General features: G+C 43.9%; 1 protein-coding gene across 1 annotated transcript; it reads right to left on the bottom strand.

Moving 5' to 3' along the window:
- Nucleotides 1-57,070: 57,070 nt before the first annotated feature.
- Nucleotides 57,071-63,913, bottom strand: LOC129381375 (uncharacterized). Its single transcript, XM_055064165.2, has 4 exons — nucleotides 63,735-63,913; nucleotides 61,780-61,856; nucleotides 59,979-60,095; nucleotides 57,071-57,430 (listed from the first exon to the last, which is right to left on the bottom strand). Exons 1-4 carry the CDS (start codon nucleotides 63,854-63,856, stop codon nucleotides 57,279-57,281), a joined length of 468 nt encoding a protein of 155 aa, XP_054920140.2. The 5' UTR covers nucleotides 63,857-63,913; the 3' UTR covers nucleotides 57,071-57,278.
- Between the last annotated feature and the right edge of the window lie 8,176 nt (nucleotides 63,914-72,089).

Genomic DNA, 72,089 nt, shown 5'->3' with positions numbered 1-72,089 from the left:
AACGCTGTTACTTTTTTTTTTTTGAAATTCCAACAATCTTCAAACAATGTAAGCAAAATTTGGTGTTTAGTAAATCATCTGAGAGGAGGGAGTTCTAGTAAAGGGTCAGTTTTCGGTGCTTTTAAGCAACCTCTCGCAGAAGTGTCTGAAGCTTTCAACAGGTACTTTATAAAGAGCCCCAAAGAGCTGTCTCTCCATTCACAAACACTCCGTCGTTAGGACAGTCTATATCTGCGTCATCTTTTCTTCCGAGAATTCTGAAAAGTCATCTAGAAGAAATTATTTACTGTTTGCGTCCTAACAAGCCCACTGGATATGGTGGAATATTTTTACACACCATCAGAAGGAATTTCAATGCGCTGTCAAATATTATCTTGTATATACTGAATTGTTTTTGGGAAGGTCAGAGAAGAAAGATAGTATCGAAAACTATCGGCCAATTTCTTATTGCCTGTTATTGCTCAGGTCTCAGAAAAATTTCTTTTCCACACTATGTCTTCTTTTCTTAAGAAATTTTCCATCCTAACTGATCGACAGGTTGGTTTTATTTCTGGGCGTGGTACTGTGACACTGATCGAGGAATTTTAGATGAACTGTTCTCGCCATTCGATGAGAATCTATTCACGTGTGCGCTGTTCTCAGATGCAACGAAAGCGGTTCGATGCCTCAACCATAAAATCTTGTTAAGTAAACAGCATTTTGGGGATTTCGCGGGCCTTTTCATAACATTCTCGAAAATTACTTGAGAAACAGATTTGAAGTGGTCGCTACCGTAAATAAGGGCGCTTATAGTTCTAAGCTGCCACTGAAAGCTGGATTTCCACAGGGGTCTATTTTATCGTCATTGTTGTTTAATATTATCGTTAACAACGTTCATTTGGCAATTTCTAAATGGTATGTGTTCCAGTATGCTGACGACACTGTGTTACTGGCGAAACATCTTTCTTACAAAATGACCACTGAAATGTTGAAAAATGACGTGTACAAGGCAATGCTTTGGTTCACTAATAATGGAATTGCTGTTAATGCCGAAAAACACAAATCTAGTGACTTTTGGATGCGGATTTTTGAGTTAGGTCGTTACTTTTTATAAAAAATTGTCAAAAATCGAAAAGTTTTGAATAATGAAACTATCAAGTTTACAACTCTGTAACTCAAGAACGAAAAATAATAATACAATTCTGTGAATTGCATCTAATAGTGCATCTAAAGCGCGGAAATTTTGTATGTTACACATGCATATCAAAAATTTTGGGATATGGAAATACAGCTTTTGCAAAACCCTTGTGAACAACGTAACAAATTCACGTAAGATGTAAAATGACGTATCGACTTTGTCCGCTTTGAATGATATAATGGATGCCTCTTACAGAACCGCGATATCTGTTCTTAATGCAGAGCTATGAATTTCTAAACTTCGTGTTTCTATTTTTTTCAAGCTATCGAATATTTGAAAATCTTTTTAACACAACGCAAGCCCTAAATTGAAATTCCGCTTCCAACAGTCCCTAGATATTAACTTTCTCTCTCAAATGCAACACATTTCATTAATATCGGTCCAGAGGTTATCTCAGAAAAACGTTTTTGCGTTTTACATGTATGTGAATAGGCCGCGTTGGAGTTGTGCCCGAGCTAAGGCTTCCTCTTAATATCAAAAGTTTCGCAGCTTTGGCTGCAAAAAAACAATATAGTACGTGCACTGGGTTACAGTGTTTTGAGATACATTACAGTCTACGGCTTCTGTACAGATCTTTGGAGATGCAGGGTAGACCGGATTATAAAAAATATTCTGATAAATGTTGCCTAAAATTCTCCCATAGTAACATCTGCAAATATCTCCGGTGAACTTGGTCTACCAAATTTTAATTCTTTGCTCATAGAAACAGTTGTCGTTGAACATTTTTGGAATTCCTCTTTCAAACAAAACATTCTGCCACATTAGAACTTAGAAAACACGTCCGTTACGTAGTTCTTCATTCAGCCACAATGTATGGTGCGACCAGACACTGTGCATATGAGCCCGACATCTTTACTGAATTGCCGGACGAAATTTTTAACGCGACACTCAAGAGCACGCGGAATGAATTGTTACAGCAGATATGTTGAAATTAAGCTACTGAACATTTTTCGCATAGCAGTATTTACTTCTTCAACCTCTTTTGTTTTAAGTAGATAAACAAATGATAACTTATTCTACTCAATTTCCTTGTCATTTGTTTTAATTCGTTATTCTATATGTCTCCTCAATTCATGAATTTTATTTCCCCCTGCCATGTCTATCTATATTCCTAGGCACGGTCCCAAAAGCCAACTGAGGCATAGACCGGCCTGTTTATGTTGTGTTGTATTTTTGTGGCAACAATTATTATTATTATTATTATTATTATTATTATTATTATTATTATTTGTTTTCAATGTAAAAAGACACTAGAAAAAACGGAGAGCGAGGGACGGGCTAGAGACTGCCACCTAGAGGGGCACACCTACTCTTAGAAACGAGGGACAGAAACCTGGAAATGAAATAGAAAAAGGAAAGGTGGAAAGAGAAAATAAAGAGGAACATGTCAAATCTCAGAGTGGCGCAGAACGCTCAGAGTACAGGTCAAGCACAGTAGCAGCAGTCACTGCAAGTCGCGGCAATAAACAATGGCAAAATACAGGAAATTTTGTTTCAGGACCGAAAGTGAATGTATTAGAACACTAGACTGAACAGTATGAGGTGAAAGGCCAATGAGACAATAAACTTAGTGGCTTTTCACGGCCTGAACGCGGGTTACGCGTAAGCGAATGGACGCAGCGAGCACGCAGAGCGAACTCCGCGGCGTCGGTGCAGAAACGGCAAGTCTGCGAATGTGGCGAATACCTTCTCCACTTCTGTCGGGGTGAGAGAAAGCTTGCGAGAGTGTGTGGAGAAGCACAGTGGCTTGATGCCGGCCCAACGTTGTAGGTCGCATGATAAAGCACGTGCCAGGCTACGAGAGGGGGTGGATGTGATTGTGCAGTACAATGAGCAAGCAAGTGCCACGGGCGCGTATCCGGAGCAGCTACCCCGTCTCACCAGGGACTACTGGAGCAATGCATTCCTGATGAGGCAACTGCAGTGGAAGGCCGAACTGGTGGACGAGGTACGCGGGTTCTCCGGGCTGAATACTATCCGCTGGGATGCGTACGCGGACCCGGTTATAATCTACAGAAGCAACGTCGCGTTTTTGCCCACTTTCTACTCGTTGCTCAACAGCCAGTGCCAAGACGAGATGGAGCGGAGGCTACTTGACGCGTTGTCCACGGGCGTGACCATAGCCGACCACTTGTTCGAGTGGCTGTTTTTCTTGGTCTGGCGCAAGAATGACCGAGGTAACCGACTGGTAAAGAACTGGTTGCTGTGCCATCGTCAATCCCGCCTACTAGGGCATTCACAAGGTCGGATGATCCGTTACCCGTGGCTTTCTGTGCGCGTTGTGCAGCGGGTGGCCGAACTCGATTGGTGGGACGGCGTCGTCATGCACTGGAGTACGTGGACAGTGCGGCCCGCGCAGATATTCTACGACCTCTTGTACTCGAGCTACATGTGCGGCCGCATGGCTTCCACCGATGTGTTGAACACGACCTCCGTGATGATATACACGCTTCCCTGTTTCAGCGCCGCATTTCAGTGTCCGGGTTTTCCCACACTGCCACGTGATTTATGTCTCGTAACAGCCACTGTGACCAGGAAGTAGAGGCAATTTGTACGCAGAAATTTCTGTACTCAATCCATGGGCCCGCCAGGTATGCTGGCCACGTTGCGGTGCGCATCCTTCTGTTCAATGCTGTGACCGCCACGAAATAGCAGAAGATGGTTCCATGTTAGAGATTAATTCCACGCCGGTTACTAATATGTTCAACTTTATAGCTTATCTTTCATTGGGCTAGTAAAGCGATTCATTCGTTATGCGTCCCTGCGTAGTATTGTCTATTCATCCATTTGTCATCCTCATTTCCGACGAGTCAGCTATACAAAGTTACAAAAACTACAGTTTACAAAAAATATCCGTGAGATAATATATTTTCTTGTACTATCTATGACTGCGCAACGTTAATATACTCCCCCCATATATAGCATGACTAATATCATCGACAGCATTCGGCTAGATGACCGGGAATGTGGCACAACACTCTCAATTCCAACGTATCCATCCTGCTTAACTTGGAATCCAAATTTCATTGTGTTTATTGCAGCAATAGGTAGGCAAGAGCTTGATATGCAGGTATGCTTGTAGTATGATGCTTATTTCTAAAAATAAGGCTGCTAGTTTCATCACACTCGGCGCCTCAGAAACAAAAATAATAAAGCCGCATGAACATAATTGTTTTCAAAAGAAGAGTACCTCGGCTTTGAAGCGGGTGCTGTAGCGTTACACCAGAATGAGATTTCTTAAAAGACGGAGTATTTCTCAACGAATTACGACTACTTTTTTGTATAATGGATGTTTCTAGCCTCTTGGTATTATCCTGGAGAATGTACACCCTAAATATAGGAGCTCATATGTGCTACTGGGGCCACTATAGCCACCGTGATGTTCCAAATGTACAGGGTGACCCAACCACATGCACCGAGATATAAAGATACGCAAATGCCACGTGGCAGAACAAAACCAAGGTAGTATTGTTTACCGTCGCTTGGAGATGCTAGGATTGTATTTTTCATTGCACCTAATCACATAAGTAATCTTACCCAATTAATTTCTCATTTCTATAATTCGATGAAAAGTGTCGATGAGAAAATTATTTAGCGACGTTAAACAATTCCTATGCAGGTTTCCGTTGCACAACACGCGCTATACAAAAAAGTGTTTTCGCGAGCAAGAGAGGATCCCGCGGATGCACGCAGAGTTCCTCGAGGGGCGAGTGGCGTGGCAATTTTGAGTGTGTTCGTGGCCTAATTTGACGCTCAGAAAAAAATATTTTACGCAGCAAGTATTGAGCAACACAACACTGTATCCGGAATTTTTCATGTTGCTCTACAATTTTGTCACTGACTCTTTGATGTGGGTATACCATGGGATTATTTATATATTTAGGCGGAATGCAAAAATGAATCTGTGTATCTCCAAGCGACGCCACCAAACATTGTCTCATTCTGACCATCTACGTGGCATTTGCATATCTTCAAATGTTTGTGCATGATAGAAAAGAAACCATATATATATATATATATATATTTATATATATATATATGTGTGTGTGTGTGTGTGTGTGTGTGTAATAAGCAGAGGAAATTGCCCGCTGGCTGCTGGATTCGAACAGAGGACCCTTAGGCACACAATCCTGCTGCTCTACCTATTACACGACGGGCGCATGCCCCAACAGGGGTAATAGAATATCGTTAAGCATTTCGCACGTGTACGCCAGCGCGTTGAGGTGCTAGGCGCATTATACTGCAATATCAATTATATGAACACTCCATGCTATCTTTCGCCATCCTCAATGATTACACATTATTGTACAGATTTTTTTTAGCGTTAACAGGGGCTATGAACCGCGTATTATCGAAGTCGGAAATGCATTTGAAGTTAAGACAGACTATTTCATAAATACCCTGCCGCAAAACGTTCTTCAATGCGTTCAGCATAACGGGAGTTATTAGCAATCAAACATCCCTCCACGGCCCTCCCGCTTACTTGATAACGCATTGCGGAGGCTACGGCGTAGCGGGCCGTGCCCACAACGCTCCGCCTACTTAACGTCACCGTGGCGCACAGTTCAAATATGATTTTGGATGTCCGCGTTGACACCACTACTCATTTTGGCGCATACCGTGCGCGAAACGCAGTTGTCGTCAGCGAGCCTCAGTGCGCTTAGCCAGCGGCCCTGTCGCGGCAGCCGCGGCATCTACTCTACGTAGGAGACCACAGCTACATGCAATTGTATTGCGTAAGCGCAGCATTTGCTTTGTGCACGACGAGGCCTTAGTGTGCGCTCGCGTTCTCCAGACTGGCCATGGTGCGTAGGGCGGACTGGCTTTATCCTGCACCAGCTGGACCCGCAGATAGTAGTCACGTCGAGGAGCGGCCAGTAGCGAGCGCCCGCTGGCAAGGGTGCGTATGGTCGCTTCTTAAGTTTCGCGTGGTTTGAGGCTAGTGGTGTGATGAAAACTAATCGAAATTAGAAAGATCCGATGGCTACGACACCGGTAAACAGGGGGGGGGGGGGGGGGGAGGGCAACCTTTGATTCCTACGCGAGCGGCCGCGGTGGTGCGCGACCAGATGATAGTCGGCTTCTTCTGTGAGTACGTAACTATTATAGAAATTCAAATGCAGATTTTCGCTTACTTCAGCTTGTTTATTAAAGTGCGTGAATAAATATACACTGTAACAGCAGGAAGAAGCGCACTGATCCAAACACCCTTTGTGATTGATGTCAGCTATTGGGCAAAAGCAACCGAGTATGAGAATCTGCTATGTGAGGAAATAAAGCGTGCAGAAAACACTGAGGAGCAGGCTTCTGTTGAAAAGAGAGCGTTTGAGCCGTATGTAAAAATACCGAAAGATATCTATAGCGGCTCCACAGACTCCCTAGTCCTTCATAAAAAAACAAAAAGAAGCCAATAAAGAAGGGCGTCAGGCAGGGACATACGATCTCTCCGATGCTATACACAGCGTTTTTACAGGAGGTATTCAGAGACCTGGATTGGGAAGAATTGGGGATAAAAGTTAATGGAGAATACCTTAGTGACTTGCGATTCGCTAAAATTATTGCCTTGCTTAGTAACTGAGCGGACCAATTGCAATGCATGCTCACTGACCTGGATAGGCAAAGCAGAAGGGTGAGTCTAAAAATGAATCTGCAGAAAACTAAAGTAATGTTTAACATTCTGGGAAGAGAACCGCAATTTACGATAAGTAGCCATGCACTTGAAGTGGTAAGGGAATACATTTACTTAGGGCAGGTAGTGACCGCGGATCCGGATCATGAGACTGAAATAATCAGAAAAATAAGAATGGGCTGGGGTGCATTTGGCAGGCATTCTCAGATCATGAAGCGCAGGTTGTCATTATCCCTAAAAAGAAAAGTGTATAACAGCTGTGTCTTACCAGTGCTCAGCTACGAGGCAGAAACCTGGAGTCTTACATAAAAGGTTCTACTTAAATTGAGGACGACGCAACGAGCTATGGAAAGAATAATGATGGGTGGAACGTTAAGGGATAAGAAAATTGCAGATTGTGTGAGTGAACAAACGCGAGTTAATGACATCTTAGTTGAAATCAAGTAAAAGAAATGGGCTAGGGCAGGACATGTAATGAGGAGGGAAGTAAACCTATGGTCATTAAGGGTTACGGACTGGATTCTAAGGGATGGAGAGCGGAGCAGGGGGCGGCAGAAAGTTAGGTGGGCTCATGAGGTTAAGAAGTTCGCAGGGACGACATGGCCACAATTAGTACATGGCCCGGATTGTTGGAGAATAATGGGAGAGGCCTTTGCCCTGCAGTGGGCGTAACCAGGCTGATAATGATGATGACTTATAGGAAATGGAAGAAACTCGCTGTACGAAGCGTAAACACCTTGAACGTCATGAACAGCTGGTTGCCTTCTCATTGGTAGCCTTGATATTGTGATTGTGTTTCACTTCAATGGGGTAATCATAGCCTTCACATGGTGCTCCCAAAATAAAAGTTACTTTATCATTTTCAAATCCTATTTCAAAGCGCTTGAACGCTGCGGATTCAGCTGTGTCACTGATTCCATTCGATTAATAGACGTGCCCAAGCCGGTCAGGAAGATAATTAACGAAAACCAATTTGAATAAATTTTGTGTTCAAATTGGGACCGAGTAGGTGAATAAGACATATCGACTGCGCAAAAAGAAAACCGTAAATATCGATACGGCTGAGCCCGTCCACGCGCTACTGAACAAATCGTTTCCGTTTCTCACGGCTTACGAACCAATGGGTAGTTGGTGACATTCAATTTGATCAAGGACGAAAATGCAGTATGTGATTCTACAAAGCTCCGGCAATTGTCATCACCGTCTTAACAGCATGCGGTAAAGCGCATTCTACATAACTGAGGGTTATTAGTAGACTAAGAGCATTTTCATGCATGGAAAAGTAGTGCCATTTCGAATCGTGTTGTAGTTGTAAATTTCGAATATGACGGTAACGAAAAATTTAAGCTGTCCGAATAGGTTGTCTAATTATTAGAGGTATGCCATCGAATATTGACTACTTCGAATACGAAAAGTAGTTATGGAATATCCAACCGAAGAGACAAACACAGGGATATATATTTACACCAGAAATATTTATAGCGGTATGATTAGCAACACGTTTGTACTAAATGGAAAGTTAACTAACACGGACAACTAGGATCATTTTATATGTGAGATCGCTACAACTCTCAGGAAAAGAACTCCACGAATATAGCGGCTTGACACCTTCAGAGGCTGGGGGCAAGCAAGCTTTCCATGAATGACAGGACGTTGTGTTACCTCCTCACCAAGACGCAAAATAATATTTGTTTACCTATTTGCAATGCGCAAGAAGATTCTCGAATCTTATCGATAATTGTATCTGCTGGCTGTTGACGGGTAACAGGTATTACTCTGTAACCTTCGACGAGTCGTGTAGAAAAGTGGACGTGCTTGACCCGCAGATCATATTTTCGACGATCGCCGACTCGGCTCGCCTCTATCCTTTTGCCTAATTGTTATTTGTTTCGCGACGCTTCCCTCCGTTTGTGAGTTGCCAGGCGAGACAGATTGTCCGCGCCAGAGAATAAATCGTGAAAATACATATAGAGGTGCGCTCAGATTTCATACTAGGGAGTATCCTAATCGTCGGTAATTTCAGTTCAGTTTCATTAGCATAGCAATTAGTCGCTTTGTAATTGGCTTACTCAAGTATCTCTCAATGAAACCTCGCACAAGGTTATCAAATACCCTGCTGTAGGCCATACGGTAAGTTTCCCTCTTTCATATTAAAATTTTGCTTTGTAGGCTATACATGTTGTTTCTATAAAAAGGCCGTGATAGTAACGAACGTGGTGTTTTTGCAGAGGGCTGTCGGAATTGACAAGTTGTTAATTAGGTTTTTTATTAGAACCATGCTTGCCTAATTTCTATGGTGTTAGGATGCGAGCGTGAGGTCGCGGGTCTGAACCTCGGTCATGGCGGCTACATTTCGATGGATGAATTGCGAAAAAAGCGGTGTACTTAGATTTAGGCGGACGGTAAAGGACCCCTTATGGTCCAAATTTCCGGAGTCCCCCTGCTGCGGCATGCTTCATAATCAGAGCGTGGATTCGGCATGTAAAACCCCGTAATTTAATATGTATTCAATCATGTTTTGTTACACGCTCATTTCGCGCCAAGTTGTGCGATGTTGAAACCGACCACTCCCCTCTTTACGCCACACGGAAACGCTTCGTGACGAGGCGTATGACGAAGTTTGAATGATGGCGTGTTGCGTCAGATGCTTGCTTAAGAAAACCTGCCGTATCAGCCAAAATTATTTATATTAAATAGTGTGGTTTTACGTGCCCGAACCCCGGTGTGATTATGAGGCCCGCCGCAGTGGGGGACTCCGGAAATTTGGACCACGTGCACCTAAATCTGAGTTCACGGGTGTTTTCGCATTTAGCCCCCATCGAAATGCGACTGCCGTGGCCGGCATTTGATCCTGCGACCTCCTGCTTAGTAGCCCAGCACTATAGCCATTATGCAACCACGCCGGGTTGCCGTATCATTTAGCTGTCGCCACTCGCCTCGATGTTCAGTTTGAAACTTCGTCGCGCGTTTCGCAACCTGGCGTCTCCGTCTGGTTTGATGTTAAGACGGCCTTTTGTGCGTCCCCGGCGCCTTCGGTTTCGACGACTGAGAGCTGGAATTCTATGATAGATATGTCGAATTAGGTTCGATTTTCAAGTTGAAGAAACGCGTTTTCCCTTAAATGTGACTCCCTCTTAAATTTGTCATATAAACAACTGGCCCCAAAGCTCAAATGTCAAGTTAAAGAATTATTGTTAATTAGCCTTCGGTCACATTATTAGCGGCAAATAGGTGTGCCTCAAATAGGAACTCCTATGAATAAACGCTGAGGGTGCTACGCTGACATTGATAAAAAATATGCATAGCTTTAACAAAGGAGAGAGAAGATTCTGTATCTGCACCTGAGGTAGGTGTTGACATTGACGCCGAGCTCAGCGCTGCGCTCTTTGGGGCCGTACTTCGGGCGGTTTAGGATGGTGTGCAACGTGGACTCTCGCAGCTGCAAGTGGCTGAACAGCGGCTGCGACTTTTTGGACATCCCGAGTGCCGTGTGGATGAATTCAAGGTTTAGATTTAGGTTCGGGCTGTTAGACCAAACCAGTAAGTTAGTTAATCGATTAACCAATGAATCAATCAATTGAGCGATCGATCAATCAATGAAGTCTTACTGACAAAATGATTCAGTCATGAAACAACATAAGTCACAAAATTATTTCGCTCAGAATGCGTTAATTTCTCCTTCTATGTCACTTTCGTGCCTTTATACCATCTTTCTGAAACAATATTGTGAGTTGCTTGTTTAGTTCGTCACTCAATTAATGAATAATACAGCTCAGGTCTGGGGAAATGGTTTAGTCCTGGGCTTCCCAAACAAAAAAGTAAATAATTTATTTAATCAATTAAATCAAATCATTGAATAAATAAAAAATCGATCGAATATATCAGTGAATAAATAAATCAATCAGCCTGGCATATCGTTTCATTCCTATGTAATGTACGTAAGGAGATATTTGCGTCTCGTCGTATAGTCGATGTCTATAAATGAGTTGTAACAGCTGAATAATTTACTAGCTGCAGAACTCAAATGTGTTCTCCATCAAAAAATTATGTCCCTTGTCACGACAATGAAATCGAACCGAGCCCTGCGCCACTTACGTGTCTCCTCACAGCAAACTTCCCTAGGAATCACCCTCAGTAGACCTTAACCATGCCCAAAGAAGCCTGTGACGAGTAACGCCGGAGAAAGTGGAAGACCTTTGTAGTTTCTGACAGATTTTGAGGCCGAATACAACAAAGTATATTGATAACTTTGTACATTTGAGCAACTGTGCTCCTGTGCGAGTTTCAAAGCAGAGACCTCATAATTGCCATTAGAACACTATTTGCAAAACATTCTCATTAGATAACTGAAGCATGTATCAGTTTATGTAAATTTCAGTGGATGTGCCTACATTCACATGTTTCCCCAAGCTTTCCTTTTGTTCAGTAAGTACCGGAAGAAATAAGGTGCTTAGCGCCCTAGCGTTTTTGATTCAAAAGAAACAAAGAAGTTAGGCGGGGTTCGGTGTTAAGAGATAGAAATAGCATATATATTTGACGTCTTATTAATTTATGGATAGCTTTGCGGCAACCATCAATAATGTAGTGACCTCTCTAAAATATCGCGCCATTAATAAATTTTTGTAGATGTTAAGCAATCCTGAAGAATACCATATCAGTGTGCTAATGAAGCCACATCTCAATGAACACTCCACTCTTGCTATGTTTCAAAACCTGCGAGAATGGATTGGAATGTTTACATCAGTTTCTCTTAATATCCCAAAAGGTCATAGGTATATGCAAACAGCGGTCCGATGGTACTTACGTAAAATATCCGCTGCTCACATCTTTATTCTGCCATTCTCAATTTTGACACAGAAAAGTAGTACTCTTGTTTATGCCTGCAAAATCTATTTCCTTATGCACTACATAGCTTGAGAGAACAACAACGCCGGACTTAGGAATGGTCTTTAGCGCTAAACGCATCACAGCTAAAGCTGGGTTAAACAACTGGCAAGCACAAGTGTGGCGGCATTTTCAACGACTTTTTTTTGTAAGGATAAGATATTCGAAATATTGGTCAAAAACAATCATATGCAGGTAGTACCTACTCGCGGAAAACATTTAAAAATATTCGGCGATTTTTTGGAGAGATCGGATGGTCATTCATAAATTTCTCTGTATTCTTTAACAATAATTGAGTGAGTGAGTGATTGAAACATCTTTAGAAAGGATAAACTGTGGCCTAAGATGCGAGTAATGGATCAGGTTAGAGTACGGACGCCAGCCTCCTTTGCGAAGGACAGCAAAGCCCTAATTCATCTGGTAGCTTCTCCTTGCGGTGCGAGCCACTCGGCGTACAACGCTGCCCGTATAGATGTGGTGGGCTAGTGTCTGAGTCTGGCTGTGGCAGAACAGGACGAGTTCAGAGGTTTCAGATTGACGTTGATCGCAGGGCCGTTTGCGGCATCTAGCTTGCATACCTCTCCGCTGGCTAACAACAATTGGTGCAATGGGTGCTTTAGCTCTTGCCTTCAGGAGGGTAGCCTAGGCTGCTATAGGAAGTCGAGCGCAAATGAGAGGAAGGATGATAGAAATCGACTGCTGCACTTCATTATCGTGCTACAGTTGGGTAATCTGGTTGGCTGGCACACCTATGGATTGAGGGTAGCTATAGGTGTGGTTCAGGAAAGGTGGGCCTACTTCAAGGCTGCCATGGCGGTCCTCCCTAATTTCCTAGCCTGCAACTTCATAGGCCCACCTGTTTCCCTCTCCCCTCGTGCTGCGGCCAAGTTTCCAGTGCAGGAAAATGCACACACGTCTATCAACCGGCAGGTGTAGGCAGGCTCGTGTTATTCGGTGCACTGTGGTAGTCGTGTACTATCTGGAGTCCCACTGCTCGAGGGCCTTCTGACTGTCAGTGCAGGTGGGAACCTTCTCTTCTCTGTGCTCATCACGGAGTATGATGGCTCCATTGATGGCTTGTAGTTCAAGCTCGCTGGCTGTCAAGTGAGCACAGCCGCTGTGGGTCAAGGCGTGTGCTTACCATTTTTCTGTGTAATAGGGCCTAGCGTTATAGATATTGAAGAAAGCTCCACCGTATTGTAAGGCAGCGTTGTCTAAATTATTTTTCTTTGGTGATTTTTTTTTTGCGCGTTTAATGGTCTTTGTTGTCGATGTGCCCTGCCTTCTTGTTTTGGTCTTCCTGGGGATTCATGTGGGTTTCGTAAACCTTATTACATCCCAGGACGGAAGGAGTTGGTGTAGCTCTTGTAGTTGAAGGTTCTTGTGATGCAATCTAGGTAGCAATTGCTCACCATCAAGTGGATTGTCAGCCTCAATTTTGTTACGGAGCGTTAATTTATGTGTTTCCAAACGCCTGAATTAGATAGCGCAGTTTTACTCGGGGAAGCTCAGTATCGCGTCGATTGCGCGCCTCGACGGAATTACATCTAGTCATCTGTGCATGTGTGCCTGTGCAGAGTAGTAGTATGGTGGAACCATTCCCTTTGCCGATTCAAATGTATGGGCGCCATGAGGAGCTTTTACTCTGGAGTTGATAAAATTAATTATGGCTAAATGTTTCGAACTTACTGGTGTCAAACCCGCCTTGGTAAATTTGGGGTTAAGGCGTTATACTTCAAAGGTGAAAATTGCCCATTTATTCGCGGCCACTGCTACCGAATTTCGATAATAGCAAAGTGGAAAAATATAGAAACCCTTGTGTATATATTTGGATGCACGTTAAATAACCCTATAATGTTAAACTTATTCCGTAATTTCCTATTATAGCGTGCCTAGAAATCAAATAGGGGTGTCTGCCCGTGGACCTCATAATTGAATACCTACTGTGATGCGCCACCAAAGTTTCAAATTCATGTTCAAATTCAAGTTTCTTCAAATTTTTTGCGTATTTTACAAGATCTTCAGTGACATTAATACATTCGGTGATGCCGTAATTATGAAACTTTCAGATGGACCACCTAATACTATACATATCAGTTATAGAGTACAGCTTGATATGAAAGGAATGCATGAACCATAAATTACAACAGGAAAGCAAGGCGGAACACAACAGTACAGAAGTAAAAGCAAGCAAATGAAGTGAAAACATATATATATATATATATATATATATTTATGACAATATAAAACATTAGATTAAGCTGGATAAGATATGCGACTTAAAGACAGCGCAGGCTTTATAAAATATTTGAATAATCAATTCAATAGCCAATGCACAAAGCGGGGGCGCAATAAATGAAAGCAAAATTGATGGTTTATGGAACACTAGAAACACGTAGAATACACTTTACATGATTTACACATGCAGAGTAATAACAAGAAGGATAGAAAACGTAGGCAACAAGCGATATAAATAAAGAAAGAATGTCAGAATTATTATTTAAACTGTAAATCTTCATATAACTTGTCTAGAAGACGTTTCTTGTGGTGTTGTAGTAGTAATTGTACCGATGTTGACGATTTCATTTAGTATGGTATGGAATTCTAAAATTGGTTCCCAAAGCCGAGAGCCTTTCATTTTCCGCCGTGTCATCAAAAGGTCGCAAGAAGTAAATTATTGTTTGCAGAATGCCAGTAATATTAGTATATTTGAGGAAATAAAAAAGCGTAAGTTTCATTCTTTGCAAATACTGCGTGATGAAGTGCTCGAAGTCATTTTGCGGCATTTTTCAGCCACTTTCAAACTATTTTGAGAAACTTCTATGTCACTCCTAGTTCGCCTGTCGTGAAAATGGGGCTCATGTTATTTTGATTGCAATGGTAAAATTTAAGCTTCGTAGCTGTTGTTACACTTGCACAGAAAACTCGGCCCACGAATAATCCCTATTTTCATTCTTTGTGCAAGGTTTGTAAAATTACACAATCTTTTTGAACAGCTGTGCATGGCTTTTAGAAAACATTGCTTATTGTGTATATTGCACAAATGAAGGTAAAATTGTCGAACTACAGCCTCTACAGCAAATTGTGTTTTACAGCACCGCAGAACTGTTTTGAATGTGTTTCGCAAAGGGGGGCTGGAGAATTGAATACGCTCTCATGGAATTAGTATTATTGCCACAGAAACATATTTAGCTGAAAAGAGGGGGGGAATGTGTGTGCGAATTCTGGGCGCGCGCCTAAATAGCAGCATTTCTAAAAAATTAAGTCACAGTTTCGCGCAACAGTCTATGCACTTCATTGACATAGCAAAGTATTACACAATGACTAAAATTATAGGTAATAGTTTAAAGGGGCACTACACAAGCTATTACTAATTAAATTAGGAAGCACAGGCTCACGCCCGCAAACGCAAACGTGAATAACGCTGGCATGGTGAAGAACGTCGATATTAGGAAACGAACGTCGCGGCTGCATCTCGCTTCAACGCTCATTGGACACGTGGAATTACTGAATCTGCAACACTAGACGCGCGAGAAGACAGTGCACGCAATGGGATCAGCCATCTCTGCTCGCCTACTATATGCACTCGCCAAAAAATTAACTCCAAGATGCAGCGCACAGCGAGGGTACGCGCTCAATTTCGCAGAGCAATAAATATTTGTAAAAAATGTTGAACCCCCTTGAATAAAAAAAAATAAGGTAGCAGAATCCTTGGACTATCAGCGGTGAAACAGCGGAAACATAATATTTTAAATTAAAACTAAAACAATGTCGCTCAGGTAGTCATGCGAAGTCTGAGAGTGCCAGTATTTGTGTCCTTGGTGGTATTTCGAACGTCACAAGATGACGTACCATGTATTACATACAGAAATTTGGCTACGACATATATAAGCAGTCACATCTTATTTTCTCCTTCAAGAGATTGCTTTTCATAATCTCACAGAATTTACAGTTATCGCCTGCATAGGAAGCGCGCTCTAAGCCTTTTGAAATCCATAATTACTTCAAAATTTTTACATTTTTTGTACGACCTCACATCTCCCGCCAATCAACCTTTCTAAATACTGGTTCCTGCTCGAGTTCCCCGTAGTAGGTGAAAGTTTTATTCAAGCAAATAGCAGGCAAACAAAGATGAAATGGCGTTGGAAAAAATGGTGCTGCCGCAATATATCAGCTTAGAGGGGAAGGAATCATCAGGTGGTCCTCTTTTTTCGTAATGTGTATATATGCACAAACTTGCATAAGTTGCCCTCTCACTGCAGGCGCTTCACTTTCAGTGTACACATCTCCCACACTCATACCGTCCTCTAAATGCACAAAATTTAAACGAAGCGATTCATTTAGTCGACTGAGGAGATCACATGATCGCGTCGTATAACCCATAGACTTATATAAAATTCGAGGGTTCTGTAATCATTTGAAACCATCATAATTAAGCCAGAAACAATAGCCTTTCCCCACACATTACTTATAAGCAATGCTCACAATTCTACCTAATCTGGGATTGCTGTCATACGCAGTTCTTTCAGTGACGCAGGGAAAGATTGAAGATAACGGCAGTAAAACGTTTGAAAGTACTTTGCAAGCACCTTAAGTGCTGCAGGTTCTATACGCCCAGAGAAATGCTCTTGCACAGTAGCGACAGTATAACACTTATTTTCATTATATTCGATCTCGGAGACTTGTAGTTTTGTAAGTATAGAGGGGCTAAATTCTACATAGTGCGCAGAACACACCTATGATAATCCGGAACGCTTGCAGTCGTTTTATACCTCAAACGCTTTAATTACGTCACAACGTAAGATTTTGGCTGCACTTTACAAGTGATCATCATCATCAGCCTATCTCTATGTCCACTGCAGGTCCCCAAGGCCTCTCTCTGAGATGTGCAATAAGGCTCTCCTGCCTCCGGCGATTTTAACTTGCACCTGCCAATTTCCTAATGTTCTCCCCCCTACTCTCTAGTCTTCTGCCGTCTTCGACTGCGCTTTCCTTCTCTTGGCACCCATTCCGCAACCCTAATGGCCCGTCGGTTGTTTAACCTACGCATTACATTTTTCTTCCTAAACTGCATTACAATATCGGCTCTCCCCGTTTGCTCTCTGATCCACAGAGCATCCTTCCTGTCAATTAACGTTACGCTTAACATTCTTCGTTGTATCGTTATTTGCGCGGTCCTTGTTCTCTAGCTACTTTGTCAACTTCCAAGTTTCTGCCCATATGTTAGCACCGGTATAATGCATTGATTGTACACCTTTTCTCTCATTGATAGTGGTAAGCTTCCAGTCAGGACCTGACAATGTTTGCCTCATGAGCTTTAGCTCGTTTTATTGTTCTCCACGTTTCCTTCTCATTAGGGTACCTTGTGAGTAAATTAGCTAGGTAAACGTACTACTTTGCAGGCTCTAGAGACTGACTGGCGATCCTGAACACTTGTTCACTTGCCAGGATATTTGCCATTATCTTTGTTTTATGCATAATAATTTTAAGCACCAATCTTATTGTCTCTCTCTTAAGACCCTCAATCATTTGTTGTAACTCGTCCCCAGTGTTGCCGAACAGAACCATTTCCTCTGCGAACCGAAGTTATCTGAGATATTCGCCGTTCAACCTCACTGGTAGGCATTCGCAGTTTAATACCTTTTACATTTTTTCAAAGCATGCAGTGAATAGCATAAAAGAGATTGTGTCTCCCTGTCGGACCCTTTCTTTACAGGGATCTTTGTGCTATTTCTGTGTAGAATCAAGGTAGACGTGGAATCTTTGTAGATATTATACAATATATTTACGCAAGCCTCCTGTACTCTTTAAATACTAACGCCTCTAAGACTGCTGGTATATCTACTGAATCCAATGCATCATAATTTATGAAACCTATATTGAGAGGTTGGTTGTACTCTGCAAGTGGACTCTGGAATGTCTGAGGAAGGCAAAGTCGAGCACATCCTAAAAGGGATTGCCGAAGATGTTTACTGTTTCGTAATCGCAAAAGACACGCTGGCTTCCGTCGTCGACATCATTCCGCACTGTCGCACTTTCGAGCAACTAAAGACGAGGCGCATCACGCCAAAGTTTTGTAGGCTAGCCAATGTGACGACAGTTGCAAGCGTAGACAGCAACCAGCCGCTCAATCTTGCATTGAAGGCCCGACAAATATTTGAGGAAGAGCTCAGCTTGTACGGACAAGTGACACACCCATGCACTGATATCTTCCGCCTACCACCAGATTTCGAGCCAAACGTGGTATCCTTCTCCCTATATCCTGCGGCGAGGGGCATTAAGGTTTATGAACTCGCGCCCCGACAGCAGCCACGGCTCTACGACAGAGGCTCTACTTATGACGCTCGGCCACAAGAAGAACAGCCGCATTTTTACCCCTGAGGCCCTGTGAGTTCTGTCAAGCCACGACAAAAACAGCATCGATCCTATTACCACGACATAATTTATAACCGACATAACAGATCTCAGCGAGCAGCAGCGAACAACGAACTTTCTCGCCACCCACAGCAGCCTAGCAACAGTTTTGTTGAAGATGCTCCCGTGGGCTACATTTGCGCTTCCACAGGCCATATACTTCGGTATTGTCGCCAAGGCCGTCAATCACGAAGGACAGCACCGTTGTGCTCGCCCTCCGGAATCCGTGCATCATATGACTTGCGAACGACTGGTTTGCTTGCAATGGACCGCTTCTCGCAGGAGACCAGACGCAGCGATTCGCCAGCATCTCAGCGGAGTTTGACGCCACCAAACAACTGTCCCCGTCGCTCTCCATTCCCTCGGCGCCATTCTTCCTCACTGCCGCCGGGACACTAGCGTCCGCGGCCGATTGAGCTGGAGTCGCTGGACGGTCATTGCAAGAAATACTTCTACCTGTTGTGATGCTCAAAAACAAAGGGAATGTGTCGGTTCACGGAATACCGACCATGGCGTTAGTTAGTTGATACTTAGGCGACTGTGTCTGTGATGAGCCTCGCTTTTAAAAACCGTCTAGGCCACAAAGTTAGGTTTTCTTGGAACGACCTTTCTTGGGGCAGGAGGCGAGTGGCTTCATCCCCTTGGTGTTTGTGCTGTGAGTGTTTTGTTGGGTGGGAAAGTGCTCGTGCCGGAATTCCTTGTTCTTTCTCGTAGTTCGCATGATGTTATTCTTGGCAACTATTTTCTTGAACAACGCGGTGCTTCCGTGGACTGTGGTTGTGGCGAAACATTGTCGTACAAGTTATTTCTATCAGAACATTCCGAAGGAAGCTCGGCTGACGAAGAGAGAGACACAGAAAACGCAGCGTTCTTGATGAAGTGATTGCATCATCGTGGTGCCTGATGCCCGTTCGTATTTCTGCAACTACTGTTTACGCTGACTGTGTTGACCTTGTAGTTAGGACGCTCCGCATAAACTGTGCTAAAAATATACTTGTGCATTGCTCTCTCGTGTGCATGACGAAAGGAGTCGCCACACCAGTTGTCCTTCCTCGCGGTATGAAAATCGCTCTCTTTGATGAAGCAGCAAAAAGCCGAATAGCGGCACTAAGGGCGGGCGCCTCTACAGCTTGCTCTCCTTGCCATAATTGCCATTCTGAAGAGCTAATGCTTAGCATGATCAGCAAGATTCTCTGTACATCGGAACAGCAAGCAATGTTACAGGTACTTGCCAGGCATGAGGCTGAATTCAACTTAACGCGTGGAGATCCACCCCTTCGTTTACCGTCATCCCACGCTCGTCACCGAATAGATACCGGCTCAGCACACCCCATCCGCCAGAATCCCTACCGATATTCATCCTTCGAGCGCAAAGTTATTGCAGAGCAAGTGAAGGATATGATGATCAAAGGTGTCGTTCAAGAGTCGTCTAGTCCATGCGTAGCCCCATTAATCCTGGTGAGAAAAAAAGATGGCTCCTGGAGACTCTAGGTGGATTACAGACGTCTAAACACAGTGACGAAGAAGGTGTCTATCCGCTAGTGCTAATCGATGACGTCAATGATTGCTTATACACTGCTTCTTACTTCCTAACACTTGATTTACGGTTGGGATATTGTCAAATACCTCGGACCCTGGCGACAAGAGAAATACCGGTTTCCTGACTTTAGATGGCGTGTTCGAATATAATGTTATGCCATGTGGCCTTTGAAATGCCTCTGCCACTTTCGAAAGATTCATAGACACACTACTATGTGGTCTAAAGTGGGTGATATGCGTGTGTTACCTCGATGCTATTGTAACCTTTGGCCTCATGTTTGAAGAACATAACGAAAACCAGAGCCTTGTTCTCGACTGCATTGACAAAGCTGGATTGGTTCTGAACTAAAAAAAAATGTCCGTTTGGCGAACGTCAAACACTCGTCCTGGGACACTTACTTGACAAATATGGCGTGAGATCTGATCCTCGTAAGACTGAAGCGGTGAGCTTCTCCAAGCCACCGCGGTCAGTACGACAATTTCGCTCATACATTCGCCCATGTTCATATTATCGTCATTTTGTTCCCCTGGGTTCGCGACATCGTTAACCACTTGGCAAGTATATTGTGACAATATGCGGCCTTCAATCCAACACCACAGTGTGACGCATCATTCTCTCAACTGAAGTTTATACTAATGTCAGAACCCCTCTTGCGTCACTTCGATCCTTCTTGCCCGACTGAAATTCACACTGATGCTAGTGGAGTCAAGATGGGAGCGGTGCTTCTACAACGTCACAGTGGCGCAGAACATGTCGCATATGCGAACCGTCACCTGAGCAAATGGGAACGCAATTATAGGGTTACGGAACAGGAATGCATGACAGCTGTTCTCGCTGTACAGAAATTTCGGTGTTCTTTTTACGGTAGACCATTCAAGATTATCACCGACCATAATTATTTATGTTGGCTGGCCGGTTTGCAGGATCCTTCTGGTGGCCTCGCACGTTGGGTACTGCGCCTGCAGGAATACGACTTTGTGGTATCCTACAAGAGTGGTCGTCGTCACGCTGACCCATACTGCCTGTCTGGGATTCTTCTTGCGACTACCGACTGCGATGCTGAGAATTTTGACGACTGTCTAGCTGCCGTTACTTCTACGTTCCCTGACGCGGCAAACTTTCAGCAAGAACAACGGAATGATCTTCCCCTCGATCCGCTTTTTGTCGCCGCCCGTACTTCACAAGGCAGCAGTCCGTTTAATGTCCGCGATAAATTGCTCTACAAAGCTAACTACTACGTGCATGGAGTGCGTTTTCTGCTTTTTGTCCCCGAGAGTCTCCGCTCCAACCTTCGACGCGCCATGCATGACGCTGTGACATCCGGCCATTTCGGCTTTGTACGAACGCTACACCGCATGCATAAGCGCTTTCACTAGCCTAAGATGTAATAAACAACCAAGCGCTATGTTGCTAGTTGTGAAACGTCCCAACGTCACAAGTAACTAACCACCGAAGCCCCGGGTCCCCTTCGGCCATTGACACCACCTAGTGCGCCGCTCGAGCAATTAGGCATTGACCGTTTGGGTCCATTCCCCTTATCTAACAACAACAGCCGTTGGATAATTGTCTGCGTAGACCATCTCACACGGTATGCAGAAACTGCAGCCATACCCTCTTCCACCGCTGCTTGCATGGCGGTCTTCCTGCTCCGTTCCGTGCTCGTTCGTCATGGCCCACCACGGGTCATCATCACCGACAATGGTCGCCAGTTCACGGCTGATGCCACTGAAGAGTTACTTCATTTGTGCACGTCACAGTTCTGTAATTCCACGGCATATCATCCACAGACCAATGGTCTCGTTGAAAAGGCAAACAGAAGGCTGACCAACATGCTTGCCATGTTCATTTCCTCCAATCATAACAACTGGGATGGCGTGTTGCCCTTCATCACTAAGGCACACAGCACGACGAAATACAAAACCACGAACTATAGCCTATTTTATCTCCTGTGTGCAAGGTTACCGCAAGGCCTGCTGGACACTTTCTTACCCTTCGTTCTGGAAAATGACGATTCTGCATTTAAAACTTTCTGTCTTTAGGAAGAAGTCCATCGAATAGCTCGTCTCCGTACTTTCGACTCGCAAGGTAGCTCAAAGTGCGATACAATGGCCATCACGTACAAATATCGTTCAAAAAAGGTGGCTTGGTCCTTCCTTGGGCACCACAACGCAAGCGCAGAATGTGCCAGAAGCACTTGTCAATATATGCAAGCCCATTTGTTGTTGTGGACCCCCTGAACGAACTCACTCACGTAACCGATCGCCTCCTGAGCAATGGTTGCCGATCAACCAGAACTCAGCTGACTCATATTGCTCGCCTGCATTTCGCCTGCATTCGCCTAGCATTTTGTTCACTTCATTTTGAATATCTCAGCGTTCCGACGCAGAAACTCGATACGGTCATCGGTGAATAAGCGTAGCATCGCCAGTGAGAATCCGATCCTTGACCGTGAGCGTCTGGCCTAAAGGGCCATCGTCGAAGTCGAAAATATCTCGGTAGGACGATAATACTTAGCAAAGCTCTTCAGCCTGCGCAGAGGACAGGTCCGTCGCAACCATTTTCTTTATTTTGGGATCGGCGCCCGAGGCTGGCGCGAGGGCCCTGCTAAGCTCACGAGAACCATCGGTCGATAACGCTGCCACGTGATGGTCGCCGAGGCAATCAACGGTGGCAAGGAAAATACCTTGCGGTAGAATTTGTTTTACCAATCCAATGTTAAAGACAGGCATGCGAGTGCGGTTCGCAGTAAGGGTATGCATTGAGGCACAGTAAGGTCATACTGTAGTGGAATGTCGGGCAGAGGAGTGACGAGGTATTCGCCATCAGGAACTGGTGTGGAAACAGTTCAATATAGGATATTGACATTGGTGGCAGGCGAAGAAAGCCGCTGGGGCGTAAGCGCGATTGGGGTGCGTCAGAAGGTGCTGCAAGAATCGGCAACTAAAGCGAAGGGTACTGGAAGAGCAGTGAATAAGCGCAGAATGCGCGGAGAAAGAATCGAGGCCGAGAATGAGGTAGTGGGGGCAATTAGAAATTACGGTGAAGAGGACAGGAGTGTGGCGGCCGGCGATGCTGGCCCGTGCCGTAGACGTGCCGATGATAGGCACAATACTGCCGTCTGCAGCGCAGACGATGTGTGCCAACGCTGGGGTGAGGAGCTTCTTGAGTCGTCGTCGGAGAGCAGCACTCATAAGAGAAAGCTGTGCTCCTGTATAGATGTGTGCCGTGAGCGGATAACCATCAACGTCATCCTCAAGAAGGTTTTGGTTCGTAGGTAAATAGGTAGGTTCGTACGTTTTGTTAGGGAGCCGTCGCGGAGAAAGCTGGTGAACTGGCGGCCACGAGTTCGAGGCGAACAATACGGGTGATGTCGTCGCATGTGGTGGTCTGACGCGGTTGACACTCTCATGTCGATCTAGCAGCAGTGTTGAGTAGCCGCGTGAGGTGGTGTGTGATACGGCAGCTCTTAGCTTGTTCAAGGCGACGGCATTCTTTTATGATGGCGTCGATAGCCCAGACGTTGCCGAAATCAAGCAAATTGAAAGCATCGTCGGCGATGCCTATAAGCACATGTGCCACTTTATCTTCTTCGGACACATTATTCTCAGCTTTGCGGCATCGAGCCAGGACGTCGAGGATGTATGAAACGTACGGCTCTATAGATGACTGAACACGAGACACAAGAGCCTTTCTCGCGGAAACCTTGCGCTCAAAGAGGTCGCCGAACAGTTCCCGTAGCTTTTCTTTAAAACTGTCCCAACTGGTTGTCTCGTCTTCATGCGTTTGGTGCCACACGCGTGGGGTGCCGCCGCGATAAAAGATGACATTGGCGAGCATAATCGTTGGGTTCCACCTGTTATTAGCACTGGCGTGTTCATACAGCTTGATCTATTCGTCAACGTCCTGTCCCTCCAGGCCAGAGAACACATCATGGTCGCGATGTGGGGCAACCGTGATGATTGGTGCAGCCGGACAAGCCGAAGCCGTTGCAGAGGCGGGCTCGTCACCGGGAGGCATGGTGACAAGCTCGATGTGCTGAGCACTTCGCAGTTCCGTGGCGAGGACGGGGATTGCTAACCTCCACCAGAATGTTACGTGGGAAAAGACGCAGACGAAAAAGGCTATTTAAAGGCTATTTACACTGGAGCCAGACAGCCAGGCCGACCCTCACTCAGGCTAGGGGCGGCGACCAACTTCATCGTCGTTCTTACGGTGGCCCGCCTCTTGAGCATCGCTTGATAATATCGTAATAACATTTATACCCTAAGAGAAATTAATGAGGTATATTCTTTCACTGTCGCAAAGGAACAGGGCAGCTGAAATCTACAAATGCTTCAATTTATTGTTTCGTCCGTAAGTGAATTGTGTAGGAAAATAACAGTGGTGTTATAGCACTGTTAAGAACAGTGTTAAATCACACCAGTCTTCCGCCGATATTCCGCGTGGTTCAAGCAGCAAGAACAAATGTTTTAAATGAATTATTAGAGATATATTCTATTACCGAAATGGACTATTCGTATTTTGCTTATTAGCAAGCTAAATAACAACTATGTAGTAATTAGTTCTTATATATTCGCTCATGATATCGCCACTCAATTGCAGAACTCTGTGTTGTCGGCGCCAGTGCAGGTGCCCTTACTAGGAATTGAGACTAGTATTACTTTGGTGTATTCGTCCTTAAAATCTGTCACAAGCTACGTCGGCGTTCCGCTTGACTTTGACTTGCGGTGCAAGACGCATCTTTCGGGGTGCACTTGTAGGTGGAGCTCAGGTTATTTCCAAGGAAATTTTGCTTTTTGTCACCGTGTGAGTAGGGCTAGTGTCCGGTTCTACTTCACTGTCGGATCAAATGCCTTAATTGTTCGATGAAGAAGTTATTTCACATGCATAGCTAACAGGCAATTTATTATTTCTCAGAAATTTATTGATAATAATTATACGCTGCGCCGACATCTTTTTGAGTACATTTGATAGAAAAAAAATGATACTCTATGCTTTAGGTTCTTTTCATTTACACAAAGCTCGCTGTGTGCCATCCGTATAGTGAAACAAGTATGAAATACCTCATGAAAGGCATTAACGAAGAAAACGAAAAAGAAGTTATCAGGGCACAAAGCTACTATGTCCAATGGAAACCACCACCACTCAATACTGAACTTTACTGAATATTCAGGAATTACCCTCTAACATATAAATGTCAAATACGGTGATTTTTTGAGTTCGATAGATGTCAGTGAAATTCCCTGGAGAGGTTCCATGTATAGAACATGTATAGAAATTTCTATACATTTTCTATACGTTCCCCGTGAATAGGCCAGTGAGGGTTGAAAATGGTGATGCACTGTTGGATTCACAAACTTCAACCTTGACGAGCCGCAAACGAAGTTTTAGCCAATGCCGATCGGACGGATCCGATTAGGTAAAGCCTAGCACAGTCCCCGAATTAGTGCGAGTGCTACTGGCAGACCTGCTCTGAAGCAAAACCCATACGAATGAAAAATGCAAGGATATTATATACTTGAGTATGGACCATGCGCATTTGAAATCAACCAAGAGGTATTTTCAGAGCTCACACCCAAACAAAGAGAAACATCGGTACAGTTTACTATAAATATCGTTGCATTGTCGTATTGAAACGCTATCAGTTGTACTCGCCGGCGCTTATTTTAATAAATGTGAGTAAGTACATGAATCGGTTTATCTGTAGTGTTAAGAGGGCTCATTAGTTAACCTACGAGGTGCGTGTTTGCCTCTCATACGGAACAGACAACAAGATATGGCCACTTTAATGAAGCAGCGTGCAACAACCGCCTCATTCAACTGACGATCGACTTCAGTATCGGTATTGGCGCGATTTCCTAAGGGGAAACTAGGCGTTGAATAAATGAGCCATCATAAGCTAAAAGTCCTATTCTATGTCTGCTTTGCAGGACAAGTGAATTGTGCGTATTAAAACTTTGTGAAGAAGAAGAATAGGCAGTAGTATGTGTGGCTGCTGCTCTGTTCTTTCGAAGGTATCCGGTCACCAGAGTGGCACACGTTACAGAAATAAAGCGAACAATCCAAATGACTTATTTAAAAAAAAACATGTTTCATTACACTTACGAAAACGTGCCGCCCAAAAATAATTGAGCAATTATTTTCTACCCTCTTTTATCCTGCCTCACTGCCCACATACAGTAAATAGAACGAGCTGGCGATGCTTGAGTAAATTGGTTACGAATTTTCTTATAGTCTTTCCTCGATTATTTCTTTTCGCGAAGACATCTACAACGACACTGTAAACTAACTCAATGTGCGCGATAGAGCATAGGGCTGTGTTGTGAAGCACGAACACTTTCCTTACAAGGTTATGATTGCTCAATGTGCACGATGCTCCAATATAGATCATGTATTAAAGGCAATGTTTCGCTGTTTCTGAGGCTAACACAAGGCGTTCCCAATAATGCCACTAAGGAAGTGCAAAATTACCAGTAGCTGATTTCGTGTTACCAAGCTTTAAGTGGTAATCCCTATGTAGAAGCGCTGTTTGAATTTCTTGTCCGACATCTAATGGACCTTACTCCATACGCGAATCTACGGGTAGGGGGTTGGGAAACGTAGGCCATTTTCCCACCTCCCCCACTTTTGACAGCCAGGAATACGTCGCGTGTAGTTCCGACCGAGATCAACCGAGTTTGCAGACAGCCACTTGAAGACCTGAAAATGGGGTCTTTGCTCTCCACCAGCTGTACCCAGAGTCTAGGCCACCTTGGTTCTTCAAAGTATTCATCACCTCTATGCACAGAGCCCAAAAGGTCTAATTGCTACCAGCTGGTAAATTTCCCCACCACTATAAGTTTGCAGTTGTCTTTAAAGAGTTGATCAAGGCATTGATTCGGGCTATTTTGTCTGCCATACATCGAGCCTCAGAACTGCAGTTGAGGTTCCCAATACCTTCAAGACTGCTTTGATTTTTTTGTCCGTGAAATGCATTCTCTTGGTGAAGCTAGAGCGGGGACAGCATGAAGCGTTCGCTGCTTGCTCCCAAAGCTGTTTATAACGCCAACGTTGGTTATAGAGACTCGTTTCGGTCATCGATTCACATGTGTTTATATTTGCATGCCCGTGCATGACAGCGTGCTTGTCATAGGCATATGTACCGGTGCGTGGGGGCGGGAGGAGACATGCCCCTTTCCTCCCCCCTCTACACGCCCGCACACACACACTTGTGAAAGTAGGCACTGTCGGCTGTACACCAACAAATCCCACAAAACAACACCTGATGCCAAGATTTCTCTCAGAATTGCGCCCACATTAGTACGATTTCTTTATTACGTATCCCCTGCTTGGGCAGCTTGGATCGTTATTCGAATGTCGTCGCCGCGTGCTGTAGTAGATGATGCTAGGCTTTCCGCACTAAGCAGTTCAGCGTGACCGTGTATTGCGGTACGAGACCCCTTGAGGACGCGCTTGGGAAACCAGCATTGCTGAGAAAGCTTTCCGTGGGCAGCCCAGAAAAATTTTCATCTACCAGCACTAGCATCATCTCGTGCTTCCAGTGGTCGTCTAACCTAACAATTTTGAAAACACAAAATCAGATTTGCGTCTATATATTACCGGTCTTATTATATAATTTTGCGACTTTGTCACTAGATTTAGTTACTTTTAGTCAGTTTAAGGCAGGGTTCTTCGTTTAGCAATCACCGATATCTTGATTGACCTAAATGAACAATTAGCGATATTCCTACGGCTTATAAGTTCGAAAGGCTGCTTGAAACAATGGTCTTTTGGACGCAATATAATATTGGAAAGCTACACATAGGAAGTGGAAGAAACTCGCTGTACAACGCATAAACTCCGTGAACATGATGAACAGATGGTTGCCTCCTCAATGTTAGTCTTGACATTGTCAGTATGTTTTGCTGCACAGTGGTCGTCGTAGCCTTCACATGATGCTCACAAAATAGAAGTTTCTTTATAATTTACACAGCCAATTTGAATGCGTTTAAACGCTGCAGATTCAGTGGTGTCACTGATTCCATTCGACTGATAGACATGCGCAAGCCGGTCAGGAAGGTAATTTACCAAAACCAACTGGAATAAAGTTTGTGTTCAAATTTAGGACGCCCCACGCGAGTAAGACATACGGACTGCGTAAAAAAATGCGCAAGTAGCGTAAGGGCTAAGGCCGTCTACGCACGACTGAACAAATCGCTCTCGTTTCTGACTGCTTTCGAACCAATCAGTAGTTAATGGCGGCTTTCAATTAGGTCAAAGGCGAAAATGTAGTATTTGGAGCCGTACACAGCTCCTGTAATCGTCATCACCGACTTAACAGCAAGCGGCAATACCCCTTCCACAGAATTTAGGGTTAATATGTAGCATAATAGCATTTTTGTGCTTAGAAAACTCCGTAAATTGTGTCCTTTCAAATCGTGTTCTATTTCTAAATTTGCAATCTGTCGTTAACAAAAATTTAAGCTGTCATAAGAGGTTATCTACATATCTAATAATAGGTAGGGCATCGAATATCGACTTTTTCGAATACGATTAATAAATATGAAATGTGTAATCGAATATAAAAAGGCATACATATATCTTTACAGCAGGGGTTTTTATTTTGGTGTAACTTGGATCGTTGGATATAACTTGGAACAACTTGGATCGTCTTAAATGTAAGATGACTACAACTGCCAAGAAAAGAATTCCCCCAAAATAGCCGCTTGACACCTTCAGAGCCTGGCAGTAAGGAAGCTTTCAAGTGTGACAGGGTGTTGTATTACCAACCTTCCCAAAACGCAAAATAATGTTTGTTTGGATATTTGCATGTGTAAGAAGTTTCTCGAATGATATCGATAGTTGTATCCGCTGGCTGTTGTCACGCGGGTACCAGCTATTACTCTGGAACCTTCGACGAGTCTTGTATAGAAAATCCGACACGCTTGACCCGCAAATCATATTTTCGATGATCCCATGCTCGTCTCGCCGCTATCCTTTTGCTTCAGTGTTACTTGTTTTGAAGCGGCTCCCTCCGTTTGTAAGCTACCGCACGAGAGCGATTGTCCGCGCCAGCCAATAAATCGTGATAGTAAGTATGCAAGTGCGCTTAAATTTCACACTAGTGATATCGTATTCGTCGGTAATTTTTTTTTCTGCCACATGCGTAAAAAGAAATCGCCACAGTGTGTAGTCACATTCACGTTCGCTTAACACTGTATAATCGGCCGAACACAGTTGCACGTCAAAGAAACCTATAACTTGTTCTTCATTTGCGGCCATACAAGCTACATTCATAATTAAAAAAAAATAATGAAAGGGTATTTCATTTCTACTTCATTAGCATAGTGATGAGTCATTTGGTAACTGGCTTACTGAAGTATCCGTCAATGAAAACTCACTCATGCTTATCACAAGCGCTACTTAAGCCATGCAGTAAATTTTTCGCTTTCAAATTACTATTTTGGTTTATAGAATATACATATCTTGTTTTTATAACATGCCGGTGAGTGTAACGAACGTGGAGTTTTTGAAAAGGGGTTTCAGAATAGAAAAACCTGTTAATTAGGTTTTTTTTATTCGAACCATGGTTTCTTGGTCGCAATGGTGTTAGCCTGTGAGCGTGAGGTCGCGCTATGGAATCCCGGTCACGGCAGCTTCATTTCGATGGGACGAATTGCGAAAACTCCGCTGTACTTGGAATTAGGTGGACGTTAAAGAACCCCATGTGGTCAAATTTTCGGAGTCCCCCACTGAGGCATTCCTCATAATCAGATCTTGGTTCTGGCACGTAAAACCACCTAATTTAAGATAGAGTCAATCAGATTTTATTGCGTCCTAATTTTCTATTCATAGTCCTAAAGACATCGCGCCGAATTGGGCAATATTGAAACAGACCGCTCCCCCTGCTTGCTTGAGAAAACTTGCCGCATAAGCTAAATTTAGTGAATGAAATAGTGGGGTTTTACGTGCCCGAACCCCGATCTGATTATGAGACACGCCGCATTGGTGGACACCGGAAATTTCGACCACCTGTGGTTCTTTAACGTGCACCTAAATCTAAGTACACGGGTGTTTTCGCATTTCGCCCCATTCAAAATGCGGCCGCCGTGGCCGGGATTCGATCCTTCGACTTCGTCCTCACACCACAGCCACTAAGCAACCACGGCGGGTTGGCGTGTCAGTATCTGTCGCGACTCGCCCTGACGTTCAGTTTCAAACTTCGTCGCGCGTTTCATAGCCTGTCGTTTCCGGCTGGTGTGATGCGAAAGGGGCCTTTAAGGCGCTCCCGGCGCACTCGGTTTCAACGACTGAGTTGAAATTCCCTGATAGATATATCGCAGTATGTTCGATTTTCAAGTTTAGAAACGAGTTTTCACTTAAATGTGACTTCCTCTTAAATTTGTTATATAAACAACTGGACCCAAAGCTCAAATGTCAAGTAAAAGAATATTTGGTAATTAGCCTTCCATCACATTATTAGCGGCAAATATGTGCGCTTCACCTAGGAACTCCGCTGAGAGAAACACTAAGGGCGCTACACTGATATTGATAAAAATCTGCATAGATTAAAGAAAAATGGAGAGAGAAGATTATGTATTGGGCATCTGAGTTGACGTTGATGTGGAGCTCAGAGCTGCGCTCTTGGGGGCCGTACTTCGGGCGGTTTAGTATCGTGTGCACCGTCGACTCGTGCAGCTGCAAGTTGCCGAACGGCTGCTGCAACTTCTCAGACATCGCGATCACCGAGTCGATGAATTCAAAGTTTACGTTCTGCTCGTTGTGGAGAAATAAATTTCGCCAAGCAAATTGCGAATGGCATGACACAAGTATTATATCTAGCCTGACACTCTGCACATATGAAAACGTAGAGGTAGGAGTGTATGAGGTGTACATTGAAGTGAAGTCTACGATTCCTTCCCACGAGTGTATCGGATGACCTCCGAGTCACCCGCCTCGGGGACCCAATGGTCAGAGCGTTGTTGTAGATCGCGCGGTCGTGGTTAAGATTAGCTGCTGCGGTGGGAATCTTTGGAAGTGGAAGGGAGAAATGTGCTTGTGCACTTAGTTTTAAGTGCAATGTTGGATAGCTCAGGGTTGTCAGAATTAGTCGGGAGTTCTCAGTACTAAGGCACCTATCATAGCCACGTTTTCCCTTCGGGTTGTCAGACGCAATCAGTAAGTCAGTTAATCAATTAACTAATGAATAAATCTTTCAAGCGATCAATGATTACTCAGTGAATTATTAATGACAAAGTTTTTGAGTCATGACTTAGAACCACATAGGCCACGAACTAATTACGGTCTGCAAGCGTTAGTTTCACCTTCTAAGTCACTTTCGTGCCTTCATACCATCTCTCCCAAACAATTTTGTGAGCTGTTTGTTTACTTCGTCACTCAAATAATGACTAATGCAGCTTAAGGCCTTCCTCAGGTCCCGGGAAATGGTTTAGTCCGGGACCTTACATATGAAAAAGTAAATAATTTATTAAATCAATCAAATCAGATCATTCAAAAAATAAAAAAAAAACATCAGATCTTAGCGAATACTTCAATCAGCCTGGCATATCGTTTCCTTGCTATCAAATGTACGTAAGGAGATATTTGCGCCTCGTATAGGCGATATCTTTAAATGAGAGGTAAAAGCTGAATAATTTAGTACCTCTACACCTCAATTACATCTCAAATATGTTCTTCATAAAAAAATTATGTCCTGTGTCGCTACAGTGAAACTGAACCGGCCCCTAGCGCCAATTACGTGTCGCCTCGCACCAAACTTCCCTAGCACTTACCCTAAGTTGCATTTAACCATGCCCCAAGATGCCTGTAACCGGTAACGCTGAAGAAAGTGGAACACCTTTGTAGTTTCTGACAGATTTTCATGACGAATACCACAAAAGTGGTGCTCATCTCACAATTCCTACTAAGAGCACTGGCATTGACGCTGACCATACAACTTTTTGCAAATGAGGGTCGAGTCAACGTGCGAATATATAGGAAGTAATTACTACATATTTGTTTTTTCTCTAGTTAATCAGAAAAAACTAGAAGTACATTTCGGCAAGAAAAGTTTTCAGTATCTCCATGGCATTGTTTCTGAAAAATTTATTTGTTTCTGCTTGAACCCTATGGAATATAAGCAGACACCTTTGGACAATATAAATGTGGTCAATGGTCCAGATTTAAAGGCGCCAGATAAAACCAGTGTTATGACCTTTCTTTGGTCCTTTATGGCAGAAACACTACATTGATCACTTTGTACATTTGAGCAACCGTGTTCCTGCGCGAGTTTCAAAGAATAAACCAGATAATTTCCGTTAGATTACTGTTTGCGAAATATTGTCATTAGATAACTGAAGGATGTATTAGTTTATGTAAATTTCAGTGGATGTACATACATTCACGTGTTTGCGCAAGCTTTCCTTTTGTTCACTAACTGCCGAAAAAAATATTGTGCTTTGCGCCCGAGCGTTTTTGCTTCAATTCAATAATTGAATGATTTGCTTTTGTAAGTGAAAGACAGCACCACTAATAAATTTCTGTACATGTTGTGAGGACGACGTTGAGCACTGAAATGTCTTCGTGCAAATGGAGCCACATCCAATGAAAATCTCTCTTCTTGCTATGTTTCAAAACCTGCGAGGGTGTGTTGGGAGATTTACATCGGTTTCTTCTAATTTACCAAAAGGCCCTAGGTTTATGCAAATGGCGATCGGATGGTACGTACGTAAGACATCCATTGTTCATATCTTTAAACTGCTATTCTCCATTTTGCCACCGACAATTGCTACTCTTCTTGTTTATGCCTGCAAAATGTATTTCCTTATCCACTACGGAGCTTGAGATCACAATAACACAGGACATAGTAATATTTTTAACGCTAAACGCATTAGAGCAAAAGCTGGGTTAAAAATCTGGCAAGTGCAAAGCTGGCGACATTTTCTAAGACTGTTTTGTAAGGACAAAATACTCGCAATATTATTTTAAAAAGTCATTTACAGGTTGTACGTACTTGCGGAAATCGTTTAAAAATTTTCGGCGATTTTAAAGTCAAAGCTTTACTGGCCGCGAACAAGCGATTTCGCCATGGCGGTGCTCCGAGGATGCGCATGAGGTCACAACGCGTGCCTCGCCACGGATACTTCACTCTCTCTCGCTCCCTAGTCACTACTGCGCATTCGCCACTAGTATTACCGAGCCACAGGTGTTCCGCCGCTGCGCAGCGCCGCGCGTTTCCGCCGCCGCCGTTTGGTATGACGCCATACCGCGTTCCCCATTGTTGCGCTCGCCTCCACTCGCTTCGCCAGCTGCGTCGCATGCCTGGTAACATGTCGGAGGATTGAAAAGGAGAGCTCGCGTGCGCCGCAACCGCTGTTGAGGCGGCAGTATGGACCTGTGCTGCCCTCCGACGCACGCCGCTAGAAACGTCTTGGAAGGGTGCCGGGGATTCCGCCGGTATTTGTGTACTTGCGCCCATGTAGAGTGTGCGTCGGTTGTGCGTTTCATGGATCGCGATTCATTGTTAATTGTTTCTCCAGGGCAGCATGTCGTTCACTCATCGACTGTACTGGGTGAATAGGCCCGAGTGCGCTGTTGTGGTAACAGCTCGGCTAATAAAGGCACGCCGAGTTCCCTGCGCCACGCGGCTGCCTTGGAGTTAGTTGTCGCTGATGTCTGTGCTTGCCCATCACTTTTTGTGTTCCTTTTAGACATGCATGAAACATTTTGCATATTCAAGAAGCCTTTGAGCGCAGCCTTCCGCATCGGATTTGCCAAAGGGCTGCATTTGTTTACATGTACATCTAAAGCTTCAGATGGCTGTGAGATTCGGATATTGTAGAAACGGCGCGTCGCTGATGTGATATAACTTCAAAACGTAGCAAAGGTACATGTCTGCACATATTAGCCGCGTTCTTCCTCCCTGAGACGAGTCAACATAAGCGGCGAGCCACTTTAACAACTACAATTGTGATCCAGACACATATATATTACAGGCTGTTACTACTGATCCTCGCTTTTCTTTAACTTAATCGTACTTACAGTTTGTGCGTGCCATAACGTATTATTAGAGAAAACTGTCCTCGGCTTAAGCCCCCACTTATAGGCCGTGTAGTTCTCTCGCGAAAACGCGGATGCCATCGCTGACACCTTTGATTACTGAGCTAGTTTATGCTGCTGTGCTGAATGCACTGTCTCTTCTTTCCCGTTTGACGCAAAGGTAAACAGTGCTTCTGCGGAATTAAGAAATTTGTCAGCTCCATTAGACACGGGCCCACCATCTACGGAAAAGCGACCGGCAGCGCGCTGGAAAGATCACCAAAGTACTAAATGTTGGCACAGCGGTGTTGTGCCGCTTGACGCTTATTGTGTACGTGCCGTGCGAAGTGAAGAGTAGTTATAAAATCGCTATAGGGACACAAATGAACCATAAGAGCTGTTTCCATTGTCCTGGCTGCTTATTTGTTAAGATCAGGTCCAACGGTTGCGGATGCACAAATTCGATGAGGTCAGGCCTGACCCAACCCTCGCTAAACAGGATATAAAATGGCTCAAACTTCAAGTGCATGGCTTGAGAAGACTGAAGCTTGTGCATTTCGACTTGGAAGGCATGTCGACTCATTTCGAGCGCGAATAATTATATTTACAAGTGAATGAGCTGCAGCTATCAAGTTGTTGGTTCGATGGCTGATCGCGTGGGTTTTGGTCGTGCGATCACGGTCGGCACGCTGATTTTGTCTGTGCCATCGTCGACAAGAAAGCCCGTCGCGCTATATGACAACTCCCACCCATCGGTTCCGTAGTTGTCGGCGTATTGTGATCAAATGGTTTCAGTAACACAGTGCTGAATAGTCAGCCAATTGCCGGCGTCAGCGTCTTGTCTGTCTCGTATCGGCCAGTGTTACCATGCGTTAAACGAGTACGTGAAGTCAGGCACGCGCTGCTGCCACCAGCAAGAGTGGGCCGACGATGCAAGAAGACTGCGTCAGCGATATAATTTTTAATGTGTCGCCCAAGTGAGACCTAGGGGTTTATCGATAAATTTGACAGCCGTCAATGCAATGCGGTAACTACGTGGTTCACTGCGCAGTCCGGAAGCCCTGGGCCTTTTCCGTTTTAAAGTGGAGCTGTAATCTTACGCTATGCACGTTATCGGCACCACACCGGCGTCGAGCTACCAGTGGAGTACAAACATGGTACACGCCGCAAGTGTTCGCTGCAGTGAGCCTCCGGGCGCTTTTTTTTTCGGGTAACTTTACCCCGATATCTCGCCGCGCGGCCGCGCGCGCGTGCCTTCCAAAATGTTTCGCGACTAACCCGCTAGGGCAGGGTGCATGCGCCGTCACGCCGTGAGGAAGGCGGCTCCCGATAAGCTGGAGGAAGCCTGGAAGCGACATCGGAGCGAGATGAAGAGGAAACGAGTCGTCCAGGAAACAGACGAACAGTGCGCCGAACGACTGGCTAAACACCACAACATAGATAGACAACCAGACTAACCTGAACTTGCAATCAAGATTAACCAAGGGCAACCATGGTATGCCTTAGCTTTGGCTACATATATCCTGGCATAGCCGAGCTAAGCCACTGCCCGTTTTTTCGGAGATCGTATAGTTATTAATATATTTCTCTGTAGTCTTTAACATCGATTGAGTGAGTTAGTGATCGAAACATTTTTGTAAAGGATGTGGTAGTCGTGTAGGATCTGGAGTCCCGCGGCTCGAGGGCCTCTTGACTGTCAGTGCAGGTGTGAACCTTCTCTTCTCTGTGCTCATCACGGAGCATGATGGCTCCATTGATGGCTTGTAGTTCAAGGTCGCTGGCTGTCAAGTGAGCACAGCCGCTGTGGGTGATGACATGTGCTTACGATTTTTCTGTGTAATAAGGCCTAGCGTTATACATTTTGAAGAAATCGTCATCGTATTGTAAAGCAGCGTTAGTTTAAATTATTTTTCTTTGGCCATTTTTTGAGCGTTTATTGGTCATTGTTATCGATGTCCTCTGCCTTACACTTTGGTGTTCGGGGAGATGGTCTGGGTTTCGTAACCCTTATTACATCCCAGGACGGAAGGCGTTGGTGTAGCTCTTGCAGTTTAAGGTTCACGTGAGGCAATCCAGGTAGCAGTTGCTCACCATGAAGTGGATTGTCAGCCTCGATTCTGCTACGGCGCGTTAATTTATGTGTTTCCAAACGCCTGAATTAGATAGCGCCGTTTTACTGAGTGAAGCTGAGTATCGCGTCGATTGCGCGTCTCGACTGAATTACATCTCGTCGTCTGCGCATGTGTGCCTGCGCAGAGTAGCAGCATGGTGGCACCATTGCCTCTGCCGATTCCAATGCATGGGCGCCATGAGGACCTTTTCCTCTGGAGTTGATTAAATTAACTATGGCTAAAAGTTTCAAACTTCCTGGTGTAACACCCGCCTTGGTAAATTTGGGGCTAAGGCGTTCCAAGTCTGAGATGAAAATCGCACATTTATTCGCGGCCACTGCTACCTAATTTCGATAATAGCAAAATGGAAAAATATAGACACCCTTGTGTATCTTTTTGTATGCACGTTAAATAGCCCCATATTGTTACAATTATTCCTTAATTTCCTATTATAGCGTGCCTAGAAATCAAATAGGGGTGTCTGCACGTGGACCTCATAATTGAATATCTACCTTGATGAGCCACCAAAGTTTCAAGTTCATGTTCATATTGAAGTTTATTCACATTTTTGCGTATTTTACAAGATCTTCAGTGACGTTATTGCATTCTGTGGTCCAGTAATTATGAAACTTTCAGATGGACCACCTAATACTATACATATCAGTTATAGAGTACAGCTTGACATGAAAGGAATGCATGAACCATAAATTACAACAGGAAAGCAAGGCGGAACACAACAGTACAGGAGTAAAAGCAAGCAAATGAAGTGACAACATTTAATATATATATATATATATATATATATATATATATATATATATATATATATATTTATGACAATTAAAACATTAGATTAAGCTGGATTAGATATGCGACTAAAAGACAGCGCTGGCGCAATAAATGAAAGCAAATTTGATGGTTTATGGAACAGTAGAAACACGTAGAATACGCTTTACATGATTTACACATGCAGAGTGATAAAAAGAACGATAGAAAACGTAGGCAACAGGCGATATAAATAAAGAAAGAATGTCAGAATTATTATTTAAACTTTAATTCTTCATATAACTTGTGTAGTAGGCGTTTCTTGTGGAGGTGTAGAAGTACAGGTGCTCCCAGAATAATTCGGAACGCCCGACACGCAGCTGCTCGGCGGCTGAGCGCGCCAGCGGATAAATACAGGCAATATCTGCGCATGCGCGGTCTCCGAGCAAGTTTCGCTCCCTAGTGCATCTAGATTGGCGTTGTCTTGCTCCAAAAAGGTAACGCTAGGTGCCCTTTAGCATTGTGCAATGGGGCTGGGCTAATGAATGTCTGTAGCACAGCATGCTCCGTAATCTATAAATAAAGGCTTGTGGATTCCTTGCAGCGTATTCTCGCCATGGTCTGCATCCCGTCTGGGAGATAGCAATGCTTTGCGTGATTACGTGCTAGTGAGGCGGCTTGGCTACAACGGCATAGCTGCCTATTTTCAACCGTGTTAGCCTGTCCTACGAACTATTAGTTCTTATAAATTATCTCCCGATCCGTGTTACTACTAGCTTCGTAATACGAGGACAATTTCCACTATTACATGACCCCTATTAACGGGTGTGTCGGTGATAGTGGCAATAAAAGAGTTTACAAAATGAAATAACGCGGCACGCTCATCAAGGCCAATTTCACGCACCCGAAGTCACTTCATGCAAAGGGCACTCTAATGAACTCTTCCCGAGCCCAGTCATTCATTGGCACACCACGTCACGTGGTTGGCATATATTGTGCGCCAATCAGTCACGGAATCTGGACCATTGGTAGCGAGTATCCCTAAGTATTCATCGCGTGTCGGCATTTGTTGGCGTAGATACTCATTTTCGTACTCATTTTCTTTTGCTCAGAGCTACAATGATAATGAAGGGTAGGCTGTGTGAGCTGAATGAAAAAAAAAAAAGATCATAATAAGGAGAACGTAGCAAATCTAAATAACAGGAATAACATTGGGTTTATTTTTTCCACAGGAAACAAGAAGAATCGAAACGTAACTATGTTTTGTCTCAAGCGATTGGCATGTCCCGCTATCAATATCTCTCGAATGCGCTGTCCAGTCGAAGCGCAGCTTGTAGGCTGCGTGGAATTGACTCGTAGAGCGCATCTACGTAGTCTCTCTTCTCACCAAGGCGCTTCCACTCGCGCGTTATGGCGAGTCAGAGTTCGTCGGCACTGGCCCCTCCCAGATTCAGCTTGGATAAGCTTTCCTTCATCGTGCCCCACACGTTGTCCATAACATTGACGTGTGCACCTTTCGGAGGACAGTCAAGAACGCGAACACCACGTTCTTGAAGTTTTTCCACAGCTCTGGCGGTGTGCACCGGGCTCAGGTCTTGTTGAAACAAGTAGCAGCCATTTTTAAATGGCCCGTCCAGAGCCTAAGGCGATAGGTGGTAGTCCAGAATTTCCCAGTAAGCTTCAGCTGTGAACGATGGGGACAGTCGGATTAACGGACCGAGGACCTCTTGCTAATTGCTCCCCAAACGTTGACAACAGAGCGGCCGCTGCTGTAGATCTCGGAAACATACCCAGACTCGTATCTACACGAAAAGGAGGAAATAGCTAATGGTGTTTTCAGATGAAATACCTTTTGCGCGTCCGAAGAATTTGTGCTTAGAATATGAGAAAGAAAAGGAAAACACCTGTTGTTGTATGGTCGCCATACGCGGCGCTCTTGGTCCCATCTAGATGAAAATGTCGATTCATCTGAGAATATTACATCCTTCCATTCTTCCGACGTCCAGCGCACATTTGCCCTGCCAAACTCAAGGCGCCGGTGCTTTTTGCGCTCCGTAAAGTGTGGCTTTTGTGCCGCGACAAATCCACGAAGACCAGCCTCTCGCATGCGCTTTCTAATTGTTTCCTCACTGGCTTACAGGTTGAGGGCTATCTTGATCTGGCGTGCGCTCTGAAAAAGATCGGCAATGGCTGCAGCAACAATGATAACGCCGGACTCTTCCGACGTGCATCGGTGTCGTCCCGATGGTGATGCATCTTTGAGTCGGCCATCTTCATCCCTGTATATATGCTCAGATTACTCGGTTGACGTCACTTATGAGTTTCCTGTGAGGCGGCATATCTCACGTTGAGTTATACCTTGTGAACTGAGTTTAATTATATTTATCCGTAAATTCATCAGCACTCTTTTCGGCATGTTGCCTCAATTTGAATAGGGCGGAATTCCGTAACTGTCATTGTTTAAATATGTTCGTATCTCTTTTACAATCGAGCCGCCGATATCATCATGGTTGCATCAGGCGAAAACGCCACCCTTTGCCGGCGCTAGTCATGGTCACCTACCATAAATATTTTGAGCAAATCATAAATATGGCCCACATGAACAATACAGGAAAGAAGGCGCCCAAGCACGCGAACATGCAGACACGAGCGCTTATGCTCCAACGCAAGTGCATGCGCAGACACAGCTTGTCACAGACACCACCGACCCAGCCCCCCTTGACAAAACGTTAAGGGGCACCTAGGGCTACCGTTTTGCAGCAACGCAACACAAACTAGATGCACTAGGGAGCCAACCTTGCTCGCTAGGGAGACCGCGCACGCGCAGACAATGGTACTACTTTTTCCACGGGCGCGCTCCGCCGGCGAGCGGCCGCGTGTGTTGCGTTCCGAATTATTCTGGGAGCGCCTGTACATGTACCAATGCTGCCGATTTAATATAGTATGGTACGGAATTCCGAAATTGGTTCCCAGAGAAGACAACATTTCGTGTTCCGCGGTTTGCTCAAAAGCGGGAAAGAAGTAAATTATTGTTTGCAGAAAACCAGTAATGTTAGTATTTTGGGGGAAATAAAAGATCGTAAGTTTCGTTCATTGCAAATACTTGGTAATGAAATGCTCGAAGCCGTTTTGCGGCATTCTTCACCCTCTTTCACACCATCTTTAGAAACTTCTATGTCACCCCAAGTTCGTCTGTCGCAAAAATGGGGCTAATGTTCTGTTTATTGCAATAATTAAATTCAAGCTTCGTAGCTGTTGTTAGACTTGCACAGAAAACTCGGCCCAGGAATTATCCCTATTTTCATTCCTTGTGCACGGTTTGTACAATTGCAAACATTTCTTTTGGACAACTGAGCATGGCGCTTAGAAAACATTGCTTGAATATAAGGGCTTATTGTGTAAATTGCACAAACGAAGGTAAATTGTCGAACTCAACTACAGCCTCTACAGCAAATTGTGTATTACCCCACCGCAGGACAGTTTTGAATGTAGTTCGCAAAGGGTGGGGGGAGAATTCAATACGCTCCCATGGAATTAGTATTAATACCACCGAAACATATTTAGCTGAAATGAGGGGGAATGTGCGTGCGAATTCAGGGTGCGTGCTTTAATTGCGGCACTTCTAAAAATCAAGTCACAATTTCGTTCAGCAGTCGATGCACTTCATTGAGATAGCAAGGTACCACACAATGGCAAAAAGTATAGGTAATAGTTTTAAGCGGCACTACACAATCTATTACTAATTAAATTAGGAAGCACAGTATCACGCCCGCAAACGCAAACGTGAACAACGCGGGCATGATGAAGCACGTCGATATAAAACGAACGTCGCGGCTGCCTCTCGCTTCAACGCCTCTCCGACACGTGGAATTACGCAATCTGCAACACTAGACCCGCGAGAAGAGAGCGCGCGCAATGGAACCAGCCATCTCTTTTCGCCTACTTTATGCACCCGCCACAGATGACCTCCAAGATACAGCCCGCGGCGAGAGTATGCGATCAATCTTGCCGATCAATAAATTTAAAGAATGTTGATCCCACTCGAAAAAAAATAAAGTAGCCGAATCCTTAGACTATGAGCGGTGAGCCAACGGATACATAATATTTTAAAATAAAACTAAATCATTGTCGCTCAGTTAGCCATGAGAAGTCTGGAAGGGTCAGTATTTTTGTCCTTGGTTGTATTTCGAACGTCGCAAGAAGACCTACCGTGTCACATATACAACAATTTGGCTTTGACATATATAAGACAGTCACATCTTATTTTCTCGTTCAAGAGATTGCTTTCTATAATCTGGCATAATTTACAGTTATCGCTTGCATAGAAATCGCCACTCGAAGCCTTTTAAAATTCCTAATTACTTCAAAGTTTTTACATTTCTGTACGACCTCACAGCTCCAACCAATCAACCTTTCTAACTACTGGTTCCTTCTTGAGTTCCCCGGAGTAGGTGAACGTATCATTCAAGCAAATAGCACGCAAATAAAGATGAAATGGCGTCAGAAGAGTTGTGCTGTCACAATACATGAGCTTAGAGCGAAAGGAATCGTAAGATCATCCTCTTTTTTTGCCACGTGTATTTGCCACTAGCTTGAGCTAAGTTTCCTTGCCACTGCGCACGCTTTCATTTTAGTGTGCACATCACCCACACTCTTACCGTCCTCCAAATTCAAAAAATATAAACAAGACGATTCATTTAGTCGACCGAGGACATCACGTGATCGCTTCGTATTACCCTTAAATGTACAGAAAATTCGAGGGTTCTGTAGGTAATTGAAACTTTCATAATTAGGCCACAAATGGTAGCCTTCCGTATATATTACTCATAAGGAATGCTCCCAATTCTACCGAATCTGGGATCGCTGTCATATATAGTTCTTTCAGTGACGCAGGGAAAGACTGAAGATAGCGCCAGTAAAACGTTTGACAGTACTTTACAAGCACCTTAAGTGCTGCAGTGTCTATACGCCACAGGAAATTCTCTTTCAGAGTAGCGACTGTGTAGCACATATTTTCATTATATTCTATCTCGGAGACTCTCGCAGTTTTCTAAGGATAGAGGGGCTACATTCTGCATAGTGCGCAGAACACACGTACAATAATCCGGAACGCTTGCAGACGTTTTATACTTCAAACGCTTTAATTACGTCCAAACCTAACGTTTTGGCTGCATATTACTAGAGATCATCATCATTGGCCTATCTTTATCTCAGCTGCAGGTCCAAGGCCTCTCCCTGAGATCTCCAATTACACTCTCCTGCCTCCGCCGATTCCAACTTACGCCTGCGAATTTCCTAATTTCCCCCCCCCCCCCCCCCCCCTAATTTTCTGTCGTCTTCCACTGCGCTTCCCTTGTCTTGGCACCCATTCCGTAAAACTAATGGTCCCTCGGCTGTTTACGCTACGCATTTATTTTTTCCTCCTAAAGTGCATTACAATATCCGCTATCCCTGTTTGCTGTTTGATCCACACCGCTTTCTTCCTCTCAATTATGGTTACGCCTAATATTCTTCGTTCTATCGCTCTTTGCGCGGTCCTTGTTCTCGTGGCACTTATTCAACCTCCAAGTTTCTGCCCATATGTTGGCACCGGTAGAATGCATTGATTGTACAACTTTCTTCTCAATGATAGTGGTTAGCTTACAGTCGGATCTGACAATGTTTGCCTTATGCACATTAGCCAATTTTATTCTTCTCTACGTTTTCTTCTCATTAGTGTCCCTCGTGAGTAAATGAGCTAGGTAAGCGTGGTCCTTTACAGACTCTAGAGGCTGACTGGTGATCCTGAACACCTGTTCACTTCCCAGGCTACTGGTCATTATCTTTGTTGTATGCATAATGAATTTAGGCACCAATAATACTTTCTCTCTCTTAAGGCCCTCAATCCTTTGTTCTAACTGGTCGCCAGTGTTGCCTCTTCAACTCGAAATTATCTGAAATATTCACCATTGAACTTCACTTGTAGGCCTACCCAGTTTAATACCTTGTATATTTCTTACAAGCATGCAGTTCATAGTATAAAAGAGATTATGTCTCCCTGTCTGACCCCTTTCTTTAACGGGATCTTTTACTCCTTTTGTGTAGAATCAAGGTAGAAGTGGAACCTTTTGTAGATATTACACAATACTTTTACGTAATCCTCCTGTACTCCTTGATTACATAATGCCTCTATGACTGCTGGTATCTCTACTGAATCCAATACCTTTTCATTATCTACGAAAGTCATATTGAGAGGTTGATTGTACTCTGCAAGTTTCTCAGTTACCTGATCGATGACATGAATGTGATCCATTACACAGCATGCCTTTCTGAAGCCAGTCTACTCTCTTTATTACCTGAAGTAAAATCCTGCCTTTATTCGATTCGAAATTTTCTTGGTGAATATTAAGTCGAATACTGGAAGTAAGGTAATGGGCCTGATTTTTTTTCAATTCTTTAACGTCTTTCTTCTTGTGCATTAGTTTATTGTTGGCATTCTACCAGTTCTCTGGAACTCTTGAAGTCGCGAGACGCATGCTTTTCGAGCATGATGTCAACCACATCATTGAATAAACGACGTTTATTCTACCTTATCCTGGGGGTTTTTCACGTTTAATGTTTTGCAACGTCCTTCTAATTTTATCGCTAGTTATAGATGGAGCACCTGTAACCTATTCATTATTACTTTGAAAGGACGTGCCGTAGGAGCTCTGGGTATGCATAGAATTTTTTCGGTTATTTTACTATGTCTATGGAATAGCTGATGATATTACTGTGTTTATCTTTCAGTACATATTTCTTGGCTTGTCCTATGCCAAGTTTTCTTCTCATTGATTTCATGCTGCGACCATATTTTACTGCTTCCTCACTCTCTCACACGCTATTATATCTAACACCTCTAACCCTCTCTTTATTGATGAGTTTTGACAGTTTCGCGAATTCTATCTGACTTCTTGAGTAGGACGCTCTCATTCTTTCTCGTTTTTTGTTACGTCCTTTCTTACATTGGAGATCTTACCTATTGGGTTGCCTTGATAACTTACTTCCATTTGAATTGCTTCTTCTGAAAGCAGCCTAGTTGGGGTTGGATTCATTAGCAATATGTCATCACCATCTCTCTGTTTTAGGGCTGCATATTTGCAAGTACAAGCCTGAATTAGTTTGATTTTACTCTTACTGCATCCAGGTTGGTCAGTTTCTTCTCGACCAATCTTGCTCTTTATCTCTTCATATTGAGGTGAATCCTACACCTAACTGACGATTCGTCACTGCACTTTACCTAACACTTCTACAACCTACTCTATGTTGGGATCGGCAGAAAGTACGAGATCTATTTCATTTCTTGTTTCAGCATTAGAGCTTTTCCAGGTCCAATTTTCTGTTGCTATGCATCCTCGAGAGGGTGTTCATTGTTCAACGCTTATTCCTTTCCACGAATTCTAACAACACCTCTCCTCTAGTGCTCCTAGAATCGATGCCGCTGTTTTCGTTTGCTTGTTCACCAGCCTGCTTTTTGCCTGCTTTTGCATTGAAGTCACCCATGAATACAGTATACTCAGTTTGTACTATTCTCATCGCCAGTTCAACGTCTGCATAAAACTGTTCCATGTTATCATTATCGTGACTGGAGGTTGAAGCGCAGGCTTGTACTATCTCTTTTATATACCTCCTATTTTGTTTTATTGCAATCACCTTTTCACTCTCTTATACTGCCGGGACCTCTGCCTGCTTTCCCTTGTCATCCTTTTCCGCGTGAGCCGGAGTTGATAAGGGGCATTGGCCCCTGCGTTCCTGCTTTTCCTTTTTGGTCACCTCAAGGAAGGTGCAGCTCATTGCAGTTATCCGCGTCACACGTTACACGCATTCCACGTGCTTTCCTGACGCGGCCTGCCCTATCACGTCAGCAGACTCCTTCTGTAGTCAAGACCATACTCGTTCGCGATAGCGGCCCTTTTCAGCTTTTCTTCGGCTGCTTGATGTCCTTTTTCCACCGTTTTCCGTGCACCAGGCTCAATATTTAGCTCATTTTTGAGTTCTTCCATATGTTTCACAAGCTCTTACTGGAAATCCTCCATTTTCTTTAGCCTAGCATCGACATCATGGTGTCTGCGTTTGAACTGATTTAATCTCCGTTCTTATCCTTCTCGTCGTTTACCTTGCGGGACTCCCCGCACACCACACGTTTTACCGACTTTCTTGCCATGCGCTGCACTAAGGTTTCACGAAGTCAAACACCGAAGCTTTCAAAGCACATGCCTTCTAGAAAATGCCGAGACGCACAAGTTCTGTCTTTAATATGCCACAAAATAATTATCAGTAATGTTTTCAAAATCATGAGTACTGCACATCTTTAAAGTATGGCACGTGTTCGCACGTGTTCAAACACGCTACCACGCTCCCACTGTCCTACCAAAGCGATATTCCCTATAGCAATGCACACACCACACCAAGACCACTAATATCTAATAGTCTTGCCACTTTCAAGCTACTATTAAAAGACAGTAAATACTTAATGTCCCACACGCTTGTACGTGTTCATACACGTGGCGCTAATGGGCACTCTGACTATCCTGCAAAATATACACGAAACACACTCGCAAGAGGAAAAAAGAAAAGAAAGAGAGAACAAGCAAGTTACTATTTAAAAGCTAAAAAAACTGCAAATGAAAAATAGAAGCAAGCTGAAAGCATGTACAAAAAAATGTTTGAGCGCCACCACAGAGCCCTAGAAAAACACGTTCATCCGCCATCTAGTGGTGTCCTCGGCTTTCATCCTGGGGGATGCCCTGAATGCACGGCGATAAACGCCAATCTCAAACATAGGACCTGCTCTAGTCCTGCCACAGCCACCCTTGGGAACACGCACACCCGACCTCTAAAGGAGGCACGCATCCTTCCTTCCACATATCTGTTACCGCCATTTTAGGCCACAGACCATCATTTCTAATAAATGTTTCAATCAACCAATAAATGAGACGATAAATGAATATTTAATATATAATGGTTCAATATCTATTAGCGTTCTACATAAGAATGTTATAAAAAATAATCTGGTCTTTCCCAAATATCGACGATCTTTTTTACACGTTCTCCTCACGTGCGTGCTGCTTGTGAATGAATGTATTTGAATAATATTTTGAATACCTTTACCTTTATAAATTGCTATCGTAGAAGTATGGCGGCGCTTTTGTGGTTTCCACTAATCTGCCACCTGTTCCTAGTCCGCTTGTCGCGGTAAAAACCATTAAGACGTCCTATCTTGATGCTGAATGAAGCTTCGCGGTAGATAAGGAAATTTATTTTGCAAAGGAGCAATGAACACTTGCATTACTAAATGGGAAAAATAAAGTGTCAGAATAAAGACCTGAGGTGCGGACATTTTACGGCAGGATCATTTGAACGCTGCTTGCACATGTCGAGTTACCTTTGCAAAATCAAATTAAAGTTATGTAAAATCACGGAGCATTCACGGAGGCTTTGTTACATTGCAAGAGCGCAGTGTTCGTTGCTATGCCGGCTCCATCGGCTTCGAATGTATGTGAATTCTGGGATGGCACGTTCGTGTCACGGCAAAAAATCTGTAGAAATTTTGATCAACCTTGATACTGGCTCCGTTGGCACCTTGCGTTCATCGTAAATGTTTTTTTTTTTTGGGGGGGGGGGTGGGTTTACGTGCCAAAACCACTTTCTGATTGTGAGGCAAGCCGTAGTGGAGGACTCCGGAAATTTTGACCACCTGGGGTTCTTTAACGTGCACCTAAATCTAATCTCTTAATTGTTGGATACCACATTCCTTCAGGGAAAAACATGTATAGAAATTTAATCAACACAGGAAGGGAGAAGCCATGGCTTATGCCACTTCTACCCTTTGACTCACACTGCTCGCAAAAGCAAACCATTCAGTTACACATGGGCGTAGCAAAGTTATCCATAAATGAAAACAACGTCAACTGTCTGTGCTATGGTTGTCTGTTAACACCGAATGTTGTAGCTCTTTGCGTTTCTTTTTCCTTAAATTTTGAATGTTGCTTATGCGGCTGTTGCTTTGCCTGGTTGGCATAAAAGAACCAAACGCATCAATATAGACCATTTTGGCTTGTTCCAAATTGCATGCCCTAACTAGTGCCGTAGGCCGAAGCGGGATACGCCGGCTGCTGATAACATGCTATACGTGAGCTATTGTCACATTCGTGCCGAAGACATGACAGTACTGTTATGACGCTCCAATATAGACGTCTTAATCGCCTCCCTAACTGCACACATTCCTATACATTCACATCAAATCGTTGTTTAATGAAATTCTGTTGTAATAAGTGGGTTCCAAAGCCATCGGATTGTTTTAAGCCAACTGGAGCTTTTCTAACGTGCCCGGAGTGCACGGTACCATCGAGGTGCGGCCGCAGCAACCGGGATCTGATCCCGCGAGCTCGCGCTTAGCAGATCAGTGGGAAATCCACTGAGCAACCACGGTGGCTACGAAAACGTCATTTTGGTCAACAATGTTTCATCGATTTAAGAGAAAAACTTTCGTGGTTTTAGCGCGCTGTACGCGCCGAGATTTTGCTTGGCAAATAAAATTGAAATGAGCGCTCGATGATTGTTCTACAACTACTGGGGATTTGTTCGGTGCATGGAGTGTACAGTCTCGGCTTCTGCGCCGATCACCTAGGAACGTACCTTCGTTGTTCACCGATAGGAGAACAAACTCATTCGAAAACTTCAACTGCATACATTAGGCATGAATTTGTATGCATTCTTATCTGCACAAATTTCTTACTAAGGACAGTGATAAGGCGGCTCGTGCGGAAACCTACTTGGCGGCCCTGGTTAAGAACATTTTTATGCACAATAAATGCACCACTGCCACGGTAGAAGTATGGATCTCTCCCATGTTTGTTTGATGTAAAGGCGAATGGCCGTCAGCTACGTACCGTCGACGTTGTAATTCCCGACAGTTATGACCTGTGATGCGTGTTCCACTGGTAACATCAGGCGTCGTCAAAAATCCTTCAGTTAGTAAAGGTAATGGTCTTAGGCACTTAGAGCTGTGACGAAAAAGCTGAAATTATGTTTTAATGGAAGAAAGTTGGGAAAAACCAAAGCAGCGTTTGGTTAAGCGCGCTTCTTGCAATGTCTCGTTCTCACTAAAGACACACATACTGGCTACATAGGACGAATGTCGCACTCGGGGCAATATCTGGTGTAGGGCATTCATCTAATAAATTGTAAACGTCACCTTGACTTGTGCGAGCCCTTCCAGCTTAACTGTAGAGTACTTACAACGGGTATGATTCCCAAATATGTTGTTGGCTATATAAAAACCACAATTTCGTATCGAAACTTGGTTTATTATATTTTTATCTATCCGCCCGTCCGTCCGTCCGTCCGAAAAACTTTGGGGGAACATAAATATCCCCTCGTGGTCAGATTTAATCTGGAGTCCCACACTGCGGCGTGCCTCGTAATCAAGTCACGGTTTTGGTACGTAAAGCCAAAGATTGCAATTCAATTCGATCCAAGGCACAGACAGTTCAATTAGAAAACCTATGTGAAAATAGTTCAACTTCTTTTGTTCATACAGCTGATGCTTTGTCAGGCATATATTTGCCTTTTCGCCAGCGTCCACGGAAAATCTGTACATGACGGTCTGAAATTAAACAAATACGAGTAAATAATCCGTTTCAAATATTTTTGCGTACTAAAAGAACAACTGGTAATTTCCTTGCATTTCGCAATTTAATAATTCTTTGTTTGTGACACCTATAAACCCACGAATCTAGCGCAAGACGTCACTGCGCAAAGCGCCTATTAGGTCCTGCTGAATGGCGTTGCTCACTTGAACACGGCGGTTTCATTTAAGATTTTTTTCCATATTTCCTTGCGTGTTTGTTGAAAGTATCACGTGCGCGTCAATTTAAATTTTGCGTGACCCAACGCATCGCATTCATTGGGGAAACGTATGAGTGGAGGCTTTCTGTTATCGGAAAAGTTCACGCTGCGGCATCCGACGCGCTGTGTGTCGTCGTGACGATAAATGATAAAAAAAAATTAAATTATGGGGTTTTACGTGCCAAAACCACTTTCTGATTATGAGGCACGCCGTAGTGGGGGACTCCGGAAATTTCGACCACCTGGGGTTCTTTAACGTGCACCTAAATCTAAGTACACGGGTGTTTTCGCATTTCGCCCCCAGCGAAATGCGGCCGCCGTGGCCGGGATTCGATCCCGCGACCTCGTGCTCAGCAGCCTAACACCATAGCCACTGAGCAACCACGGCGGGTACGATAAATGATGGACGCTCATCGAGGAAACGTCGCGTTATGTTCGTTCACTCTCCGTAGCACATGCACAGAGTGCACGACGCGCAGCAAAATTAGTAAGTCGATTGCTTTCTTAACTATGTTGTCTTGTCTGCGAACTGTTGGATATGAATATGAATGGTGTCGCACGGCATTGCGAATCCTACGAAAATATTTGGTATATGTTGCTATGCATTACGACTCTGTGCTGGTCAAAGCACATTTCATCCATTGAAATATGTTTGGCTTGGTTAATTATATCGGTTGCCTTATTCTGGAAGAATGAAATTAAAGTTGCTTTTCTAACCTCCACGATACTGCCATTTACTTCCATCCTATTTGATCACCTTCCTAAGCAACCTACTGGAGCAATTGCCGCCAATAACGGCCTAATTAAGTTCACATTAAGACATACGCCACTCTCATAGTTTAATAATCCGCTGGCGCTTATGCTGAGGCAAATTCCAAGCCTGCCTCAGGCTCAAAAGAACAATAAGTACTGGCATGGCGGTCCAAATGTTAGACGCTTAAGGAATTCAAACATTCGCTCCAAGCAGCGTAAGGTATAGATGTCACTGCCATTTTCGGATGTGACGTCACTTTATTTTTCATTTTTTGCTTGCTTTTAGTGTCCCCCCACTGATACATAGATGGCAACGGTTGCAACGAGCCGCCATTTTCTGGACATATGGGCTTCTATGAAAGCTTCCCTAACCAGTTTACATATACCTTGGTGCTCTCGCCATGTGCGCATTCAAGGCCACTTTTCTCGCAGTCATTTAAATCGCAAGTCGCAGAGGCGTGATTTACTCGCGCATTCATAGCACAATGAATATGGTGACGGTATAAAAGAAGTGCCACCACATAAAACGAGACTGAATTCTCCGAACAAATCGAGGGAAGGTGAGGCGTTGGCCGTTTGAAGCTATTCTTCTATATTGTGCTGGCCATGGCGTGCCATTTATATTGGCAGCCGCTTCCCCATGTTGCTCTAGAAATACAACATAGTGAGCATCAACATGGGATTTGAACACGCTTACGGCTCAGACAATCCTTACTTACTTCCACCCGGCGTATGCGCTGAAAAAGCACACTAAATAAAGCTTTTCATTTACTCATTATTTCATGGCGGCAATGAGGTCTGTTTTTGTTGCGTAAGGAAGCACGCTGCATAGACGATCTGTCACAATATCGCAGCAGCGCGTTGGGTAATTTTGTAGTTGCTAAGATGGCGACACAGGTTCTTGCGGCAATGGACGCGGCATTTTGAAGGTAGCGGCGTGGTTATTCATAGGACGTTAGCTTCAATACGTTGGTGTAGGGGTTGCAACGGTGATATACATAAATGCCACGACCCTGTGTGGTCGACGCGCCGAAAAAGGTATTCTGGCGTCTGGAACTTTGGAATGTGTCGGCGAGTGTTTAAACAATTTAAAAAAGGGAAGATGAAAAGAAAGAGCGAGAACGGATAAAGAAACAAAAACCTAGGAACAAATTGAGGGGTCACCGCAGAAAAATCGGGAGGGGGCCGGTGTACATGGGAAAAGAGCTCGAATGGTGGGTATATGTGAATTGGGGCTCAACATAATATGAAATCGATTTGTAAGGGAGAAGCAAGGAAGATATGGAAACGGACAATTAGGCGACGTTAAGAATCGAGGTTAGATGGTGGCACCGCGCGGGTTATGCATTTATAGACATAAGAATTTTCTGTATAAGTCACTGTTTTAACGATTCTAAGCTGCGACGTGCCGAATTTATTCCTGTCCAGGATATACATTTAAGCATGTGTGAGGGACCATTCGGCATATTTACTGTCACAAGTTGAACGGAAATTATTGTGTAATGTATATATTCTGGATTCATCGAATGTATGGTTATGTTCATTCAAGTGGTTAGCAGCTGTTTTATATAAATTTTGTTTTGTATGGGTGCGGTGGCCGTGGAGTCTTGTATGAATTGTTTGTCCAGTCTCACATATGTATTGTACGTCACAATTGTCACATTCTAGAGAGTAGACTACGTTGCTTGACGTGCAGGCGAAACTAGAAGCTACCTTGCGAAGATACTCCAACACACTACCATTTAATATTTTGTTACATTCGATATGTTTGCATGTAGAGCTCTTGGGGCGGCCACAGGCACCGGGTGTTGTCTTCGCCCTTATTCTGGCATATACATGAATATCCTTCATATTATTGTTGCGTCTATAGGGTACCCGGGGGGGGGGGAGGAGTAAGTTTCTGGTTGCTGGTGTGAATTGAGCTTGCAAGGTGTATTCACGGCTAGTAGGGTGTATACGGTCACAACGAGATATCACGTTGTTGTAACGGCGAACAACACAGTAGCAAGAACTTTGAGTCACGAAATACTTTTTATTTGGTGTAACGGAACTAACAAAAGAGGTAATATTCGGGCAGAAGGCTAGTGCCGGGCATATGCGCCGATCGTCGAAAAAGTGGTTTGTGCCTAATCAGCGTCGGCTATTCCCACGTGATTCATCGAAGATTGCACCGTCATCGCTGGTGCTCACGCGCCTCTAACGATGCACATCTCTATTGGTGTCGCGCGTACAACGTCATTACAAAAGGTCATCAAAAATGATCGACAAGAAAGTTCGAGAATGTTCTTATACATGAAGGCTCGTCATGCACTGAGCAGTAACTTAAGATTTGTTAGTGGTTTAAACGGGTTCAATGTAAACAGATACACAAGTACGCGTGTTAATAAGCATAGGAACTGCATCTTACTTGACATGTCATTGGTCGCACGGAGGCGTTTGTCATATCAGACTAAGATTTCACAGCTTTAACTAGAGAGCAGGCCGAGTCAAAACATGCGACTTCCAAGTGATTAAAAACTGCCCCTTAAAACTGACACAGGTTCTACCAGGATAAAAGAATAACGAAAGATTTTGTACATGGAATGCATATAGTATAAGGAAGCTCATAATCATATGAATTTAAAAGTCTGACTGCTGTCATCAGCTTAGTTTATAACGAACAATTCGGTAATGAATGGTGTAATGAATATTTCGGTAAGCATACAAACGCCAAAGAGACCCAAAATATTCAAAGCATTGAAAAAACGTTACAAGAAATAAATGTTCCTATGCATACAGTGTGACTATGCTTTTGTAAAAGCCGCTAAAAGTATTGTCTGTCGAAGGCAACCTGGCTGAAGAACCGAAAATGATGGCAGATATTGCTTTTTAGTTAATAAAAAACAGTCCCTACTTTTTAAATGGGTCCTAATGATGCGTGTTTTCTTTTTTTCAAACAGAAACACCAATATGATGGTTAATTAAAAGTGTTCTATTACACTGCAAAAGGCAGTTCCACAAAGCACTACTCTATTTAAACGAGCTGTCAAGAATCATCTACGGACATTTCAAGCTTCTAGTTTCACAAAACATGCACTCGTAGCCCATCAAGGTTTGTCTTGAAATCAGTTTCCTCAATCTATGATCGCGAAGAACTTAGTTCTCCAAACTGCGCGCTGACCAGGACCTTTACTATACTTCGAGACTGAAGAATGAGAAAATTCTGGCGACGACTTCTTCTCTCTTAATTTTTAAGAAAGCAGCGTTTCACTCAGCCGTTTCAAATGTCAAAAGAAGCCGGTCTCTGCACATGATGTGTTCAGGGAATTGCTGACGCCTATGAAAGAATGTTAGCGTTGTGTCTCTGCACAGTCTCACACTCGCGTTATTATGCGAATGCCGCGGGCGATTTACCTAACTTGTGAACTTGTCAGAATATTGCGGCTGCTCACCCCTATGCGTAACGAGGTGTGTGATCAGTTGATCTTCTTCATAAGAATTTCCACATAACTAGCACTTATTACACAGACACAGATGCTCATCGAGGGTTTCTTTCTCAGCGAAACGAAATCCACAATGCGTACACTCATACGGTGCTTTTATCCCTGTGCATGCTTTGACGGTGATGACTGAGACCTGATTTATCCATAAAGGATAGATTACATGCATCGCAACCAAAAGCTCGGTATCTACAATGCAAGTTGAGATGACGTTTGAGAGCTTGTTTGATTTTGAATGCTTTAGTACATTTGTGGCAGACATGGGGTCTCTCGTGAGTGTGAGTGAGCTGGTGTCTACGAAAAGTCGATGGGTCCGAAAATGATGTATCGCATATTTCACATTTGTAGGGTCTCTCGTCTGTATGCATGCGCTTATGCACATCTAGGTGATCAGAACGACGAAATGATTTATCACATATCTCGCAGTTGTACGGTCTCTCGTCGGTGTGCGTGCGGTAATGTCGAACTAGAAGGGAACCCCAAGGGAACAGTTTACCACAGCTTTCGCATTTGTGGTCTTCCCTAGAACGCTTGCGGCAATGTTTTGCAAAGTTCGACTGCTTCGCAGATGATTCATCAGACGCTTTGTAAATATTGGCTGTGTCGCCCGTGTGTTCAATGGGATATCCGTGTAAGGCATTCCTTTCGCTGGGAACATTTCCAGAGACACCACACAACTCTTGCAGTTCTCTTCCTCTGGTTCCAGTAGCATTCCTGCAACTAGACGAACAAAGGAGCGGAAAGTGGGCGATTGTTGTTACGGGAGGAGAAAAAGAAAGTTTGGCAACATAGAGGCTGACAAAATAGATGCTACATTTAGACGCTGCACTAGAGGCTGCATTTAAAGTTAGCGCTCATTCTGGGCTATTGATTGGCAGAAATTGAACACTCGTGCTTTATCGTTGTTGTTGTTGTTGCTAAAGTTGAAGATGAGAACCATCTTCGTTCGAGTTACAAGCAATACAAAACCATGCTTTACTTATTTCATCATGCATAACATAAAACAGGTGGAGGTGAGCGGAAATGCCTGCAAGTGAATGTTAGATAGGAAATTAAGCCGGTCTAGGCATTCAAAATAGACGTACGCCTTGAACATGCTCGAAAGGAGAATTCAGGGAAAACTCCTGAAATGTGCCCCTGGCAGTCTCACATTCGGCGAGAAAAATAACTGTTTTGCATCAGCTAAAATGCTTCTGCGTTTTCACGAGGCCTCTTATTTTCATAGTAAACAAAAGTACTGAAGCATGATACACTTCTCTAACATGTGAAGGCGGAAGCTTGCTGCACCCGTGGTAGTGCATTAAAGAGTGGAATCAGAGGGATCAGCCTCCTTGTAAGACATACCGAGCTACTGTGTCAATAACCTTATGACGCAGTAGGTCGACCTCTTCAACCGCACATGCTTGAACCTAATGTAATACCTGAAGGTTCTTTCGTTTTTTCTGCAATTCTTGCTTTCTGCCTTTCTTTTTTTTGTTCTTGTCTTCTTTGTTCTGTCGTTCTGCAAAGGCGCACTATTAGGGCTTTTTCTGCGAAGGATAGGTGGATTAATTTCCCATCGGATATCATACGTCATAGGTCATTTCATACGTATCAAATAGGAAGCAAAAATTTCCGGGTTCAAATATTTCTGCAGTCTTTGTATCAAGTCATTTACCATTCCACTCGCATTCGAACGTTACACCGTTGCTGCGTAATGCATGGAGCTGCTGAAGCGTAGATAACGTCTTCCCCCGTGTGCAGCGATCACCGATGCCTCAAATACTTCAGTTTTTTGACGCACAATAGATGAAATATGTCGCCGAAGGAGTGTCCCTTTTTGCTTCTTTATATCGTTAGGAAAATATGCATTACACTGTTCGTTACAACTAACGTTGGTGTAAAACAACCTGCATTTCTCTCTTACTTCTGTCCATGGCAGACAGCATTTTTCTCGTTTGAGTCAAATCATTGTTGGTATGACATCTTTCGTACCGTTTAGGGGAGAAAAAAATAAGACGGACTGTAGAGCAAAGATGCCTGCGCTTAGTGTATCTTCCCTCTCGTCTGTTGCTCTACAGAAATATTTACACTAAGCTCTACATAAACATTGTGCGCTATTGTTGCGGTAATCTGTTTATTTGTTTACGCATATTGGTTCTTGTTACCGTTGTTACCACGAGTCATACAACCTTATGGTGTGGTTCAACTCGTGTGGTGTTAACATGTACGTAGTTTCTAATCATGGCAGCTTGGCCAGCATTGAGAGCAAATGATCTAATGAACAACTTACGGCTAGCTAAATAAATAAATAAACATTAGGAAACTTTTTAGCAGGCCACGACAGTGAAAGTGCTGTTTCTAGAAAACTCATTTAGATCTAAGTGCAGAATACTTTGTTGCCTTGCTCGGGGATTGCAATAAAAATTTCATTGGAATTAAACATTTAAATTTCGTCAACTCTATCAATAATAATGTTGACGACTTCTTTTATTCCATGCAAAATATTCCAAGATTGCTAAGAATCAAAAGAACAAAGGCATAAAATTTACAAATTGAACTTCGCAAAAAATATACCTCGCGAAGTCCTATTGGCTGCATCATTTGGATATTGCTCGGTGGCCAACTTTGAAACACTTTCACTTCGCGTGAAATTGTTACTACGTGAACAAGGATTTCCGAAATATATACTCAAAAAGTAGCATATTTAAGAGTGCTGGCTTACATATTTATTTAGTGCACTTTACCTTTGTTATTTGGTGCAGTTGATAGAATCCTTGCATTGCTTTTATTGCCGATTTGAAAAGGTGTAATTCTGATGCTTGCGTTTCTCACTTTCTACTCGAGTATGACATCACACAAAAACGGAACTGCTCGAAGTACACTAATAGCGAATTTTTTTAAGTGCCACAAACTTTACTAATGCTGGTGCAGTGTGTTGTCAAAAAAACTGATTTATCCTTTCTCATGTACCTAGGTAGTAGATTCTGAGCTAAAGCTTCCTGTTTAAGCCAGCGTCATACTGTGTGAACAGCAGCTGATATATGGCATTTTTTTTGAAGTTGAAGTCTGAAGTTTCTTTCCTTTCTTCATTACAGATAGGGGAAACAAGAGCTAAAGGCCATTTGGCCTGACAGGGACTCTTCCTCCTAAGTGCGTTCGGCTTACATGATGATCCAATGTACGAAAAAAGCAAATATAACAAGAAACAAGCAAGTGCGATGTAGAAAATACAAATAAACAAGATAATGTGTACATTATACAATGACTATGTGAAAAAGACATTTATGCTTCAATTTTTGTTTGTGCAATCACATTACCGCGCAGATTAAGGAATACATATATAGTGCATAAATAAAATTTAGTGTGAGAGCAATTTATGTGTAAATAATTTGATAGTGTATGAGTAGGTTTTTTATACATTGCTTAAAATTAGGCGCACAGAAATCAATTTTTTGCTCAACAATGTTTAGTAGCCTTGGTATTTGATAGCTTATATCCTGACGTCCGTAGTTAGTACGCGTGAATGGTATTTTCTTGATTTGATAACGTGATGGGTATCGAAGAGAAGTGGGTATGCTGACAACATGGAGCCTGTGTTTTTTTATATGTAAGAGTAATCTATAATAAAATACTTGATTTGCTCGGATCAATAAATGTTTGCCGAAGAGATTGTGTGTGGGTAAGTCATGCGGCCTACCATGGTAGTTTTCAAAAATTCGGACTACTCGTTTTTGCAAGCTAAATAACTTATCAAAGTTTTTTGTTGTAGTTGTTCCCCAGATCAAGACACAATAAATTAGCTTCGAGTAAAAAAGGGCGTAGTGTATTGCTTTCTTTAGCCATAAAGGTATTAGATCACCTATTTCATACATACAGCCTACTACTTTGCTAAGATCATTGCAAAGCTTATTGACATGATTGTCCCAGGAGAGGTTTTCTTGGAACCATACCGCAAAAAACTTTTGCGTTGTTACTTGTTCTAGCCTCTTTGGTTGAAATAGAACAGTTATATTAACAGGCAATGGCTTGCTTATCGGTCTAAATATAATATATTTGGTTTTGTTGACATTCAATTGTAGTTTGTTGATGTAAAGCCAGTCAGATAATAAATTTAAATAATCAGTTATTTCTTTTTGTATGCATTGCAAGGAAGAATTTGCAAGGAAAAGATTAGTATCGTCTGCGTACATGATGATATTAGGTGAGGAAGAAATGTTAGGAAGGTTATTGATATAAAGATTAAATCATATACGACCAAGTATGGATCCCTGTGGCACGCCAGTCTGTATTTTGAGAAGTGAGGAAGTGGCTTGATTATATGAAACAAACTGGTAATGATCCGTTATGTAACTTCTCATTAACTCTAATGCTCTGCCACGTATACCGTAGTCAGAGTTTGCACAGAAGTATACCATGATTTACGCTGTCAAAAGCCTTACGCAGGTCCAGAAATAAGCCTACCGTGTATAAACGGTTTTCCATATTTTGCAGTATCTGATGTTTTATATTTAGGAGCGCATCCTCACATGATTTATTTGAATGGTCAGAACTTGAATCCCTCGCAAAAGTACTTCAGTGTAAGCATCAACGAGCCGTACACGGAATTCCCTGTCACCGGAGTGAGTTGTTCTATCGAAAGGAGTTCTTGCAAAATTTCGGCTCACCTAGCTTCTTTTCCCAGTGCACCCGATTCTTCCACCATGCCCGCGCGGCTTGTGCTGGCCACTGCGTCATCGCCGCCGGCAATGCTGCTGCTGTTGTAGACTGGCAGTGGGAAACCAGTGCTTCCAGTTTCAGGATTGTCTGTATGCCCTGAAATCAGAGGGGCAAATTTCACACTGGGCGACAAGTGACGAGACTGGAGCATTCCGTAATATGAATGCGCAAGAATCAAGAAGAAACTGACAGCTCTGCTGCCGTCTCAAGTGATCCTCAAAGCTTTAGCAACAAACACCTGAAAACACAACATAGTTTCGACGAAGAAGACAAACATGCGTCTTGGGAGTGGTTCATTGTTTTATTACGGGGTCACTTCTGCCTAAACCGGCGCCTGGTTGATATTGAAATGCCTGTTGTTTGTTTCCTCGCTTCTTGTCGCGCTTTGACAATGAAATGGCTCTAAGATAACCTACTCGGCATGAGACGTTGATGATGCATCTGATACAACCCTTTATATTATGTCTGCAGGGACGAATTGCTACATACTAGCGTGGGGCTATAAAAACGTTCATGACGGCGCCTCACCGGTAATGGTTGCTCATTCTAATAGATTTCCTAAATGCGTAAGGTTTTCGGAAGATCATTCGCGCTTTTGTTTAATTGTGGTGTAATGGCTACAGTGCCGGGCTGCTGTGCCCGACACCACTGTAGCGGTTCTGTCATCGCGGACACAATCATTTTCATTTAAACAGCGCTAGATAAGAGCGTACATAGCCGGCCGGCCTAACCACTTACCTATGTAACGCAAAGTGCTTATAGTCGCCTACAAACGAAGCTCAAACACAAGTTTCATGAATGCGCCATCCACTTCGGTTCGCTTACTTCGTGAGATCAAACAACGTTGCGCATTTAAAATGGATATTTTCACCGTACACAAGTGACTGCGCCATTGGTGATATGTCGAAGCCTGAATCTTGGGAAATTTAATCAGTGATACCTTCGATTACCTTGGAATTTTCATTAGCACGGCAAACTCAGCAAGGTGCGAGCGGATCGCAGCCGTCTTGGCTTTCAGCGTGCAAAGATGGTTATACTTCGGTCTTGCGGGCGGATCTTGCACTCCATTCTTAGGTTGTTAGCGACTACTCAATGAGGCAAATAATTCTTAGCAATAAAATGACTTAAGGGAAGCGAGAAATGTTTAGCCCAAGGGAATAGCTAAGAGGTACACGAACGACATTTCGTTAACTACATGAGCCAGAGGCGATGCTGTTTCACATTGAGGGCACCGGAAACGTCCTCTCGTGGTAAAAATGAATTCGAAGCCCCTAGAACGGCGTGCATCATGATGAATTTTGGTTGTGACAGGTACAAACCCAGAATTCATTCAGTCATGCTGTTTAAATGCGTGGTGCTCGATAGCAAACGCTAGATTCCACAATCTCCCTGAAGGCGAGGCGTGGTATACTAACGGCTGAAAACATTCCCTAGCCTACCGGAGACGCCGGATGTGCCGTCAGTCGTGGGGTACTGCGTGTTCCATTCGTCAGCACTGGTAGTCCCAGGTATTCCGCAAAACAATACAAATATGCACATGAAGAGTAAGACGTGAGCTGGTGAACAGTGGTACAACAAATATTGCAGTCGAAGAGGATGCTTAGAAAAGGGGTCGCAACTGACGAGGACAAGTGCCGTCAGAATCCCTCAGGCAAACAGACGAATTGCATTGAGGGAATATACTGCTATCTAGGAGGCCTAAATGAGAAAGGTCTTGGACTTATATGGATATGGAAGGTGGGAACTGTTACATCTATAGCATGATATTGGAACTATAATAAATTGAAATAATAAAATAACAATAATGACCTGCAACGTACGTGATCAATAAGATTGCATTATGGGGAGCACCGATAGACTACAGGTGATTGACCTATAACGAACATTTGCTGACGCCCTCCCCGTTACACGTGATTTGCGTAGCACAGTTCAGGGGAGCCGGAAGCCATTGCATACCAAAGCGCCAGCATTCTCTGCACGGGAGGCTAAATTTAAGAGCATATGTACTTTGAGATCATTAATGATAGGGAAGGCATTTTTACCAGAAAAAGAAATGGTACAATTACGCAATATATTACTTGGCATTTTGACACATCTCATGTTATTTTTCTGCCTTATATGAGGCTCAGCAACTGCATAACTTAGTGCCTTCTGAAACATTTCATGGAGGTGAAACTATTTAACATATAAAGAACTAAATGCGGCCGTTTTTGTACCAAAATCAGGATCCGGCTATGAGGCAAGCCGTAGTAAACTTAGACATCCTGTGTTTTATATTACGTGCTTTCTTTTAAAAGAACATCTTGCTCCTGACTATGTTCATATATTCCACAAGGGGGATTGAGTAAGTAAGGTAGCCTACCTGAAAGTGTGCCTTCAGGCATAACAGGAGTGCAATATGCTGTGTAACCTTTTTTTTTTACTTTGTCCTTGTGCACTCGCGTTCTTGCAACTAGTACGTACGTTAACTCCAGCTCCGCTTACCGAACACACAGAATTGGTGATGCAGTGACTGCTCGCATCTGAGCTAGCCCTCCCCGGCAAAGATTAGTGAGTACAGACATGATTGCTCAGCGGGTAGCCATCCTTGTCTCTGTATTCATTTGCAATAACGTTATCTAAATGTGCACTCACGTGGTCCCACCTTTTATGTTGGGTGACGCTTGAACCATGCCTACGCGGCTTTCGCTGGACCTTGTGCGATCAATGCTGCTGCGGGACCACAGCGGCAGGCAGCTTGTGCCACCATTGTCAGTGACACCTGTACGATACAAAAGCACACCGCAGGTGTTATTTGGCCATGGTGCAAGGGAAATTAATCTGAAAAGAATATATTGTTTTAATAGAAGGTGCCAGGCAAGAAGCTTTGTCATTTCTATATGCCTACAACATAACAGCACCGTTACGACCCTCAGGTATAGACGTCTGAAAAGCCGCTCCAATTTCACATCACACTCTGCATTCGTATTGACACGTGTACATGTTTATCTTTCTCGGGGGACCACGTTTCACCGCTTCACAAATGTTATCACGCAGCGAAGGACGCGCCCGCATGTATAGGACGTTTCTGGAATGTTATCAATGGTTCCGTCTGTAGTCCGTCACCGAACGTTGTGTAATCTGATTGCATGTATGCGCGACGCGAATAGTGTAGAAATTTGTGGAAAACACACGGGTCCCAGTGATTAGTCTGGAACATTCGACGATTGATGTATAAAAGCCGACGCGCTTGACCCGTTGATCAGATTTTCAACGATCGCTGACCGGGTTCACCGCTATCGTTTTCTATAATTGTAGCCTGTTTTGTGGGCACAGGTTCGCCCAATAAAAGTTAGTTTTGTCGTTCACAGTATTGCTACTGTGTTCTTCAACGTCAGCACCACGTGACAGTATTAAAACATTTTCTTTGTCTACTAAGTTTGATTGGTTCAAGGGAAAAAGTGTCATTGTGGCAGCGCGACAGACCCACTGAGATTCTGCTTGGCAAATGAAAAGGTAGACCAAACTACACGCGCTGATTTCAATTTTGAGTGGATTGATCACGGCATGGAACGGACAGTCTCGGCTTCTCACGCGACCACCTTGGAGCGTGCATTCGGAATTCGCTGATATGAGAATTCGTTCAGAAACTTGAAGTGCATATTTTTGTATCATTTGCATGTATTCACATGATCACAAATTTTTTTACTAAGCACAGACTTAAGCTGGCTTTTTCAGAAACCATCTTGGCGAGGCTAGTGAAGTGCCTGCTTGTACGCAATAAGTACACCGCTGCCATGGTAGACGTAGTGGCTATCTGCCATGTTTGTTTCATTCCGCTTTTGCTAACAAACGTTGCGGCTCGGCTGCGATTGATGTCTCGTGAATCTTCTTTACTCCTGTGGGATTCTAATATCTTCGCCATGTGTCGTCTACGTTCGTTGTCTAGATTACCACGACGTGAAAAGACCATACTGTACCGCCAGTGGGTAAGCGTTGCATTTGTAAACTTATATGTCTTCCTTATTCGAATGGCCAACATACCCACGTGCGACACATGCAGCAGCAGCGATGAGGCACTCGCACACGTTATCTATGTCTGCCCGCGATATAGCGGCCGGAGACACAGTACTGGACCAGTTGGACGATCGTTCACAGTGAGAACTAAAGGTTTTAGGTCAATATTCTGAAATAACATCCACGCAGAAGGCCTTACTCGCGTTAATAAGGTTCCTGCGGTTTGCAGGCCTTCAAGATAAACTTTAGGAACACCACCCCTCACCACATTCTCGTTTGACTCTCTCGCTATCTTCCCCTTCCGCTCTTTTCCTCTTCTTATCCCCCCTGCTCCTCACCCGCGTGCAGGGTAGCCACACGTAACTGCCTCTGGTTAACCTCCCTGCCTTTCTATGCATAGTTTTTTCGCCCCTGTTTGCGCTAAAGGCAAATGGCCATCGGCTACATACTGTCGACGTTTTTAGTCCCATCCATTATTGGCTGCTGTAGCGTGATCCACTGGTAAGGCCAGGCGTCGTCTGAAGTGCTGCAATAGTAAAGGTATGCGTGTTAGATATTGACAGCTGGGACTAACAAAGTTGAAATGATGTTTTGTTAAAAGAATGTTCACAAAAGCAAACTACTGCTTTGTTAACACGGTAATTGCAATGTTTCGTTTTCACTAAACGCAAACTATGCTGGCTGGCATAGGACAAAGGGCACAAGGGGATGTCTGTTGCAAGGCACTCTTTCAACACAGTCGAAGCGCCACCTACATTGGCTTGAACGAACATTGTCAGCATAACTCTTGCAGCACTTACAACGGCTATATTGCCTCCGTATACAGTTCGCTATACAAGGTGATGCTCCACTTGCCACAGTGGCAGAATCCTAACAATTTCGGAATAAAATATTTTGCTCCATGGAACATTTTTCATTGATATAGTAAAACAGGTTGAAGCATAAAAATTGGAGTTTGTGGATGGTTTGTGCGATTGTCATACAAGCCAGTGGTCATATTTGAAAAATGGCCAGTTGTACTTCCCTCTTGCCTGTTGTAGTTCGGCATCGCCGTCGTGGATATGGCGTTTTCACGCTAATTAGATTCATCACTCATGGATCGAGGAACTATGAGGACTATATTGTAGTGTAGGTAATATTTGAAATTATGGGCTTAAGTGGCTTGCCATATATACAATACAGATTTCTGCTTTGTAGCCGAGCCTTAATTGGAAGAATTCAGAACGAAAAGACGAATTCGAATGAATTGATGATCAACGAGGATGGATTTCATAAACAGTTCTCAGCAAGCGATGGTATGTTTGCTTATACAGTGCTACTCTCATCCGCCTATCCGAGAATTTCTTGAATTATCAAGTTTGTTGTCAAAACAGCATGAAAAATGTCTGATGACAGACACAATGCTCAGCAAGAGCGAAGATGAAAAGGGACGTCCTATTTTTGTTGTTCACAAATGGTAATGGCTATCGTGGAATACCATGACTTTCCGCTTACTTACCGCTGTTGTATAAAGCCGCCCAAGTTTCGTCTTTTAATAACTATTTTTGGAATTCAGGTAAAAATTTTAGTGGTAAAACAACCCTCTAAAGAAGAAATACTAAAGTGATTTCATCGACCAAACTACTCCAAGCGGGAAATGGGTCAACTTGCTAAACAGTACGTTTTCTCTTTCATACGTATTTGTCGCCCTTAAGCAACACAGGCAGATGCACCGGCAATCGTTTTAAACAAAGCTGCGGCTTCTTCTCCACTAGGCTTATGTTTCGTGATAATATAGCTTCATGCAGGAACTACATATCCTTGGTCACAGTTTTTTTTTTATTTGGAAAATTACAGAAATTACTTACTGCCTTGGCAATGAAATTGTGCAGTTCGCTTAAAAAGAATAATTCTAAGGTTTTTCGTTGAAGAGCCACGACCTCATAAAAGGCACGTCACACAAGGGTAGCGGGGCGTAAATTTTCACAACCGCCCGGGGCTGCTTTGACGAGCACCTAAATGCAGGTAAACGCGAGCCTTTTTGCAGTGCGCTTTCATCGAAATACGACGGTCACATCCGGAATTGCACCAGGGACTGATTTACAACACCCAGTGGGGTGTGTGTAGTGGAATAATCAGACAAACGAAAAATATTTTCCTTGTTAAATAAACTCGCTTCACGTTGGGACATGTCTTACCCAAAGCGCTGAACAGCTGACTTGGCGCTTAACTTGACAATATTTTCTCACCACCCGTTCAACGACGCGTTTGTATCTAAGAAAGTCACGGATTTTAGCGCTCAAGTTGGCCGTCAACAAAGACTCGTTTTAGGTGAGAAAAAATGCCTAGCAGTTAAAGCCTTCATTCTGCGTCGCGTCTGCGAGTGACAGTATTCAATTAAAATTTTACAAGTGGTAAAGCTCACGTTGTGTAGGCGCGCAGAGTAGATGAAACGTCCTGAGTATCGTCACGTCTTGCACTGGGGGTTGCTTCGTCCGTGAATCTGAACACAGGAGGCGCGTATTCGTTGCTTCTTTTTTCAGACATGCCTTGTGTTACGACGCTTTAACGGTCTGCTACGTATTCGCCACTGCGGGATGTTGAATCACCGCGCATGCGCACCGAGCGCCCATAGCGAAAGCAAATGACGCTTTCGGCACTTCGGGATTTAGAATAAAATGACATCGCATATCTTCCAAAAAGGAGACGATAGAGTGCGCCGCTAGTTTAACGCTAAACTACAGATATTTGAATGCTAACAGAGGCACCCCGATTACCCTTTCTAGCTTTCCGCCAAATCATTTAAACGAACTAGCCCTCACTTCCAAAAAGAAAAAGCGTTCACGTGACGTTAGGATAGATGGATGGATGGATAAAACTTCATTTGATCTATTTAAATGTGGTTGGGCCCTAAGATGTCCCGGAGCCCCCTGGTCGACATCTCTAGGCAAGCACGGTGCACCAGCCAGAGCTGGTCATCCGGGCAAGTGGCCGAAGAGCGGCCTCCCAAGAGGGAAGGGAAGGGTTGGGAATAGGCTCTACCGACATGGTCTTGGGGCAGCTTCACAAACAGTGGAAAGCATCTGCCAGGGGCGCTCGGCAGGTGGTACATTCAGGATTCTAAAGATCAGGGTAAAATAAATGCACCACATAGGGAGAAATAAATGCTTTGGACTGAATCTGGCACCAGACTGAACTCTGATGGGCGGCAAGGGAATGGTAAGGGGGAGGTAGATCTCGTCTATGATCTCTGTAATAAGTGGTAATCTGGTGGTAGGTGCAGATCCCCTCTCCTGGTTCTTCCATGGGGTTGGGTGAGTGGTCGTCCAGTGTCTGGAGGGAAAGACCTCGGTCATGCGCAGTAACGCGCTCGTTCCCGGGGAGGCACTCATGCCCAGGCACCCACGTGATAGTCACCTGGTGGGGAAGCGAAGGAAAGTTTTGTGAAATGTGTGTGACCATCTTAGGTGCTACGCCTTGAAGGAAGTAACGGCATGCACTTTGGGAATCGGTGCAGATTTCTGTAATGGTAGAATCCTCAGCCGCACGCGCCACTGCTAGGGCTAATGCGATCCCCTCAGCCACATCTGTGCGCGCTGTTTTAATCGATGCAGAAATGGTAATGCGTCTGTCCTCCGTCATGGCAGCCGCAGTGACCATTCCTTTGAGTGGACCGACCGCGGCGTCGACATAGAGGACGTCTTCGCGATTTTGGTAACGTCGGGTGTAGTAATCAGCCCGCGCCTTACGTCGGCCCGGATAGCGGCGCAAAGTCATGCTTCGTGGCAACGGTTTGAGTTGCATGTTTGCTGCGAGTCTTGCAGGAATGGGGAACCACGGCTCTTCCATCGGGACCGTGCCACTTGGCTCACACCACAGAGTTCTGAGTAGGTTTCGACCAGTGGGTGTTCGGGTGAGGCGGAGAAGTCTATTACTCCTCTGTGCCTCTATGATTTCCTTGACGGTATTATAGAGACCTGCCTGTAGGAGGCAGATAGTGCTAGCGCGCTTCGGCAGGCTCAATGGGGCCTTAACCGCCCGCCTGATTAGACGATTAGCCGGATCCATTTGTTTTTCAGTGAGGTGGTGATACGGGAGGTGGTAGGCGAAGCGACTAACCACCACAACTTCAATCATTTGTATGGTGTCCCTTTCAGACAGGCCGTGATTCCGTGACGCAACCCGGAACTAGTCCTGAGATTTGTTTTATTTGCTTATCGAGGAGGTTCAGTCTAAAATGCACATCTAGGTAACATTGGATGTGCAGACCCAGGATCCTGATTCTATGTACCTTAGGCACTTGTTGACCGTGCATGAACAGGTCTATGCCTGAGTCGCCCTTGTGGGGTTTATTAGTGAGCAATTCGTGTCATCATTCTTTTTTCCATGCTTTCGTCAAAGTGAAGCGCCCAGCTTGCAGGGGAGGAATGGTTGCTCCTGTAAAGACTCGTGAAAGTGTAAGAGATATGCAAAATAAGTTAGCACTGAGTAGCGTATGATTACCAGATGTGACAATTCTTCTGACTGGTGTTGGCCTCCTGAGCACTAGGTCACGAGATCGAATCCCGGCCATGGCGGCCGCATTTCGACGGGGGCGAAATGCGAAAACGCCCGTGTACTTAGATTTAGGTTCACGTTAAAGAGCCCCAGGTGGTCGAAATTTCTGGAGTCCTCCACTACGGCGTGCGTCATAATCAGAAAGTGGTTTTGGCACGTAGAACCCCATAATTTAATTTATTTCTTCTGACTCTCCGGCTCTGTTCGAATGAAGCACATAGTTCTTATCGCCTGACGGGGGCCGCTCACTTTGTTCTGTTGTCAATAGATTGCAGTGCTGCCTTCCTACTTCCTAGAAATGAAGAACTGCAAATGCTTCGCACTTGCCGCGCTTCTTCGGTGAATATATATATATATATATAGTTCGTCTGGGTAGCGTGGCGTTGAACCATTTTTATTTAAGAAAATGCTTTGATTTATTTTTCCACATCCTAAGGCGAGCCCGTGTTCACGCGCACTTGCTGCCACCGATAAGCAGGGGAGTTCACCTAATTGCGACAGGGGTGGCGTTATGCCTAGCAGACGAGGCTTGCGCTTCCAGTGAACTTTGTGCGCATGCGCTACTCTTGCTGAGCGCTCGTCGCTCTGCGGCGTTATCAGGCACTGAACGGCCGGCCAGTCGTCGCTGGGGTGGTACTGCGAATGTAAACTGTAGTGTTCAAGCAGATGTGTAAGTTGGCTTTCCTGCAGTGCGTTTTCGGCGCTCACTGACGAATCAGTGAGACATAGAAAGTTTCCCTTTAAATGTATACTGGAAGCACGACATGTCACGATCACAAAAATTTGTGTTCCCAAACCGGCAGCCCGTCGCCTATACTTACTGTGCACTGCGAAAAGTGACGCTTGTGACATCACGTGCGAAAGGCAAGCAGTCTTTTCGTTATATCTGGGAGGTGTCGCTTTGCCCACGAAAATGGTTAGGAAGATGCTAGGAAAATGTGCGCTACACTTAAGAGGAATGCTTCGTATTACAATTCAGGCGTGCCATGAAATTCGAGATTGATTTTTCCGCATTGTCGTAAGTTCAGCGGGAACTATGGACGAGAGAATTCCTGGACGCATCGATCATAACCCAACGGTCTTTCTATATTATGTTCAAAAACATCTGCACTCGGCGCATGGTTAAGAAGTCGGCAGCGCAGTACATATAGTTACTACGCGTCACACTGAAATGTCCGTCTACAGGCTATCTTTCCCGCCCAAATAAGAGCCACACTCGCGGCACCGACATTCCCTCTTAGCAATATGCAGGCTTAAGATTTCTAACATTCTTTGGAAGCGTCATACGCTATTGTGGCATGTGCGATGAATGTCGTCGCACGCGAGTCGAACGATGCATCGCATTACTCGCACATGTAAGTCCTCTTGACGAAGCACGTGATACGATGCATTTGTAAATCAGACGAACGGATGCAAACGCCGCTGTACAGGTTGCAGACCTGTGCAGACCTGGTATCCTTGGCTTTCCCTGGTTACTGCAACACCCCTAGAAGTAAATTGAAGAAGGATCCCAATACACAGACAGGCTACAGTGACAGCAACACAGGAACCATTTTTTCTACACTTCTGAGGAACTTCGGTGCACGCATTAGCACATTTACGCGAAAGCAATTCGCGCCTACTGTCATCCTACACCGATGTTAACCATTTAGGCTAACATGAGAGAAAATAATTACGGGTTTTTTTCTTACTAAAATTTCCTGGTCTACAGAAGTCGGTTTGTATACTTCCAGAGAAATACTGGTGCGGATCCCGCTTTTTGCAAAAGAACATATATTGTTTTTTCGTGGGATGCGTGTTGATTCACGAGCTTCGACTTCGGAAGAAGTTGCAAGAAGTTTTCAAAATTGCCATACGTACGTTCGCTCACACAGTGAAACAAGCTGGGTTTATTCCATAGTGTTTCCTACAATATACTACATGGAACTCTGGCGCTGCAGTCGTTGAGCCATCGTAGGAATGATGCCAAGCACATGGACTTGTCTGATCTTCGTGCTTTTGGATTCAAACGTTCTTGTGGATTCGTTGATTGCGCTTTGTACGCATTTATTATCGTAAATTTCAGAGTAATCTATGCTTTTCTAAGTGGTGAGGACGCTGCGAACGCGCACAATTGCTACTCATTGCAGTGGTTCAGCGTGTCAATGTGGACAAATGGAAACGCGACAAGGGCCCTAAGGCACTAGGTTGCCCGTGTAAATTCATGTTGATGTGTGCGTCCGTTACGAAGTCATTTGAAGCCAGATGGACGAAGTCGAGGCAAATCCATGCACTTTCCATAATTCCCATGCTGGCTGGACCGCGCGCATTGCAGCTTCCGTGGACGCTAGAGCCAGACTTCCCTATAGTAGTTATTGTATACACCTATTGTTTATTCGTTACTTGTTATGTTGAGCTTACCAGGCATTTTGTGGGGATGTATTGGCGTTGTGTGTCTTTGAAACCAAATTCCTACATAGATATGGACAACCAAGGACCACTCAAAAATATTGTGAATACTTCAGAAAAATTTGCTTTAAAGCTTGCGGGCTGCAACCAAATATTCGAGTATGGAACAAGTGGTTCAGAGTATTCTGTCTCCAATTTTAAGCATGAAAGCAATGTTTTTGATTCGAGAGGCAGTGTTAATAAGCATGGCTACTGCGAAGAGTGTGCTTCTGAAAGTTACGACAAATACAGAGAGTGGTATAAAGGTACACAAGGATAAAATGTCTCAAAGGCTGGAGCGCCTACCTTCGTCAAAGGAGGTTTTCTCATTGTTTGCAATTCTTAATCACCTGACATTTCACCTGACCTGAAAATTCTTATTCAATTCTGACATCACCCAACAGGTTAGTTGGGTGTTATCACTGGTGGTCGTTGTCGGTGGTAGCTGGCTGTAAAAGGAGAGACTGAAAAATAAATGAGCGCTGTGGCTTGATTTCTAAGACGACGGGACGAGAGTAGAACACTGGGAAGGCAGCAGAAAAAAAGGAAGAAAGCAGAAAAACGATGTTGGAGGGTGTTGGGGGAGGGAAAGGTTAGGGAACATTCAGAGAACATAATAGAAGCCATAGGTGTCGTGGATTGCATGCGTTTGTGGTGTTAGAAAAGCTGGTCAAGCAGTCAGTGCCCGAGTAACAAAAAAGAAACGAGTTGAACGAATGATTGAGTGGGATAGCAGAAGTGCGTCGGGTAAATGTTCTGATACTAAGGTGGCGACTCAGAGTCTGGGGGAAATGGATGGGGTAGAATGCGAGTATGAAATGAGATATAATGGGTACAGTGACAGTAGATAAAAAGATATAGAAACCTTGTCGACTTTCGTCTATGGAAAGTCTGAACACTTTGAATAACCAGAAGACCAAATCTATAGAAAGGCAAAATCGTCTATAAGAAGTCTATAGAATTTCTCTAGGCAATATAAATCATTTTTGCAAGGGCAACACTGTAGCAAGAACAGTAGGTGACGAAATACTCTTTATTGGGCGAGAGTGAACGGACAAAAGAAGTTATACTCGGGCAGAAAGATGGTGCCGGACCCATCCGCCGATCATCCAAGACGTGGTTAGTGTTTAATGAGCGTCGGCTATTCTCACGTGATTCGTCGAAGGTTCCACCGTCATCAATGGAGCTTGCACGCCTTTTAGAATGCACATCTCCATCCGCGTCGCGCGTACAACTTGATCACAAAAGATTCGACTGCAATCTAGACAAAACAGACAACCACCGAGAAAGTTCCAGAATGGTCTGATACATGCAGAGTCGTGACACGCTGAGCAGTAACTTAGCATTTCCTAGCGGTTCGAACATGTTTAAAGTAAAGAGATATACAAGTACGCGCGCCAATATGCATAACACCTGAACCTTACTTGTCATGCCATTGCTCGCACGGATGCGTTTGTCATATCAGACTAAGATTTTACAGCTGTATGTAGAGAGCATGTCTAGTCAAAACATTCGACTTTCTTAGGGATAAAATCTGCAATTTATAACTGCTGGAGGTTTTACCACAATAAACAAGAATAACTAAAATGTTGTAGAAGAACATATCACATCGTGAAGCTTCAAACTATTTGAATCTTATAGTCTCACTACTGTCATTATCTTAGTTTATGACATACTACAAAGATCTTCGGTAAGAATATAAGAGGCAAAGAGAAACCTAAAATATTATTGAATGCATTGACAAAAAGGTCTAGGGAAGTAAATTTTTCTATCTCTACAATGTGGCTATACACTTTCGTAAAACCTCGTACAAGTGTAGTCGGGCCAAGGCAACCGCACTCAAAATCCTCAAATAATCACAGATATTACTTTTCAGTTGACAGAAAAAGAGTACGTATTTTTAAGTGCTTCCAAATAAGAGGATTTCTTATAATGACTCAACAGAATCTCAAAAGGATGGTTAATCGAAACCGATTGCCGAATGCACTTCTCTAACTAAATACGTTGTCGAGGACCTTGTACGAACACTTTCACCTTGTACCTACACAAAACAAATACTTGCAGCCCATCAGGCTTTGTCTTGAAAAGAGTTTGCTAAAGCTACTTTCGTGAACGTAGTTCTGCAGACAGATAGCGCGGTCCAGGACCTGCACTGCACTTCAACGCTGAAACGCGATAAATACTTGTGGCGACAATGTCTCGTGTACTAACTTTAAGAAACGAGCATTTAAATCAGCGGTTTTAAATATGAGGAGAAGCCGCTCTCTGCTTACGATGCGTTTAGTATGTTGCTTGCTCCTGTCAAAGAAAGTCAGTGTTGTTTCCCTGCATCGTTTAATTCTCACGTTGTTAGATAAATCGCCCGCGGCATTTCTATAACTTGCGCGCTAGTCAGAATATTACGGACGCACACTCCTAGGCGTCACGAGGTGTGTATTCAGGTGAACCGCGTCGTCAAATGGATCTGCACATAAGTAGCACGTATTCAGGCACACGTGTCCGTGAAGGTTTTCTTTCTGCGTGAAACGAAATCATGCAGACAGTGTTTTATCCTCGTGCACCCTTTGGCAGTGACGACTGAGACGTGAGTTGCCTATGAAGGATTCATCACATATTTTGCAAACGAAAGCTCCTTCGCTACAACACAATTTGAGATGACGCTTGAGATAGAGTTTCGCTTTGAATGTAGTACATTTATGGCAGACATTGGGCCTCTAGTCCGTGTGAGTGTGCTGGTGTATATTGAGATACGTCATCCGCGCGAATGATTTACCACATGTTTCGGAGGTGTAGGTTTTCTCGACAGTATGCGTGCGCTTATGACAATCTAGGTGATGAGAAAGCCGAAACAATTTATCACATATTTCGCATTTGTAGTGTTTCTCGTATATGCGTGCACATATGGACATTTAGATCATAAGTGTGCCGGAACGATTTCTCACATATTTCGAATCTGAAGGGTGTCTCGATTGTATGCGTGCGCCTATGGACATCTAGGTGATCAGCCCGGCGAAGCTGTTTACCACAGCTTTCACATTTGTGGTTTTCGGTAGTACGGTTGCGGCGGCGCTCTGCAAACTTCGACTGCTTCACAGATGATTGATCACGTGTTTTACAAATGTGGGCTGTGGCGCCTGTGTGTTGGTTGTCGTGCCCGTGTAAGGCCTGCTGGAAATATTACCAGAGACAGCGGACAGCTCTTGATGTGACCTTCCTTCGGTTCCAGTAGCATTCCTGTAAGTACATGGACGAAGGAGCCAAAAATAACCTACTCTTGTTAGGGAAGAAGAAAAACACATATGCCAATTGACAGGTTGACAAAGAAAATCGTGCGGTATTGCTCAGGCGACTAGCTGAACCTGAGTTCTAACTTGCTGCATATAATCTTGGCGCTCTATTTGGGCTCTGCTATGGCGTAAATAAACGCTGCTGCTTTTGATGGTCTTCGTTGCTAAACTTGAAAAGAACCGTATGCGTCAGAGTTGCAAGCAATACGAAAAATGATTGCCCTGATACATTACGTATAGCCTATCTAAAACAAGTGCTGGTGAGCAGAAATGTTTGGCACCGAATTTTAATGGAGAAACATAGCACGTTTATTTATTTAAAATACATGTGCGCATTTACCACGCTCATGAGGCGTTTTCGGGCAGAAAGTTCTGAAATGTTTCTCGAAAGTGAGACATTCGACATTGAAAAAGCCCATTCTGCATCAGCTAAAATGCATCTACGTTTTTAGGACGCCCTTTATATTAAGAAGAGTAAAAAAGTTCGGCAGCATGTTACACTTCTGTAA

The sequence above is a fragment of the Dermacentor andersoni genome, unplaced genomic scaffold, assembly GCF_023375885.2.
Source record: "Dermacentor andersoni unplaced genomic scaffold, qqDerAnde1_hic_scaffold ctg00000033.1, whole genome shotgun sequence".
Taxonomy (NCBI): Eukaryota; Metazoa; Arthropoda; class Arachnida; order Ixodida; family Ixodidae; genus Dermacentor; species Dermacentor andersoni.
This window is presented reverse-complemented; position numbering and strand designations above follow the sequence as displayed.

Excerpts from the sequence above, each read along its gene's own strand:
- LOC129381375 (XM_055064165.2), bottom strand. The coding sequence starts at position 63,856 with ATGTCTGAAAAAAGAAGCAACGAATACGCGCCTCCTGTGTTCAGATTC. Across the intron at positions 61,857-63,734 it reads ACTCTGCGCGCCTACACAAC|CACTTCAGACGACGCCTGGC; the intron begins GTGAGCTTTACC and ends TTACTATTGCAG. Across the intron at positions 60,096-61,779 it reads TGGGACTAAAAACGTCGACA|GTGTCACTGACAATGGTGGC; the intron begins GTATGTAGCCGA and ends TGTATCGTACAG.